Below are 72089 nucleotides of genomic sequence, written 5' to 3'. Positions count from 1 at the left end.
CTTGGGTTTTCTACATTAGAGGTCAGACAGACAATGAGGGGCTGCTATGAAGGGAGCTTTCCAATTATTATTATTTTTTAAACCCAGTCCGACCACCCAGCCTCCGTTGTTTACCTCCCACGTGTTGCTCTGTGAAATCGCCTGTGGTCGGGGAGTTGAACACTTCCTCTCCCTTCATGTTTTATTTATGTATCCTCCTGCCTCCAGTTAGCCCTCCTCCATTTTTTCCCCCCTCCACTCCCTTATCTCTCCGGTCTTTCAAGACAAAAGGGAAGTCAGAGTAGCTGTAGAGCTGCAGACTGGTTGTCATGGAGACTGTCAAAGATTGTGTGTGTCTCTGCAGTGTGCGTGCGTGTGCGTGTGCGTGTGCGTGTGCGTGTGCGTGTGCGTGTGTGTGTGTGTCTCACATGCAATAATAGAAGCACTGTTCGAGCCCGGGAGGCTCACAGTATCAGGTCTCCATGAGTGCTAGAGGCAGATTGACCAGTGTGTCGTTTCAGAGCAGCAGTTTGTGTGAAGTCCTGAACGTGCTGCTTACTTTAAATGATTCAAGTGTGTGTTTTGTTATTGTTGCATTTGTTTGCTATCACTGTTTGTGTGCAACTACATAAAGGTCCAGTGCTGATATCACTTTTGGGACAACATTATTCTGTGTGTCCGCTGTCTTATTCAGAGCATGACTTCATGTGTTTATCCAGAGATGGCAGCTGCTAATTAGCACTCAAATATAGGAGACTTATGAAGGAACTTGACGGACAAACACACACACACACACACACACACACACACACACACGCATGAAGCACTCCTCACACCCACACAACAGCTTTCCTCTCCAGCTTTGACACTTGTCTGTTACTCAGCAACGCGGCCGATGCTTCGAGACAAACACAACAAGCTCTTAAGAGTGTGTCTGCTTGTGGAGTGAGCTAAGTGCTGATGGAAACACATTGAAGGAGCGTTTCTGTGACCAATCTCAGAGAGAGAGGATCATTTTTGATGCAGCGAAGGTTGCAGAGTCTGACGGTTTAATGTCGATTTTTATTTTTATTTTGTGCCTTTCAATCAGGAGCTGAATAAGTACAATGGAAATACTCTGAAAAAATAAATCAATATTCTAAAATGTCTGTTAGCCATGAAACTGGAATCTTTAGGTCCAGTTTGTCTGTTGAATGTCATGAAAAATACTTACAGGAGATGTTATCAGAGGCTTGAATGTCAATGTGCAGATGCAAACAAACAGCCTTCAGAGAGTATAACCCACGACAGTCACAGAATAACTGTGGTGATGGATATATTCATCTACCTCTATTCCATTTTTTTTAAGCCCAGCACAGATCGGCAGATGGCTGTTCATCACGAGTCCGGTTTTGTCCAAGGTCTCTGCCTCTTATAGGACACTTTGTATTTCCACTTTAACTTTGCTGATTGTTGCTCATTGATTGATTAATGTTGGCTCTGTGTTTTTAGTCCATATCGCCAAACCCTAATTTAAACTCACAGTTCATTAAGAGCGACATGTTTTCCCTGATCCTTGGCGGTAAAGTAGTCAGTGCAGTTTGAGGGAAATCAGCTAAACAGAAAGAAACCGAGATAAAACTCTCCATGTGTCACAGTATCTAAAGGAGTGGATCTTTCTTTCATATTTCTGTGTTATTCTTTCTTTGTATCTGCTGCCCACTCATTCCTCTCTTCTCCTCTCTCCGTCAGTGCTGGAGCGATGTTACCCAAAGGAGGTGCAGGAGCTCTATGACGTCATGAGACGATTTGCCAGGGTTGTTGGACCGATTGAACATGACAAATTCATCGAAAGCCACGCACGTTAGTATCTGGCTGAGTACACATGATTAGGCTCTGAGAAAATGTGGCACAATAACAGACACACAGAATACATTTACTCCCTTTTCAGCCAGTCTGCCTCAACATTTCCAGATAGTGTTGGTTAAAGGATTTTATTATTGATTTTTCCAGCTGGGTAATGTGAGAATATCTTATTCTTTTCTATTTTTGGAGATTTCTCTTTTACGAAGCACTTTGGCTGTCATGTACATCTCTTTGTTTACTTGTGTAGATTCCAGATTTGTATTTGTCACATGCTCATACAGATGTGCAGTGAAATGTAAAGACTGTTCCACGAGGCCATGCAATAAACACTCAAAAATGACTAATACACATATATACAGTAATGTAGAATATAATGTAAAACTTCAAAAGAAATATTTAGATATACAAAATGTAAACAGTGTAAAGTGTCAATGTGCAGATTGCATCCAGAGTGTATCCATAAGAACAAGTTAGCCTTGTTCTGGAGCAATATTTGTTCCCTTTGATCAATCTAAATGTCCATTTCACTTTGCTTTAGCTCTGCTTCTGGTCTCAACCAACCCCTGAGGGAAATATATAGTGGCTTAATGTTACCTTATTTACGGTCAATGGACAGTATTGCTGTTTTTTTTCAAAGCTTTAAACTCTTAAGCTTTACATCTAAAAGTTGACACCAAGATATCATTGTTGGTGAAGCTAAAGAGAAAAATTAAAGTGGGGTAATTAACCAATGACTTGAAACTCTATTTCATTCTATTAAAGGGAAGCTTTAGCTTCAGTTTCATCACGACAGCAGAGCCTGGCTAGCTCTTTCCCCCATGAGCTAATGGTCGCTAACTGTTTCTTCATATTCAGTGAACAGAAATTAGAATGTTTTAATGCAGATCAAATTTATAAAGTTTCCCTTAAATGTGTCGACAACATGCACATTGTTTATGTCTTGAACTCCTTGTGAACTTAAGTGGTACCAAAAACTATTGAGAGATAGAGCAGGTACACCTCTTTGTAGCCGAATGTAAAGATTTGCCTTTATCTCTTTTTCTCTTCCAGTGGAGTTTGAGCTGCGGAGAGAGATCCGCAGGCTGCAGGAGTACAGAAAAGCAGGGATCAAGTCTTTCTGCAGTGAGTCATGTCTGACCTTTTCACTTCTTTGTTCAAAGAAACTTTGTTCTAAAGTCGCATGAGCAAGCAGAGGAAATGTATTCATATCCAGATGTGAGCTGCAGTCTTTATTATGAGTTTGGCTCTAAATTGTTTTAATTATTATGTGCAGAAGCAGCAGCTCAGTGGATCAGGTCTTTGGATCAGAATTATAATGTTTGGCCAGTTTGTTGATGCAGGGCACACAATAGTAAAGCTCCGCTGAATGTTCTATTGAGTTGCTTTATCAGCTAGTCTTTAAAAGATATCAGAGAATTGTTTGCAGAATTAATATAAGACCTGCAAACACCATTTACATAATGAATTATTTGGGTAAATTAAAACAAGCTAATTCATTAAAAACCACTTAAAAACTCTGAATTATCACTTTGAGAGAGTTAATTTATATTTGGTACTAAATCCTTTCCGGCTGAACACTCTGTGTCCCCGCGTTCAGGTGCCAAGGTGTATGAGCGGGCGAAGCGAATGCGGGAGGACGAGCGTCGGAAGCGGACCATGTTGTGCGACGTGCTGCAGTACATCCAGGACGGCAGAGCGTGCCAGCAGTGGCTTAGCAAACAAGCTGCAATGTAAGACGTCCTGCCTGTTAACCCAGTGTGTAAATGAAAGGCTGGTGAAGTTGTGCTCTGAGGACACGCTGACCTCTGTCACCTCAATCTCAGATGAACACTGCAGACCTTGATGTTACCGTGCATCCTACTTTTACCTCAGTCTCGTCTTTCTTTTTAGTCTTCTTTTGTGCTGCTGCTTTTGTTTTTTTGTTTTCATCCAAGGCCCTTTCAGTGGGTGGCATCCAAGCTCCTCTAATTATTTCACCTAAAAAAACCAAACTTGAATGCGATGATTCATCTTTTTTGGATAATGATCCTGGAGTAGAAATAGTGAACATAACCCAGAAATGCTGTGAGTAAGTAGGACTTTTGTGTGTGTGTGTGTGTGTGTGTGTGTGTGTGTGTGTGTATAAATAAGCATGCAGAGATGCTAACACTCTCTTCTGTGATCACAGAGATGCCGGCATCACTCCAGCTGTCACAACAATCACAGTGTCAGGTACGAAGCTTCTCCCCTCCTCTCCCCCTGTGCGTCTTTCCCTCTCTTGTCGTGTTGGCATTGCCCCAGGCACAGTCATATTAATGCACATGCTCATCCATAAATACACTCCAAATATAACCCCACCCCCCCCCCCCCCCCCTTGCATATTTATCTCTCGCTGTTTCTCCGTACAAATTGGACACACGCTTTCACAAGGCTATATTTACAAAATGTGCACATGGCAAATACTTTTTTCTCCCGCCTCTTCCAAGCAAAGTAATGAGCTGCATGTTGTCAGGGTTCTGATATGTTCTCTGAGATGTTGATTGTTGTTGAATTTGTGCTCCACAGCAACAGGTAGGCGGAGCGCTCCTCCTCTCAACCTGACAGGCCTGCCGGGGACGGAGAAACTCAACGAGCGGGAGAAAGAGGTACATCGTATTTCATATCTGAGGAGCTTTTCTGTTTGACCTTTTGTGCCCAAAATGTCAAACAGAAAGACCTCTGTATGCTTAAAATGAACAGTTTTCTGATGTAACTAAACATAACAAAAGGCAGCATTGTTTCTCAAAGGCCACAATTGAGCACAATACAAAATCTTGCTATCACAGCCTCCTCATGGCTGCATCAAACAGCCTCCCTAATCGCTTTCCACATACTGTGGCCAGGATTTACTGATTCAGACACATCCAGCAACCAAACAGTGGTATTTATGTGTCTCTGCTTATCCTATATGCATTCAATAGGGGAGCAGTTAGCATAGGTTTGATGTGTTTTCTGCAGGTTTAAAATGAGTCACACAGAATGTACCTCAGGTTAGAATGAAAAACTCTCTCCTTGCAAAAGCAGGTTTAATGATGGGACATGTGGGATATAAACAGACCCTGAGGAAGGCTGTGTTTGGAAGATCATTTTTGCGTTATTCTACAGCAGACACAATGCATGCACCACAAACATGTATTTAGAGCTGCACTGCATTGTGTTTATTGTTTAGCAAGACAAAAGTGTATACACAACATTTGCCCTGATTTGACTTTAATGTTTGTTGACGCTTTATTTTGCAGGTCTCATAGGGTTAAGTTATTTAAATAAACTGACATTTAACTTTGAATGATGTGAAATAAAAAAACCTTTTCATTTTGGACATGTAAGGAAAACTGAGATGTTTAATTTTCAAATCAAAGAATTCAACTCAAATGTTTATATACAAGAAACTTTTCTGATTATAGAAGAACCTTTATATAGTTCAAATGGTAAATGGACTTGAGCCTGTATAGCTCTTTTCTAGTCTTCTGACTACTCAAAGTGCTTTTACACTGCAGGTCACATCTATCCATTCACACACTGATGAGAGAGGCTGCTTTGTGAAGTGACCATCAGTATTTACTAATCAACATTCACATTCACACACTGCAGATTAAGCAGCTGGAACAATTTTGGGTCTAGTGTCTTGCCAAAGGACACATTAGACATGTGGCTACAGGACCTGGGGATTGAACCCTGGACCTTCCATTTTAGAAAAGTCCGACACTCCAACTGAGCCACAGCCTCCCATACAGCCCTCCTAAAATAAGCTATCCTACCTATAAAGTCAACTACTCTTTAACCGATGTGTGTTTTTTGCTTGTAGTTATGCCAGGTGGTGCGTCTGGTGCCAGGGGCCTACCTGGAGTACAAACAGGCTTTGCTGAATGAGTGCAGACGGCAGGGCGGACTGCGGCTCGCACAGGCCAGAGCGCTGATCAAGATCGACGTCAACAAGACGCGCAAAATCTACGATTTCCTAATCAAGGAAGGTTACATCACCAAGGCGTAGGGGGGTTTGATTTGACCGCAGCAGAGGTTGGATGGTGGTTAGTCATCTCTTTATTTTAGGACTCTCGTTACATCGCAAGACTGTGTTTCCTAAAAGTCTGATCATTTCTGCTCCTTTAATTTTTGTAACATTGTAATTGTTTTCCTGTTTTCTGAGTCTAAAATGTATTAAACAACAAATATCTTTGTACAAGTCTCTGTCAGAGGATCAGGGGCTCATTATGAAATAACACTATTTATTTCTCCTGTCATAAAATGTTGATGGAAAAAAAACATTTGGCGTTTGTGTTGATGTTTAACCAGAGTTAGACTTGACTGGACTTTGATGCTTTCTAAGACCTTAATTCGCATGGCCCCTTTATTAATTTATTCATTAAATCATTCATGGTTTCCATTAATTTACTTTAAATATATGACATTAGAATCTAAATTCATCAGAAAGTTGTGGAGATGATTCTAAACGTTTTGAATAGTTTAAAGATAATTGAGACAGTAACTGGCTGGTATTTGTTTTTTTATTAATTAATTAGATTAAAATGCTTTTGAACCAAAAAAACATTTTTAAACAGGCTAAAAGGGGAAATCTATCTTCATAAAAACAGTACATTTCCGTATACACAGGAGAAAGTTTCCATGAATAAATGAAAAATAAAGTTTAGAATGAGCATTTCTCTCAAAAAACATGACCTAGATATGAAAAGTAGCTTATAACACAGCACAAACTAAAACATCTTTGTCTATGTTCCCTGTAAAAAAAAAAAAAAAAATCTCCCAATTAATGATTCTCTTGAAAAACTTTCATGGCTATCATTGGTAAATCCAGATATGTAAATTAAGTGTTATTAAATGTTAAATCTTAAGACAACAAATGAAGTCAGTGTAGCTGACAGAACAGTCGATAAAAAGGAATCAATCTCAACACCAGACAAAATACTTCATTGACCTCATTATATTGATCCCATGTAGCTGTAATAACAGCTTCTCATCTCATTAACAAGTAGTTTAAATAAAGTGACATGGATGTACATATGGCTTCTGCGTTCTTTCAAATGTTGGACAATATAAGAGGCATCAGTTTAATAAAAACTCTGAGCTCACAGTCCGGCTCCACAGTGACACAGACCGTCAGAAGCAGCACTGACTCCATCCTTTCCGTCTCCATCTGTGGATGTGTGGGCACAGTGTGACGTGGGAGAGCTGTGACAAATCGAACACAGGCAGGAGGCCACCGGTCTGCGACAGGCTTATCTGAGCAGAAGGCAGCAGCCGCCGCATCAACCTGAGCTAACGGCCGTGATTATAACGGCAGATTTAACCTTTGATGATGAGGACAAGACGACCGTGGAGAAAGGCCTGAGCCCAGATACATAAATGCAGCAACTACCACAGGACGTCAAGAGAATGGCAAAAAGGAACCTCCGTTTTTTTTTAAGTCATGACGTCCCACAGCAAACGAGAAGCAGCAGTTTAAATAGCTCCTTTCACTTCGGATCAATTTTCTGGATGTAGTTCTCCTCGTGTCACAAGTGTAACCAGCCTCAAACAGCCAGGCTTTGATCATCCTCTTTATTTTCTTTTTAACATTTTTAAACCGACCAAGGCGTGTGCCAAAGTGCTTTGAGACTCAAATATGTGAGAGACAATATAGAAATGAATAATATAAAACATGAATACAAGCAGAACTTCATTGATGCACACATACACACACATGCATGCAAGCATTCAGTCAGTAAAGAGGATCTTGTGACTTCATTTAAAGGAGTCCAGAGATTCAGGCTGCACGTTTCAGGCACACACTAACAGGACAAGGTGCATGGAAAAGAGAAAGCTGTGTTAAAGGGTCCAACTTTTGCAGAACTTTTAATGTAGCGTAGTCACTTCTGGGTGAGACAGAAGCATTTCTGGTTGTGAAATTCATAACATTTTCAAAAAGAACAAAAGTTCTACCTTAGTCATTTGTACACATTCACTTTGTCTAATAGTGATGTCACACTGTACCCACTACATCATATAACCACGCCACTCTGATTAGCCAGTTTTTAGTATAACCATAGTTATTACATTTTTCAGTTAGGAGCATTTAACTAAGTCAGGATGTTTTAAAACACGTTACATTAAGGGGGCTCGTACAGCTTAGTTGTATTGCAGGTGCCTGATGTATGAAGGCTGTAGTGCTCGTCTCACTGATCTCTTGATCCTGCTGCTGTTTGGTGCATTTCATCCCTCACTCTCTATACTCATATTCTATGTCTTGTTAAATAAAGACCAAAATATCAAAAAAATGTCTACAACTCTGACTGTCCCACCAATACAAAATTAAATGTATCTTTAAATACATACAGGTTTAAGTTCCCACATTGTATAAATTAGCTAGACAGCATTTATTTATGTATTTTAGTTGTTCATATTCATAAGAGAAGTCTCAAGTATCCACAACTTTAAGTGTCAGATATCTGCAAATACATTTTTGAGAGCCATACTAAGATCCTTACTAAAAAAAAAAACCCTGATGATTAATATATTATGATATCCCAGAGGACATTTGGACACCCAACAACACATTGAGACTGCTTCTGATAATATATACAATTACAATTAAGACTAAAAATAGTGTAATAATTCATCAGTGATATCACTGTTGCTTGAACACACTGCTGTCACAGTAATATAAATAACATCAGACTCATGCAACTCTGATGTCACTATCTAATATGGACATCTAAGTTTGTCACAGTGTGGTCCATTACCTGTTGGATAGATGGAGATGTGCTTAAAGGTAACTATAGATGACACCATGATTGGTCCATTAACTAGATACATGAATAGATGTTAATTCCACAATTATGTCATCGAGGACAGCTTTTACAAAAGGAATGACGTGGTATACTTTGATAAACTTCTGAAAGTACCATAAAAATCAAATAATCAGAAAGACCCATTAACAACCATTTTTGAAATAATAACCCAACATGTCACACTCTCTGCAAATGGGAATTGCTGCCACTTTGGCTGGGCTTAATTAAAGGTGATTTATTTGTGGACTGATGCCTGGCTTAATCAGCGGTGACGGAGCCCAGCAATGCAATTGAACAGTCAAATACTCTACAAGTGTTTGAGTAAGTTAAACTCTTGCAGCTAATTAGTAAAGCATAAAGCCTCCTTCATTCCATCTTATTTTATCTGCAGTTCTTTATTCTTTCTCTTGACATGAAAACATTCCTTTAAAACTATTTCTATCTGTGGATGTATTCATTCATTCTCTCAGTGTACATTCTTTTCAGTGTAAAATAAACACTGAGTTCACTTTGGATGATCTAATTCAAAGATACATTTCTACGGCTCAGTTTATTTTTTGCAGCAGCTCTTGTTCTCCATTTTCTTCAGTTACTTGGACTCAAGAGGCCGGCTTTAGAGCAACTTGAGTGTTATATTGTCCCTCCAAGGACGCATGTCTCAGTCTGTGATTCTCTCTTTGTATCTACTCGGACTGAAGAAGAGGAGGTTTGAGTGAAGACAAAGGGGGAGAGGACAGGAGATATTTTCAAAAAGCAGGTGCGACAAGTCTGAGATTCATAAAGTGCAGTGAAATAGAAAAAAAACACAGATTGAGTATCTCACAAGTTAATATGCTTTTATTCTGTGCTGCACTGACGACATATTTATCCACCTCGCAGAATAAGTCTGATTTCAGCAGTCAAGCTGAGCAGACTTCTCACCTGTTTCAGCCAGCTCATGTTGTGGTTCGGCCCTCTCTCTCTCTGTGTCACTGTTCAGTCGTTCAGTGTTGTCGTGTCAGGAGCAGCAGATGGAGCAGATGTTGATGTCAACGCTCTGCATGTGTGCAGAGATGTAACATTTCTCACTCCACCCACACCTCGTCTCCTCAGACACTGTGTGCCTCCAACTGTCTGCTGGTCCAAGACTCCATGCAAAGGTAACCTGTTGCTAACATCCTGAACTTAAACAGAGACACAAACAGGCAGCCTCAGTGTTTTACCTTAAGAACACATAGACAAACCAGGATCATGTAAGTAAATGATCATCAGCTTCAGGGTTAATTATTCTACATGTTTGGTTATCTGATAACAGGGACTCCATTATTCAATAACTAAGATAAAAGTTTCTCATAATGGGATATTTTTTACTATACATTGATTCATTGTTCCATAAAATGATTATCAGAGAGTTGTGCAAAATTCTCAGCATAATGTCCCAGAGCTCAAAGAGATTTTGTAAAAAAAAAAAAAATACTTTTCAAAACCAAAGAACCAGAGCAGACTCAGAGGGCAGAACAAACTGTGGGAGTGTCGCCCACCTGGGGGTGGAGTTACTGCCCTTTGTGATGTCACAAAGGGAAGATCTCCAATCGGCCTGATTGAGCACACATTCTCTAAGAAGTGGAGCACGTAAAAGACGGAGAGGATGGACTTTTCTTATAATTGGGGGGTTTGTAGACACACTAGGGAAACATATCAGTGTTTGAAAACCATGCTAAAGTGTATTTATTTAGCATATTATTTGACCCATTCAAAAATTACTATCTATCCGAAGAAAGACGGATTATCACAAAAAGTAGGGATTATCTGCAGCAGGATTCATTTTCCATCACTCGATTATTTTGGATCTTACACAACAAGAGGAAGGATAGCAAACAAGATCAGGGGGAAATGATGTGACTGTCACAAAGATACGTTTATCAGCTCCCAATTTGTTCTCTTATTGAATGACTTGCACATGTGTAGTATGAAGACATAATCGCTCATAATCCTGGAGCTATTTTTGTTTTGTAGAGCCGTGAAAGTAGGCTACCGTGTTTTGGCAACCCACAAGGAAACACAGCTAACAGAGGAAAATCAATCCATTGGTTTAAGAGCTTCTGCTCTGCTGGTGTCTTATTGATTTTTAACTTTGCAGCTATTCAGGGAAAAGGAAGAAGTCAAACAGATGCTGAATCCCTCTTTGAAAAGGACACACACACACACACACACACGCACACACACACACACACACACACACACACACACACAAAGTAATTCAGACAAAAAAAGACAGCTGTCTGCTTAACTGTTATTTCTCGGCAGTGATTAACACAGAGGTGAAGCCATCAACACAAGAGGTTACCTTGGCAACCAGGTCTTTGGCACACTGAAGTCTAGGAGGAGAGGAGGGGCAGCTCTATGGACACACACACACACACACACACACACACACACTCCACCCTGTTGCTCATGCTCATTTGCTGGGCAGAGGAGTCGTGACTATCGTCTGCAGCAGCCCCTCCACCACCTCCCATCTGTGTGTGTGCTGTTTTTCTCACTTGACTCACTATCACTGAAGAAAGGGAGCAAGTCAATGCATTCATTCAGCTCTAAATACGATATCAGCCCATTGTGAGGCACAATACCTCCACTGTGTTGTTATTTTTCCTGTCCATGCAGAAATACGTTTGTTTGATGTCAGAGCAACAGGGAGGCTCTGAGCTGTGTTCAGGAACCGTGCCGCTATCACATGTTGCCACAGCAAATCCCGTGTCTATTTACCACCGTCACAGCTGGATGGGGGGGGGAGGGCAGGGGGGGGGGGGGGGGGGGCACCTGTGAGATCAGCAGTGACTTTATTTAGACCCCCTCATCCTCTAGCATCTCCATCACAAAACACTTTCCATTCTCCTCATCTTACCTCCGCTCCAACCGCCCCGTCAGTCTGTCGTCAACACGCGTACACACATACACGCACAGACTGAAATAAACAGCTCTAGTGTTACAAGCCAGCTGGGATCATGAAGAAGATTTACAGTGCATCTTTACACACTTTGGTTTACTTTCTCAGGGATCTTCATTCATCAACTTATTAGCAGACGACACAGATACTCTGATAATCTGATTTATCTGATCACACACATACACAAACTCCTCAGGCTCGACTTGGCTCGTTCTAATATTTTCTAGATGGCACCAATGGCGCCGGGAGCCGGGTCTTAACCACCACCCACCGCCTCCAACCAGCAGTTTTGTGATTAAATATTAAATATTTATGTTATTACATTGTGATTTGTACATATATAGAAAAACAATCAGGCTTGTATTTACATCAATAAGAACCGTTATTTAGTCATTTGATGCTTATGGTGCGATTTGAATGGCCGATTGATATTTCTGCAAGTCTGATTGAATGTCCGGGATCACTAAAACATACATTATTCTAACAGTCTAGTGTGAAGAAGTTAGTACAAGTGTCAAACAAATAAGGTGGATTACAATAACAAAGTGCATGTCAGCTGATTATGGAATACTTTGTCCATTGTTAAACGAGCGAGAGACCGCTATGTAGGAGACAACCTTCACAGACTCCTAATTCCAACAATGAGGACGCTAATATGGTGGATACATGTTTTGTGTTGTACCAGATGGAGGACTATGAGGAATGTGGGAACAAGAGCGTAAATAAGTGACCATATCTGGACAACACAGATGTGTTTGAAAGATGTGCAAAGGATTTTATAGTTAAATCACTGTGGCAACCCTGTGCACTGTCAAGCCCATCAGTTATCTTCTGTTACAGGCGGTCAGGGTTAATCAATGTCACTGCCCGCTCATTCGGAGAGCAGACAGCTCCTTCAGAACGTGGCTGCAGGTGCTTGTTATTACCACGATGGTGTCATTGTAAATTTCCAGCCTCCATGGCAGACTGTGGAGCCATATTAAACAGGAGCGTCCTCCCAGAATGCCTCTGACTCATCTGACATTTTCAGTCTGAACCCCAGTCCCCGTCTCTCCAGCCCCGCAGCTCTATCTCCCTCCCTCCATCTCTCTATCCATCTTTCTCTGGCTCGCCGCTGTTCTAATTCAAGGTTAACACTTTATAAACATCCATCACCGCTTTTCCTTTTTTTTCTCTTTACTTCTTGCTCACTCTGTTCACAGACATTTTGTGTCACCATTTCCTCATCTCTTTAAACATTCAACAGGTGAATTTCAATCAACGCGTGTTCTCATCGCTCGTCTGCCCTAAAGCAGGACGCATTCCAAGCACAGGGTCAAAAAAATCTGGTGTCAATGAATGTCATTTCCTCTCTCTTTTTTTTCACACAGTGCAGAAAAAGTCACCCCTGCACCAGTTTCTTCAGTGGTGCTGCTATTTGTTTCCACTTGATTGAATTTGGAATGTAATTAGGAGTGACTCTGAGGCAGGGGCCATGGGTTTATGGATAGCGTAATATCTCCCCCAGGAGCTCTTTGAAATAGGATTGACTTTGGAAAGCATGTCTAATTATGGTTTCGTACACGGCTCCACAGATACAGCTGCGGTATAGAGAGCCTCAGAGTTGTAACTATGTTGATGGTCAGAAGAAACACACACAATGTCGAGCTCTGCAAAGATATCAAGCGGGTTCCTCCAGGGCAGGGCATAATGAGATCTGAAATAACAGACCTTTAGTTCAGACAGATTATTTGTTTTCTAAATAGGCCTGCAGCCCACAGCACAGGGGGAACATTTAAATGAGTAACGTGTGCATTTGTGTGCGTGTTGAACAAGTGCATACTGTCAGCAGCATGCTGAGATGGAAAACATATTGCCTGTGTTTAGTGCATCCTCAACTCTGAGTTTGCTCTCTGGGTTTTTATAAGTTCAAGACCTGTAACATGATCACACAGGTCAAACATTTACCGCTGAATGTTGAAGCTACTGTATCAGGTGGTCTCCTCCGCTCACTTAAACAGTGCAGCTGTCTGTGTACTAGAAGGTGTTAGGATTTAAAAAAAAATAACCTGTACAACATATAACACTTCAGTGTCAGTGAGGTTCAGACTCTTAATGCCAAAACGCTGAAGTGCATGCTGTAGTTTGAGTAATCAGTTAAGGTTTTCCATGCAGTGTATGTCAAAAATACACTGTAAAATTAATTCATTGATTTTTATCTCTTTAGTTCTGTCATCGCCTCTGTCCCCATTTTGATCAAGAGTGCATTTATTTTGGGGAAAATGTTACAAATGTATTTACAAGGAACGATCAAACTTATAAGCAGCTTATCATGTCCTCTCTTTTTATTTGTTGGATATATGAACTGCAATAAAACTGAACAATTAAAAGACTATAATACATGTGACACTTCTTAAAATACCCTGAATTTTGTACTCATGTTGGTTGGTAGTAAAAGATGAAAAAGGTGGGTGTTTTTCAGCCTGGGGAATTTACAATCATGACCTTATATGCTATCTACAGTCTGGCTTTGTCTTCAAGTGTATGCTCCGCTTTAACCTCTGCTGCAAAACATTTTGAGGGAAACAAATAGTCTCTTGTTTAAAAAGAGTCAGAACTCCATTTCAGTCAGGCTTTGATAATTTTACTTGCAGAAAAGAGGTGTGTTAGTTGTTTTCTCGCATCTCACCAATAGTTTTCAGTATAGCTCTGAGGAGGCATCCTCCCACCGCTTTAGTATGAGGAGTAACTGATGCCCGGGAGAAAGTGGAGTAAGAAGTATTTTGTCTATTCAGATTCTACAGAAAAGCTCAATTGGAATCAGTGAATCATGTTGAATCAAGATACAATTAATGTCCCAAATTTCTACACATCAAGCCCCCATGTGTCTTATCATGACAGCAGTTAAACAACTTGTGCTTTTCTGATTTTAGATATATACAGTGCATGTGTGCAAGTGTGCCACAAGTGTTTTTTTTTTTGCTGATTCGACCTATTGAATCAGCGTCAGCGGTCTGTGAGATGGATCTCTCTTGATTGGCTGTTCAGAGATGTCATTTATCTCCAGCCCTCGACACAGGTTCAGGAAAGCCTCTTGAGCCTATAGCTGTAATATCCTTGCTTTCATCCATTAGTGCAGTTTCGATTTATTTGTCGCCTCCGCCTCTTCTCTTCTTTTTCCACTAAAAGACCAAGGGCTTATGACACTAGTGCCATTTTCTACTTTATATCAGACATTCTTGAGGCTACCTGTAATAAGAGGTACCACAGCGGTGTGAAATTGGTCTTCTCATATAACAACGAGCCACCGCCGGCCCTCACGCATGCGCAGATCATACGTGGTAGTTGGCCGTCGGCTGTAGACTTTGCGCTGCGTTCTAGTGTAACTTTTTGGCCAAGACGTGAGGCGACACTAGTTCTTTGCCGTCTGCTTGGTGTGTCAGGACCTTTAGAGGCTTCATAATTCATGAGTTGAGTGTACTGTATTATTTAAGCCTATTATAGAACAAAACAGGAGAATCTCTAAAGCTTGTTTTTGGCATCTAACCAAATTACCTTTAAAAAAACATTGACTTGAACAAAGAGAATGTGGTAGTGTAAAAATGCTAACTCATTTCTTGGAAGAAGTCATTCCTACAGCTCTTTTTAGTACACTTCAGCTGCCTCTCTTAGTTTTATAAAAGAACCAAGATTGTCTCAGGTTGACAGGTTTTAAACCATTGACCGTGTTATATAAAGATGAACAATGCTTTTCACCTCTTCCTGTTGTGAAAAGTGAAGACAAAATACACCCAGCGATTATTGCTAACGCTGCAAAGACCCCTCAGGTCAGTACCGTCCCCAGCAGAACACTGCTTGTGTCGACTTGAAGCAAACACTCATGAATATGCAAAGTTCAATTACTCTTGTGAGTGTTGGTTACTTTTCTCTGGTTGATTCTCATCTCTGCTTATCCGGTACAGAAGACAACATGGAAGTAAATTTATGTCGTTATAGGCTACCCCTTTTTTTTGTAACATGAAATATCTGATAAAAAACTAGAATCATGAACACTGCCATAAATCAGGCGGTATGTCTCAAGCTGTGTCCCAATTCAAGGCATGAATCCGGATTAATGTTGGGTATAATATAACAATGAGTAAGATCTTTAACCTCAAGTGTCTTGAGTTATTATCTGTTATGAATTGGCGCTATACAAATAAAGATTGATTGATTGATCCTTCGGTGGGCAGAAGACCAATTTATCATAGCATCGTTGTTCTAAGGCTTCTTCAAATGCGTCCGTCAATTAAGTCCTCCTATAGCCTGGCAACGGAGGATCCATCAGGTCCCTGCTTAGTGCAGAGAACAGCAGAAACAGAGAGAGGAAATGTAACAAACAACCAATTGAACTTCCACAACCTTATACGTTTCTGCTTCAAACCAATGCAGGAGTCAGTTCTGCTGTGTGGACTGTCAATATACCACCCTGGGGTATCTTTGGCCACCTCCTGTGTGTGGCACTATCCAGCCCTCATACAGAGGCTGTACTGTTCTGTACACGCCGCTCCTCCTGCCAGCGTAGAAGCCGGCGGATGCACTGATGGCTCGTATTTCTGTTGACTTTCACATGATGTTGTTGGCTGTCGCGGTTTGTCTCTCACCTGCTGGCCTCTCGCCATCCCTCTGGCCGTCTGTGTGATCGGACCGACTGAAGGTTAATGTCCGTACTGTGAGAGCAGCCCACCGGATCGAAGCAGGCGGTGAAGACGCTTTGAAAACCTCCATCTCTGTCCGACTGAGAACCACCTGGTAAGTTGAGTTGTACATCTGATGAGGGCAGTTTATCAAAGGTATTTAAACTTAATTAAAAAATACTGAATTATGTGTTTTGCTGGCTTTTATCTTGCTACACGTTTTTATTGTGATCTGTTTTATGATGCAAGACAGGTGAAATTGATAAAACGTGCACGTCCTCCATTTATTAAAAAAAAAGACAAGCTGATGCCAGGTGTACACTGGACACAAACATAGCTATGTTTTCATATTTTTCTGTTTATTAAGAGATTTTTCAGGCACGAGAACTTGTGAACACTCACACATCTCGCGTCACGCGCACGAGGACGTGTAGAGCGTGCGCACAGGAGAATTCATTATTTTAAACTTGAGGAGTCATTCACCCAAAGCCCCACATCTTTACACACTGTGGCACATGAGAGACTCGACATCATCCATGAATACTGAAGTCTATTAACGTTGATTAAATAACACCATTTAGAAAGACATTTTGTTTAAGACAAATTGAAATATCAGTTTAGATGTGTTGCTTATGTTTTCTAATAGACACGCCAATGATTAGTGTATGATTTTTGTGTTGTATATTCATTCATTCCCCAATTTTACACAAAAAATATAGACAAATATGTTAATAATTAGTTTTAAGTGTAATTTTCAAAGTTCTTCCTTTATTTGCTTAACAGGTAAAAAAAAAAGAAAAAGGTTATGACATTCTCAAGAAAGATCAAAAGTCTACCATTTTGCGTTCAACAAATAAAGTTTGGCAAATTTAACTTGATGAATGATTGAATCTGTTCATCACTTTAAAATGTACTGACTCATTTTCCTGCTCTTTTTGGTAATCGCTGCTTATAGCAACAATGAGGTAATGAGCCTTATCAGAGTTTAAGCAGCGTGTCTTTTCTTTCATTGTTTAAAAGTTAAGGAGAGTCACTCCATTTACTCGTCTATTTGTAGTATAGTGGATTCAAACGTAGTCCTACAAACATATGAATTATGAAATGAGTTTACCGCACACAATAGGCCTCTTTATGTCTGAAAAACAGACATACGTCCATTTTTATACTATCTGACACGAGGCCTTGTCTCGGGCTGCTCATGTGAGTTTTCGAGTGTCTTTGTGTAAAGCTGTGGACTCTGTGAGCAATGTGACAAAGCTGAACCCTTTCTTCATTTGGAATTAGACTCTCCCTCGTTTAACTCCTTTTGCAGAAGACTTTGACGGCTATTCCTGTCTTTGTGTGTTTAAAGCTGCACCCAGGTGTGTTTGGCTGAATTTTTAAAGCTCTGTTCTTCCTCCACAAAGAACCATCCTTGTCATTTCTCCCCATTTTCTCCTGATTATTATCTGGACTGTCAGCAGCAGCAGCAGAATCACTTCCATGGATCACTCAGACTGAATAAATTGATTGCCTTTGATTGAGAGACGACGCTGAGAGCTGTGTGTCTGCTCACACCTTTCCCAGACATTTCATTTATCTTATTCTGGGTTGTGAGGGCGATTTCATTTGGGAGTTTCAAGTTCCCCATCCCAAGTCCCAGCTCAGATCTCGGTGTCGTAGAGTTTTCACCATTCAGTGTTGTGAGAGTGAGGTTGCTGATGGATTTCCAGCAGGTGGGTCACGTTTCCAATTTGTGTTGGAGGACGTGGAACCAGACACCCGAGGAATCTTTTTGCAGATGGAGAGAGTATCAGAGGAGATTTGTGAGGTGAGACCACCTGTTGACAGACCCACACTGATGATTTAGTAAGGGCTTTATTGAATAAATCATATCATGGTTGATCTGCCTCAACAACATTTGCAGTATTTTCACAGATTTGATTGACGGGAAGCTGCAGCATCCGATTTATCTTAAACACTACAGTTGAATTTTCTATTGGTGACATACTCTGCATAATTCCTCCTCTGCAATCTGCAGCCGCTCTTCTGCCCTGCCCTGCCCTGCCCTCCCCTGCCCGGGGTAAAAATAACCATGTGGACTGAGCAAATCTCAACACAGCCCGGAGCTGTATCACTATGGAGAGGACCAGAGGTTCTGTTATCTTCTTAATCTCTGCATTAATGTGGCTACTGTTGTCTTATAGAGTGGTCAGGAGGTTGCCGCAGCAACAGAGAATTTCCTCTATATATATATATATATATATATATATATATATATATATTTTTTTTTTTCACGAGGTCATGTGTGGACTGTGCATTACTCTGAAACAGAATGAATTGCTGTGAAATGATAATGATGATGACATGATACTGGCATATGGGGGCTGGTTTAGGTCTGTTGCTTGAGCAGGTGTCCTGTGTTCAGAGGCTACCATCCTCATTAAACTGGTCGCAGGTTCGACTCCTGGCCTGGTGGTGCATGTGATCCCCCACTTTCTCCGCCCCACATTTTCTGTCTCTCTTCAGCTGTCCTAACTAATAAAGACAAAAAGACAAAAGAATGTCTTGATGATAGCGTGAGTGGGATAAAAGCCACCGTTGCAATGTGATTTTGCACACAATTCTAATAAGGGAATCTTATGTGTGTATTTCACAACTCTCCATCACTGTGCTTTTGTGAGTAGGGTTTGAACCTGGCAAGAGTTGGTTGTTATTTTTTTCAATTTTTTTAGTAGCAAGAAATGCAGATGACTGCAACTTTATGCACAGATTCTGCATCCATGACTTAGTGATGAGAGCAGGGTGATGAATCCCAGAATAAACAGGAACAAGCTAATACAAACATGATGTGACGCTGAATAATGAAGTGAAAAGAAACTCAGAAAAACTTTCGTCTAATTGTGAGAATTGTTGTGGTTCATTCCCTGCTTGGTTTTAAAGCCATGTGTGCCATTTTACATTTGGGGAAATGTTTCTTAAAGCATAAACTGATGTCTTCAAACACAACAACCTTAAAGATGGTTAATCTACCATCACATTAGACAAGGAAAAGCAAAATCATGGCAAAAACATCATCACCAATAATGCAAACACAGAAAATCACATTTCACTTTGGTTGTTACTTTTTTCAGTTCAGGTTAGATAGAGCACCTACACAGAAGACAACAGCTCCTGTTGTGGTCTGAGTGTAAAACTTATCTTCCAGAGTCTGGCTCATGTTTCTGTTGTTGAATCACCACCGGCGACCAGTGTTGAGGAAAGTGGAAAGCTTTGTTAGTTCCTTTCTCCTTTTTGAAAAGCGAAGCAGGCCATGCTGAGGCATCAAGAACACTGTGATCAACATGAGGAGAGGGGTGAACGGGAGAGAGGCTGGTTTCTTTATTTTAAATAGCTGGAAGCTTAGTCATGAAGTTTTGACTTTCAGAAGATGATTACATCTAAAATCAGTATTTCTATTTGGATTGGATACGTACTCTTCTATTCATGCAGACTGTAGGCCATTAAACCATTCAAATCAGAGGTTACAACCTTATTAATCTGAGGATATCTTGTAGGAAAAAGTAAAAGATGGCAGCTGACATTTTTATCTGGACTATCTGTGATGTAACATTTAGAGCAGTGGTTCATAACCTTTTTGTTTTGTGACCCGATGAACATAGCAATATCTACTGAACCAGTTGAGGCCATGTAAACCAAAGGTGAACTTTTTCTCTATTTTAAACTGGAGTAGGAAAGGTTTTTCTTTGGTGGTCAAAAATAAAATCTTTCATTTATTGTTGATATTGTAAATTCAAGGTTTACTCGACTCAAGGTTTACTTAGTATAGTTAAAGACTGTTTCGTGTCTGGCCGGTTCAGACGTTTGTGTTCTCACTTGCAGTTTCTCAAGGGAATCGATGGACAAGTTCAGGTTGCAGAGAGAGGGTGGACTTATTGTCCGCGTTTTACAAATGCCAGTGTGTGTGCCCAGTGAAAGTCAAAGGCTGATTCAGTGGTGGAAAATCCTGCTGATAAAGTTTCTATTCAAGCACTGGTAACAACTGCACACAAAGCCGAACCACACACAAAAGAACAATTGATTGATCAACAAGAGAGTCTCTTGTTGGATTTTGAAGTGAGAACATTTTACAGATTCCTGTCAGAGAACCTGTAAAAAAAAAAAAAAACTTGGTTTCTATGGTTTTGAAGAAGACTTTTGCAGGTCCAGGAAACCACTGTTTAAAAGAACGAGGTTGTTCATGTTTTGATCTCAAGGTTGCCACCATTGTCTCACTGTAATGTCATTCATACAGGGGGATTCAAATTCATGTCTTGTATTTGACGAGTGTTATATTAATAAGAGCAGTCCATATCTGTCTGTGCATCCTCACAGGCTGCAGCAGGTGTTTTTATTTCTGCAGGTTGAGTTCCAGTTGAAAGCAGTTGACCTGTGTGTCTTGTTAACCAGACTGTAGCAGAAAATGAAAGAAAAAGAGCTGCCGGCCAGACCGGTGCACAAGGTGTGGATGATGCACGACAAGTGCAACAGTAGGTGCAGCGGCGCCCGGAGCTGTGGGCTCTCCGCTGATAACTGAAGTCTTAACGCAGGAGGTGAAATCCATCACACAGCACAGTCAGAAAGGACACATTATGAGTCCAATTATTTATTTTTGTTTTTGTGATCTGCAATGTGCATCTTCAAGTTCATGTTACAGCTCATTAATGCTTTTAGGAGAGATTCTTTTCAGAACTCTTCTTTTGGAAAATGGAATAAGATGAACGCATTTCAGAACATTTTGTGACTAAAAGGAGTAAATTATCAGCTCAGGTTGGTATAATTGTACAGAATGTAACTACTTTCCACCCTGCAGTTTGGTGCCGTCTAAAGCGACATAGCAGCAGCAGTAGCCAGAGAGACGAGAGATATAATCTGTATGTGAGGGCTGTGGATGGATGAACATGAGATGAGGTGAGTGTTCACCTCCAGGGGGGTCCGGGCTCACTTGGCAGATGGAGGCACGTCTCGGTGTGCAGCAGTGGAGACCGTTCACCCTGAATGTAGAGAGAGGCTGATCTCTCTGGCTGATTTATAAACAAGTTTCACGTGAACCCGTCCGATGTTATTATAAAGTGAGGCGTGTGGACGTGCTGATCACTGTTTTTGGATTAACCAGCTATTGCGGCTGAGCTTTAATTGTTACATCAGATTTTTTGTAATGTTTTAAGACTGAGACAACCAAAGAACATTCCTGGCATAATGTCTGAATATTTTAACACTTTTGTCTCGCACAATGGCATCCAAAGAAAAATGGTGTTTCAGCTCTTTTTTGTTGTTGCAAATAGTATTGTTCTTACCCGTCCTTGTGAAGTGTTTGTATTGTTGTCAGCCAACACTGAGCTATAAAAATGCTAAATGTAAATTGAGTGTTAAATGTTTGTGTTTCAGGAGCTGTCTATCTGGCCTCGCCGCTCTACTATGATCCTGGCCTCCAGAAGATAAAATAAAGTATAGTCCCTTTTGAAGCCGTCTTGATTTCCCGATGGGTTCCCGCAGCCAAGGCTTCTTCCACCACCACCACCACCACCATCGTAGCTCCATGCTGCCTGCCACGGTGCCAAGGCTGCTGCCTGAGAGCAGCAGCCTGCTGGGGGGCATCGCTCAAATCACGCCCAACCTTTTCCTCAGCAGAGGGAATGTGGCGTCCAACCGTAGCCTGCTGCTGTCCAAAGGCATCACCTGTGTGGTCAACGCCACCATCGAGCTTCCCAACTTCAACTGGCCTCACATGGAGTACGTGAAGGTCCCACTAGCGGACATGCCCCACTCCCCGATCTCCTTGTACTTCGACAGCGTGGCGGATAAAATCCACAGCGTGGGGCGGAAGCGAGGAGCGGTGCTAGTGCACTGCGCGGCGGGGGTAAGCCGCTCTGCCTCTCTGTGTCTGGCATACCTCATGAAGTATCACCGCGTGTCTCTGGCCGAGGCCCATGCCTGGGTGAAAGCGCGCCGCCCGGTCATCAGGCCCAATGGGGGTTTCTGGCGCCAGCTCATTGAGTATGAGAGGAAGCTGTTTGGAAGGAACTCTGTAAAGATGGTGCAGACGCCCTATGGGGTCATACCTGATGTTTACGACAGGGACCGCAGGTGTCTGGCTCCTTACTGGGGCCTGTGAGAGGCGAAACGTCCCTCGACCATGGACTGTAACTTTAAGAGGAGCCTTCTTGCCCTTCTGGACTGCAGGTTTATGTATGTTCAGAACAGGCCAAGTGTGATTGTACATGTGTGTGAAGCTTATTTAATGGTGCATTTGGACAGAAGGAGTCACTAGGTAACCCTGGTTGTTGATGTGGGAGCTGTCTGTCCAACCAGTTGCCTCCATTAAGTGTTTAAGTAGGAGCAAGGCGACTTCAAGCCCAGAATCCTTAGGACCAAAGGATCTATCGATACCACAATGATGTCAGACACCAAACAGGAGGAGGTTGGTGCAGTCTATTTCCTGGTCTGTCTTTCCAGTTCCAGTGGAGGACCGGCACTCTGTGAAGGTGTCAGCTGAGAGACTCTGCAGCTCTGACAGAGATGTGCCTGAAGTCCTTTTCCTGACGTGGTGTCATGTGGTGGTTTTGTGCAAGTTTTGCGGTAGTCTTTAGTGTGAAGGGCAGCAGCATGCTCTCAGTTCATGGTAGCATTTAAGTTAATGTACAGAAAAAATATTAAAAATAAAGTATTTTATTTGAATGTATTGATAGTGAGGAAAAACATGTTTCATGGGACAGAAAATCTTTAAAGATGTTAGCATATAAACCTTTTTAAAGGTGAAAATATATAGGATGTAAACAAAAGTCAAGGTTTAGGGAAAGTTCCTGTGTAGCACAGGGTTCACTGTTTCATCCTGTGACCACACTATGTTATTGTAGTCATATTTGATGCTGTATTAAAAGAAAATATCTGCTGCCTCGCGGGGGCTGGTAGCTCTATTATAAAAGCTTTGCAGAGTTTTTTCTTACCTACTGTTTTTGCCTTGGGTCAACATGTGGGATAGCTGTTAAAATTCAGTGCAGCGTGGAAAACACGTTTTATATCTGTATGTAAACTGGCCTGGTGAGTGATGTCACACAGGACGAAATCCCTCTCTTTTATCTGCTGGTTCAAATTTTGACTTTGCTGTACTCACACCAAAAAGCATTATGCAGCGCTAAATAGTTAGAGGGGTGAGACAAGAAACGTTGGTACTCCATAAGACTCTTAAAGTCATGTTCTCAACAGGTAATTCCTTTACTGTTAGAGCTTGGCCATATGTTTACACCTTTTACAGGTCAACCAACTAATAGGAGAATGTTAGGGTATAGCTTCAGGATAGAGCGCCTCAGCCAGAGTTGTTGCAACAGGCTGAGATAGTTGCAATGCAAAGTGTGTTTTTGCTACTTACAGCTTCAGATCACTGTTGCAATTACTCGACATCTGTTAAGAAATTTACATTTTTGTGTAAACAGAAGGTTGGGCTCTGAATCCTCAAAAGGACTGTTGATGCAGAAGGATGGCAGTGAAACATGACATCTATTTCTAAACAAATATTTTTCACGAGGTTTTCGGTCATCAAGAAAAACTTTCCAAGCCTGTCAGTGGCAAAAACAAGCACTTCTAATCGATGTATTAACATCAGGATCATATTGCAGCCTTTTACAGCCTGTTGCCTGTTTCTTGGCAGAGTTTCAGAAATGTTAGAAGTTCTAGCAGATATAAGATTTCTGTTGTGTTTTACCTTCACCCTTCCATTTAATGCAGTAAAATATGTCAGTGTGTCAGACGTCTAACCATCCACACTCAGCAGTGATGTTCTATAAGGTGATGAGAAGAGCAGAGAACAGTGCGGTTATGCTTTTTCAACAAAGGTTAAAGCAACATTATTTAGCCAATCGGTTTGGTGTGCTTTGGCGCCGACCAATGGTTGCTGAGTGCAACTGTCATAATACACCGCGCTGTCACGGCTCCCCATCACAGACGACATGCATTTGTTGACAAGCAGAGGGGTGGAGTTAGGAAACAAATAAGACCCTATTGTCAACTGACAATGCACGCTAATATTACTGGACTCCACAGCGACTCCACAGAGACGACTTTTTGTGTAAGATGGTTCTATTTATTTACTGGTATTTTTTTATTTATCTTTTTTTGATGTCTCTGAGATGTTTTCACTTGAACAGGCAGGCTGGAGCATTTTGTCCTCCAAAATGTTCATTCTGCGTGGACAATTTCCCCCCAGAGATGTCTTTGAGACACCAAAGAGGCATTCCGTCATTTTTTTTTTATTTGCTGTGACTACACAGAGCAGCAGGCAGATATTGATGAGCGCTCCTCATATTGTGCTCACACCTCCGGGGACCTCGGAGTGGTCTCACACTGAATTCCATTACAGAAAGACACAAGGCCCGTCTGATGACAGAGATGCAAAAGTGATGGGCACATATTACATACTGCAAACACAATTTTCTTAAAGCAAAGAGAGGGAAATTCACATTTTTGATTCTCCTGCTACCTCCTGTCTGTTTGCTGTGTTAATGCACAACCTTTCTAAGGAATAGTCGAGCACTAAAAGTAAACGCATCCCTCACCAGGAGGAGCAGAATATTATCATCTATCATTACAGCTGTTAGCGGAAAGATTTGCATCATCCTGAGCATCAGAGGCCGTGCAGACTACAGCTCAGCAGGCCAAGCAGAACGAACAACGCTAATGAAGTATGAGGAGATGAAAACCAGACAGAAGCAACTCAACAGGAAGTGTCGGACACAGGTGAGCTGCAACAAACTGCTGCGTCGTGTTGATTTGTTAGTTCACTTAAGTGTATAATATATCAGAAATGATTGAGAAAAACACATGAGGAACTGTGCCAAGCAGCAGGTTTTAGGAACAGGAAAGAAATATGTATAAAAAAAATGTTCATGTTCAGTTTTCAGTAATATAAAACAGAATATAAGACAAAAAACAGCATTCAAAATTAAACCTACTCATATTTAGAGTTAGCAGTTTAGCAAAATGCTTGAAGGATGGCAATGTCAGTTTGTTGTTCCAGCAGTTCATTAACATTTAAATGACTCAAAATGTACATTAAACTTTGTACTGACAGTCATGGTAGTTAGACCAAGACAAGACCAAGACATTTAGGGATCAAGACACAGACAAGACCAAGGCAGGACGAGACCGAGACCGAGCCAGAGACAAGACCAAGACCAAGACCAAGACCAAGACCATAAATATCAATGACAAATCTTCATATTGTGTGCAGGGGGCGTGTCACATATTTAGACCTGAACATCGGGAAGGTTGCGTAATCGAGGGAAAAAATCAAACTATAATTGAATCGCCACATATTCAGAACTTTGCTTTGACTTTTGTGTAAGGCGACATTCTGGATTAGTCCAATTATTTAAGACTAGATATCTTTCCATTTGGTTGTTTTCAACCCTGATATGATAATAATATTCTAATGTATTTAGGGGATTTTTGATTTCTACCTTGCAACTTAGTGTTGACAAAATCTTCTGTATGTGATGGGGTGGTAGGTGGCAAATATGAACATCTGCTATAGCTGCGACGATTTTCTGAATCATGGCCACTCTGGGCTTTGAATTATATAGCCTTTAATAATTCACTATAATCAGCATGAGCTATGCTCCGTATCAATAGATGTAAATCTTGAATTTCCATTTTAACAAGGCCATACGCACACGGCCCTGTCATTAATAAAAACATGCTGCTTTCACTGCTGTTTCAATTTCACCACCTCACCACCCTCGTTGTAGTTCTAATACGACAGCGTGATTTAGCAGCACAGCAACGCATGCTTTAACTTCTGACAGTGATTCAAAGTATGCATCCAACACAAAAACAAACAGGCCCTGAAGTTGAATGCTTTTGGTGTTTCCTGTTAGGCTGATCAAACGCAGAAATTGAAGTATTAAAAATAACCTTTCCTAAATGTGTGAGTTAAAAGTCTTAGGCTGATCTTAAGCTCAACAGGAGACCTCGGCTGTAGTGAAACAAGTCTTTCTTCCTCAGTGAGCAGCTGTGTGAGTGTGTCGTCTCTGGGGTGTAACAGTGACTCATCCGTCCATCGCCTTTAAAGCCTCAACTGTCTGAACAGATTGATGGAGCGGACTATGAAGCAAAGACTGTGAGACACAGAGCTGCAATAAATTTGAGCAGAACGTCTGAACAGTAGGAATGACTCACGTTTGTGTCCGGGTCATTAATGGTGAAACTCTGGCATCATATATCTACACAAGTGTTTAATGTCTGTGGTTACTTTGAGATTAAACAGAGGACTAATGTTAAACAATAACTCTGTTGATCTTCTGTAATTTTCTCATTGGTAGCAAATCCAGTGAGAAGACAAAAACCAACAAGGAGTTAATCCTGAAGGTTCCTTTGACTATATAAAACATGGACGTACTCTCAGTGACCCAGCGGTTTCTGAGTGGTGTTATGAGGCCCTACAACGGCGGTCGCCACATAGAAAATGCTGACTCCATCTAACTTCCAGCTAATTGAGAAGCAGGAAAAGATTCCTACCGTTACAACGCACCCACCTGTCGATTAACTCAGCCACAGCCAAATGTATAAAAAACTTTAATCCTTAATATAAACAAAATGGATGAGTAACTCCACCCTACGACCGTTTTTACAAATAAAGAAATTAGCTTTTGCGACCAAAGCTATGTTTGTAAAATGTTTATTTCTGATATTCAAATGGCCTACAGTACTGCAGATTCCTTTGCTTTTGCAGTCGGCGTCAAGTGGGTACTCAAGGAACTGCAGTGTTTTTGCACTTCAGCATTGGCTTCATATTTCCAAACTGGAGGTTGCTGTTACATCTTATTCCCATGGTTGCTTCATTTGCATACAGCTGCTGTTATTCAGCTAAAATAGTTACCCTCACTACTCCTGTTTAAGGAACGTTAATCTCCATTTACAGATTCTACAAAGAAATGTAGAATAGAAGACTCTGGCTTTTCAGCATGGGAAGCGCTCTGGATTGTTTTCAGTTTTAGTCAGAGCATCCAAACTAGATATTTTGTGAATAAATGAAATCTTATCAGGACAAAAATAAAAGTGGAAGCAACTCTCATCCTCATGGGTAAAGGCAATCTTTTGAATTTAAGAGAAGCAGCTGTCTTTTCGATCAATAATAAAGCTTATGTGGACGTGAAATACCAAAGGGCAGCAGTCAATACAGAATCACTTCAATCTCGCTCCCCTCCCAGAGTGCTCATTTCAGCACAGCACCGAAGACAATCGGCGTGGAGATGACAGGCTCAGGAAAGAGGGAGACGCTCGGCATTTCAAATTACACAGCCTTAAGTCAGTAATTGATTTCCATGCTTGTAATTTTCTGTAATCCCGATGTTCACTGTGAGAGGAGAGGAATTCATTTTCTGCAGGAAATAAATTAGAGAACAGTGGGAGATAAAATGGATGTTGGAGAACACACCTGAACAAAAGTGGGACTGATAATGAGACTGGTTTCACAGAGCCCCCGGACATCTCATGTGATTGGCTGAGGCGAGATCACCAGCAATGGCCCGCAGGCTTGTCGATGGAGAATTTATTCCATTTTGTCACAAAGTGATGGAGATGAGGCCTCTGGGCGCAGAGAAAGTACAATATTGAGTGAAATGATGGAGGAAAAATGAGCTGCAACATTCATGCATTTAGAAGAGGAAGCTTCATGGAGGAGCAGGACGAATAACATCAAAGTCAATGTCAGTTAAACGATCATCTCATTTCAAAACTGTAATACCCTCAGACTTAAAAAACAAACAAACACCAACACTAATACTTCTACGACACAAAAGGAACACTGCTGATTTACAAAAGCATGGCAAAAGAAATATATGGATCTTTTTTCAGAACATAGTAATTTTCTCTCCAAGGAAGTGTTAAAAGCTGAACACCAAACCTGCTATTGCCTAAGGACGAAAATCAGGCCGCACCTCTAATTTTTTTATTTCAACACATTGTAGCTTTGGTTAAATCTTTTTAAAAAAAGGTTAAATATGACCAGATGTGGTTTAATAAATTGTAAACTGCACACTTCTCATGGATTTTTCAGCTCAATTTAGTCTAGACTAATGCAAGCACTGTTTATAATATACATCAGGTAAAAAAAAAAAACATCTCCAGCTGACTTTATCTAGGTTGCAGTTGAATAGTTTTCAAAGTACAGACCTTAAAGGATCATGCATGACAGCCCCCATAGTGATCTGTGTCCAACACTTTGATATGAAGTAGCCTTATGAAGCTAGTTAGCCCTAGCATTAACTTATTGTTGGTTTAAATCTTTGTGTTGAGATACAGATAACCTCTGGATGGTCTGAGCTCTTTAGTTTAAATTTAATAATATATTATATTATAGTAAGCTAAATGTATTAAAGGAAGCTTAAGAAGTCAGTTGATGGGTTAGGGTTCGGTTTTGGAGACCAATAGAACAACCTGTGACACTTTAAATAAGATGTATGTATATTTATTTACATCACATTCACATTACAGTAAGTCTTTATGACAATTCTACACGGGACACTGTCACATACAAAAAGTGCTGCTGCAGTCTTCGTTCAGAATCACAGACCTCTTCTGGAAATTTCAGCTCAAGTTGCACAAAACGCCAAGACAGATAAAAACTAAACCGTTTACATGGTTCCCTTCAAGTCCCCCAAAAGTCACAACTTTTTTGTTCCCAGTTAAATACACAATTTAAAAACCCAAAGAGGTGAGGGAATCTCCTCGACAGTGCAAATAAACATTCAAAGCAGATAACTGAACACAATTCATTAAAATGTAGACACCTGCCATAAGTGAGAATGATTTGAGAAGTTCAAGATTTTAAAAATTTAATAAAAGAGAGTTTCATATAACAGACCAGACCGACAAATATAATTAAAATACAGTAAGAGGCTTATGATCAACAGAGCTCATTCACTAGAAACAAAAAGAATAATGAATCCAAGTCCTCTCAAACAGAAGATATACTAAAGAGGGGGATAGACTTCTGCCAGTATAGTCAAAGATATTGCACACCTAATGTAATAAATATTGGCCACTTATAAGATATTATTTAGATATATTTACATTTTCTTCAGTGAAATTAATGTTAAAAGGATAACTATTGATTGATTTGAACGTAAGCTATACCTAAATACAGGTGAAGTATGTAAATCATGTGGAAGAACAGATGTGGAGATGGTACTCATTTGGAGAAAATCTTTAACAAACATCCAGATGTGAACATAAACTCGGCGTGGGTAGCAGCTGAGCTAATTAAAACCGTGACAAAAAGGAGGGAATGCAGATAAAAGCCAATAAATACAGAGGGATCCAGTGTTTTTAACATCCTTCTCTCGCTCACAGTCCAAGGTGAGAGCTTGTGCAGTGCGAGGGAGTCGTCAGTCCACCTGTCTGACAATTTTCTGTGACCCGTTGCCACGGCAGCGGTGGCCAAAGCTCATAGCAGGTCAGGTAGAATGAGGCCGGGGGGTTTGGGCTCTACGCAGTTTATCCAGAAATTGGCACAGCTGGCGTGGTACTGGTGGCCTCCATACAGCAGCTTGAAGTTGTCCGTCTCCGAGTTGAACGCCTGTTAGAGTGAAACGTTGAAATATTACAAACCTGAAACATTGAGACATGAAACGTGTCTGTGCACACAGGAGAAGGAGCGACAGATATGCAGGAACAAAAGGACAAATCACAACCAGGACTGATCATTTGAAGCATTAAAGAATGTTCTAAGTGTACCCCGTCCGAAGATTTAAAGAGTGGATCCTAAAACTGGCCTAAGTCATCATTCAGAGTGTGATCCACATCCGTTATAATAACAGCTCTGTGCTGAACAGCTCAGCTGTTGTGTACATGACCCTGCTGTATGCTGCAGCCAAGTCGTAGGAGAGAAAATGCCTCCAGCAAGAAAAACAGATTTTATAATACACACGTTTGCATGCATAAAATACCTGCGTGTCTCATTTGTTTTAAATAGCCTGCATAAAAATATATTTTGAATTCTTATGCAGACGGTCGGAAAAATAAACTTCCACTGCATATAAATAATGTACAACCTGGAATAGGTACAACTGCAATGTGCAAATCAGTATTTACGTAGTGACGCATGAACATCTTATGACTCACTTCTGAATAAAAATGTTAAGAGTTTCCAAAGAGTCCAAATAAATATGAGAAAGGTTTTCTGAAGAATGCTGTTGTGGTTGATTTCAAAGCACAACAAACTGCAGCACGTTTAAACTCTCTCTCTCTGAGATTTGTGAAGGACGAACAGTCTCTTAGGTATTTCTGAGACTGTGCTGGAAGAAATAAACATTCACCTAATAACGCACCTGTGTAATGTGTGCCCTGTGATTGTGCTGGGCGAACCTGAGGGAGCTACAAGTGAAACGCGTTGTTCGCGCACAATAAAAATGTAGTCAAGTTATTTTCAGCGTGCCACGGACTTCTCATTGTTTATTCACCGAATGACATTGAGGGAGACACAGAGACCTCAAATGGAACAATCATCTCTTTATACATTCTACATGCACTTGAGATCCAGTTATAGTGTGTGTGTTACATGCCTCTCTGAGGAACTTTGTGTGGATGTTGGTGCGGCTTATATCATCAGTATTGATACCGGTTTGCTTCATGACCAGCTAAAAACTCCTCACAGGAGCTTTAAGACATGCTCCTTTATCAAGTCTTCCTCAGTTAAAGCCAATTTGTTTACAAGCACGTTCATAAGGACTCTCTCATGTAGGCATTGACTAAAGCCCCTGATCATAAGGGGCTACATCTGCAGTTTTATGGCAAATGAGGGAGCGAATGGGAGAATATTATCTGTAAAATAAAAAGATAACATCTCACAAAAAGTTACCAAATTAGCCAGATAGAGAGGGGAAAAAACTTTGAAACAGTGTTGTTTCACATCAGTCATATGTGTCACAAAACAACCCTGACTTTACGTACAAATGTAGTCTCTAAGTTGAGTGAAGAATGTGCGAGTGATCACCTTTGAGACAATGTTTTATTCACCCTTAGGTCAGAGTTAAGAGACTCAAATGTTGCCCTCATGCTCTGTAGCAGCAGAAAACAAGACCTGTTTCTTTAAAACCTCAAATGTTGTTCAACTTTAGGGACTCTTCCACATGTTGCATGATCTGACCCAGGCTGCAGTGCTGCTGATGCACATTTTCCACTGGGTCCAACTGTAGCACTGTGTGTGTGCGCCCAACTTGGAGCTGCTCATGTGTACGACGTGCCGTTGAAGAGTTTGCATCCCTGCGGTGAAATACTGGGAGCTGAAGCTGTAGAGAGGAATGAGTCATGTGCAGTGAATCACAGCCTCCCACGCAGACAAGAGAGGCATGCAGAAAGCAACAACTGCATTAAAAAAATAAATAAAACACACACGTAGCAACTTTGCACACACACAACACTGAAGTCAGATACGTCTCCACCTGCTCGGATGCAGTCTACAGCACAGATGCTAAACGGGGTGACGGGCTTTCTCACGCAAACCGAATGACACATATCCACTCTCTGCGTTTACTCACGCGCTTGCATTTCACAGGCAGAGCGATTTCCTTTCCGAGCTCTTTTGTGCCCTGGCCTACATGTTTCCACAAACCTGCACTTACAGCTGCCAAAGCTGGGAAAACGTTGGGAGGGAGAGGATGCTATATGAAAGGGCGATCACATAAAAGCAGCACTGTAATACAGCCTTCTTTCACTGCAGTGCCTTTCCGTCTCAAACCTGAACTTTTTCCTTTAACTTCACCTGTGTATGGCAGTGCATAGACGGCCATTTATTCTTTTTTGACTGGACAGAAACTGTTTGTCTTTAAGGCAGGTTGAAACAAGAATATGAGAAGTCATGCTTTGAAGCTGTGGCTGTTCAGATTAAACAGTGACTCTAATCATTCACCTGACCTTTTTAAGTTTCATGTAAAGGTTAGAGATTCAGAACTGGGCTCCATCTGGTGGAATATCATTTAAACCCTTCCAGAGTAAATACAAACCTATATTGCACTATTTCTTATGTCTTGGATATGAATAATGCGTGATTACCCCTTACCCTTCTGTCATTGTCTTTAGTCAGAGCCTGTAAGCACAAGAGGAGTCAGCATGTTCATGCAATGCCCAGAGCGGAGAAAATCAAATGTTAGAGCAGCAAGCAAACATTCAGATCAGCTGTGTGTCACCAGGACAGAGCTCCCCATTCCCCTTGAGCTTGTGGGTTAAAACAGGAAAGAAGTCGAGTTATTACTCTCTGGGCTCCTACACATTTCAATTCACAGTTTTCAAGAGATTCAGTTTCAGATAATCCAAAAGGTATGATTCAAGATTTCAGTCACTTGAACAGCTTTTTTTTTTTTTTTCCAGGTGCATCTGCCAAGAAACTGTCCAGTAGATCGTGCATAAGATATCTGTTAAATTGTGGTCATCAAATCTAAAGAAATAAAGTGATTTAAAGGGGTTTCTTTCACCTTTAAACAGCTGGCTTGATGTTTGCCATCAGCTGCTCCAACAGCAGACATTTTGGTTAAAATACAAACTCTTCTTTGATGATTTGCAAAAATTAAATCCTCTTGAACTTCGGTTCTTTGGCAAGTTTTCTGAGACTTGATGTCAATAAATGGCCAGTGAACTGATTTTTAGAAGGGATAAGACACAAGCCTACTTTTAAGGATTTTCCTGCTTTCATCAATTTCCATTTGATTCTTGAGTTTCAATGAAGCTCACTGTGAATGAATCACCAGTAGAGGTACAAAGCAGTTTCAAAGTATATGGTGTTACCACTTTTCCACTGACTGTAGTGGTGTTCAAAGCTGATTGAAATGATGAGCCAGAGAGTATCCCTGATAGTTTTAGTTAGCTGATATCATCACACAAAGCACTGTCACAACGAATTTCAGATTTGTGCTTTGACACTGAATAACTCTCACATTCACACTGAATACCTTCATCTGTGATTAACCAAAACATCTGTGCTCTCACTGTCAGTGGACTTTTGTTCTGATTGACAGCAGAGCTTGAAAACATAAAAGTCATCTGAAGCTGAAAATATTCTAAAGATGGAAAATAACCAGAACAGATGTTGAACAATTTCAGTTCTTGGTTTAGTTTGAACTGTTTCAGACAGGATTGTTGCTAATTCTCCTCCAACTTATATCAGTGTTATATACAGTAAGTAGTCTCTGACTTAATCAACCTGTACAAAAACACTGCTAACCCGGGCTGAATAAAGTGGCAGTGACAGAGATTGGCAACCACAACACATTTTTGCAAGTTAAAATGTTGAGACGATGAAACGTTTGAGAGAAACTTCTTGAAGCACTGCTGCAATGCTTTCTTTAGTAAAAGCTGCACACTTTAATCAATCTAAATCCTCCGGCACTCCAGAAACCAGCATTTAGATGAATGGCCATAAATGCTAAATTGTGCGACTTAAAATCAGTTTTAGTGCTTTTAGTGATTGCTCAAACCATCATTCAGGGGAGAAGTGCTTGGGAATCATTAACTGAAAAGTGGCCGTTTTGATCAAACTGCTTCAGCTTTTGACTGACAAACTGAAAATGCTGCTGTTGGTTGCCCGTCTCCACCTCCTGACCTGAAGGGCGGGAAAAAAGAGATGACACAATTGTGGTTTCTCACAATGAATCATCCAAAAAGCAGCAGGATGAGACAGAGAACCTCTGTGGATGATTTCAGCTATGCCTGGATTTAAGACAAATTATTTCTGGCTCAATTTGTGTTGACAAATTTGATACAAATTCTGAAGAATTTTTACAAACATTAAAATTCAGAGCATGCTTTAAGCAGGAGCCATTGAGTTCATATGCTGTCAAGCATGTCTCACATTTATTTGATGCCACATTAACACGGCCACCCTTCTGTACCTTCGCTTGATAACAAATCATTACCTCTTCACGAAAGGACAATACAACAATCAGTGGCGTCTGTGGTGGCCAGAGCTGCGCTTTCACTTCATTATGCTCTGAAGGGATAGCTTTTGTGCATTCTTGCCAGTGTGCCTCTGCCAAAAATGTAATTAAAAGATGGGTTACTAATCTCACGCTGGTGGCACAGCGACAAAATAAAACTGCATTAATTTTCAGCCTGCCTCTGCAAACACGAGAGTGTGAGGTGAGGGAGGGAGTCTGCGGGACTTTTATCAGCTGTACTGCCTGCTTTTGACAAATGTGCAAGCCACATCTGCTCACATTCTGGATGCCTCTCAGTCAGCTATATCTCGCCCAGTTCATCCATCTGGCTCTGACTGAGCAGTAGAGAGACTAGGAGGAACAATCAACGTCCTGCCCTCCAAACAGCGGGGCTCAAGAACACCATTAATGGCCCACGTTGATGAAAACCACGGCCCCTGTAGGCGAGGAGCTGGACATACAGAACGTCTGCTTATAGGGCCCCAGTCAGAGTTAATAACTGAACGGTTATCAGAAGAAAAAAAACAACGAAGTGCTGTTAGCTGAAAGTGATGAGGTGAGCAGTTAGCTCCACAGAGAGGCGACAGAACAGAAAATGAAACCCTTCCAAGACAAAGGAACGACCTTTGTGACCTTAAAGACCCAATCCCAGAGTGCAAAAACCCGCCCGAGGGGCCACAGTGACAGCTCTCCTCTCTCACTTATTTCAAGAGTTCACAGTACTACCTTTGTCAGCCTCAGTATTTACTTTGGGAGACTACTGCCTGTTCATGAAACCACTCCCCCACTTAACAGTGATTGACTATTAAGCACTTAGCAACTGTAACACGGCATGCTAAGCAGGGTTTCTCATCGTGATAAAGACGTGCACATTGGGGCTCTTTACAGTTACACCTGGTATTTACATATTATGGAGGATGTTGCATTTTATTGTGATTTAACCATTTGTTTGCTGCCCTTAAGGTATAAGCATGTCAGGCTAACTAGCATGGCAGGCAACCCCCCATGATTGTATAATGGGACAAGGACAGTACTACAATTCAATGACTTAATTGAGCTAGAAACATCGTTTGACGTAACTGTGCACGTAAATGTCCTGACTTTATAAAAAACTCAAGCTTTTTGTTATTCTCTCAAAATTCACTTGACAGATAGGAGCTAAGATGAGCAGGGCGAAGCGGACAGTAAATTGATCCACCTGTTGAAGTTTGGAAGAGTGATTTTGTTCAGATTCTTTTTGTTAGTTTGTCTGTTTGGACCACTGATGATTGTATGTGAGAGAGAAGCAGTGGAACCTGTCACTTTGCCCCCCCCGCTGGGCTCGTCTGAAAAAGAAGAATCGGCCCCCTCAAAGCCCCCAGTGGGAAGAGTGGAATGAGATTTGGGCGACAGTTAACTGTCTCATACTCGTTTAAACAGACGTCCAATAGTGCTTCCTTGTTTGTTCTGCAAAACGTTTCAAAGTCAAAGAAATGTCAATTGTTATCCACTGTAGACGAGCACAACAATATTTATGTAAAAATGCTTACACAAACACTGCGTATGCACGCGAGTGTGTGTGTGTGTGTGTACACAAACCTTGCTGCGAGCGTCGACGTTAAGCAGACACACCCCGCAAGCCAACTCCTTGGCGTTCTTGATGCCGTGTCTCAGAATACAGGAGGAGAAATCCAGGGAGCTTTCATCAGGCTGCACACACAAACACACACACACACAGAAAATAATTGTATTTCTTGCTGCAGGGAAAATGTAGCATTTCTATTCTAATAATAAAAACAAGTCTGCTTATAGTAAACATCTCCAAGCATCATCAACTTTATATAAATGCTCTTCTTGACTTTTACTACGTGGAATCAAAACAAACAATAGTAGCATGTTCTTCTTTCTGTCTTTAAAATAGCTTACTCTCTTAAATTAAAACATTTTATTTTTTACTTCTCGAGACACAATGCAAGTTCTTCCACAGTATAGAAAGCAGTATTGCTGTAGACAACGTCCTTTCTCCTCTGTCTCTACTTTACAGGCTCCAGCAACCAGCTGGATAAATAAATCTATAGAGTCCTTGACATCCCTGTTGACCTGAACACATGGCCTACCAGAGAGGCTCCAGCTAGTGAATCGATAGATCATTGATTTTAAGATAATGGACCAACAATACTGGATTCACTAACATTTCATTCTTCTATTGGCAGCTTTCATCATTGCGTATAGAACCATATGCTCTATTCTCATGCATATTGGTATACCTGGAACTCAAAAGTTGAAACATGTCTGGATGAAATGAAAATGCAGCCCAAGCAGCTGCATACATTTATAAGACAGTGTATAAGAAGTAAATGTGGTAACGGTAAAGACACCCACTGGTTTTTAGTCTGTCATTTTCACAGACACACACTGAGTTTGGCATTTCAACCGAGGCCTTCTTGTTATTTTCTTTATGCCAGCTTGATACTATCCTGATAGGCTGGTCATTTTAGTAGTAACCTGTCAAAAGATCATGTGGCCTTGCCCTAACGAGTATCCTGCTTTATCATCTACTTTCCCTAAATGAGAGCATAATTAACAGAGTCAACATCACGATGGGTTAAAAAAAGACTTGAAGCTTGCATGTTAGACCATTGGAAAAATTTAACCAGAAAAGTGGGTCAGAAGAAGTCCCAGAAGAGAGTTTGTCAAAAAAATCTCTTGAATGATATTTAAACCAGAAAGTCCCTGCAAAGATACTAAAACTAGAAAGTGTGTATAAGGAAAAGTCCACACATTAACATCAAAACAAGAAGTAGTGTGACGTAAAGTCCCCACAATGATAGAAAAACCAGAAAGTGTGTGACCGTGTGTCAGATTTAGAGCAAACAGTGATAGAAATAAATAAATCAAGTAAAAAGGAGGGGAATTCCCTGTTGGCCATGACTATGCAAATAATGCAGGTTTAAGGCACCACCATATTGGCTTCATTTTTCATACCTGGGCGCTACTTCCAATATGTTTGATACTTTCCATTACTTTAACTGTAATTCCATCATGTGCTCCGTGACTTACAGCGAGCTTAGCGAGCGACATAAAGCCTATGAGGTTGTTCCAGACACGGCTGATGTCCTTCAGCAGCTGTTGAAGCTTCTCAGAGCACACGGCCGTCGCCTTTATGCCCAGTTCCACGCGCCTGGTGACGCGATACACTTCTACCACACCTGGAAGAGAAATAAAGAAGAGCAATCACAAAAACATGTTTCGTTGCTTCTCTTTGTTTTATATTGAAGAGGCAGAATGTGCCCAGGCCCTTACTGAGACATGTTTGCCACTCACAGCTCGTTAAAGGCAGAGGAACACAATAAGGGAGCAGGGACCTTGTCAGACGAGGCAGAGATAAGCCATCACCCACCAGAGCTCGTTCTAATCTTATCCCGCCTGTCCTTCAGTAGGGTGTAACGGTACATACAGGGTTCTTCAACTATCCATGCTTGTGTAGTGTCGTGTGTAAGTGTGCATGAGTGTGTGTTTGTGATCCCTCACCCAGCAGGTACTCCATGCCCTGAGCAGACTGGATGACCTCAGTGCAGACAGAGGAGCTGCTGATGCCGTTCAGGATGTTGTTTGCTTTGGTGATGACCTGAATGTGGGATTACAGACCGGTTATGACATGCTTCTGATTTTTGCTCAACATCACCATTATAATGCAACAGTTGACAAGTATATTCATCACCATTACAACTCCTGCTTTTTTGTAACTATCCTTGTTTGTTTGTCCAAAATGTTTGCCATGTTTTCTCCTCTTTAGGCGTGTTAGCCTTTAACCCCTGAATGTTCAAAATAAGGAAAATGTCCTTAAAGTGCTACAACTGGCTTCGAGCACCTGCTGTTGATCAAAATGAATCTACATTTGTATTGTCACACTCATAATATACTCTCGCCTACTGATGAAGTCAGGCATAGGACAAAAACAAAAACAAACCTCCAGAGCGCTTTCCAGACACCTTTGCCACTCGTATGCGTAGCGCTCGCTCTCCTTCAACAACAAGCACAACATTATTTACAACAGGCACAGCAAAGACAGCAAAGAACAGATGATCATTTCTCAGCTCTGTAGCCTCCAATAGTCATGATTCATGTGTTCAGGACAGATCGTGTGGAGGTTAACAGAGCTGACATGTGGTGCGGATAAAGTAGAATCCTCCTCACCTCCACTTCCCCAGTCAAGTCCTTGTACTTGTCCCTGATGACGGGCAGGACAGGCTTCTCGCTCAGGGTGTTGGACCGGTCTCTAAATGGCTGCTCTGGGGCAGGGGAGGGAGGGGAACGCCCAATCTCTTTGTCGCCCAAACTGTGACTGCGCTTGTGGGAGCCTGAGGTTGAGAGAACAGAGGAAAGGGGATGAATAATGTTAGCAAGAAGCAAAAAGACAAAAATTATTTTATAACAATGATGAGGTCATTGTTTATCAGGCCCTGTTAACGACTTATTTCAAGAGATGCACCTGTTTGTTTAAAATCATTACATTCTGTTGCAGATTACTCCTCCTGGACGAGAACGGCATGAGTAAATACTTATTTTGTGACAAACAATAATTACGTACAAAATAGATGCACAAATATGCAGGTATGAATAATTCAAAGGGACTCGCAGACGGACAGATCCTGGCAGGGTATCACAACAAACACATGCTAAGCCTCAGACTATTCCAATGGGGCTTCCGTTTAGTGCGTGTGTGTGTGTGTGAGGGTTGTACTGACGCAGGTAATCAAACCCCCTCCCCACCACCACCCCCCTCACCCCCCCACAGAGACATGCGTCATCCTCCCAACAACACCAGAATCCCCACCATGATTGGATTACTGTTCCACTAGGAGAAGATGAGCCAAGTTAGCCATCTTCTTTACACAAATTAAATCCAGTGTAAGGAGATGAGTCTGGGAGTCAAATGGGCTTATATCACAGTGCAGTGAAACAATCATCAATGATATGTGGGACACAAGAACAGCAAAAAGCGATTTGAAAACCAGCTGCCGTTCAGTGGATACGGTTCATTTCTGCTCATGGATTTGTTGGTCTCCTCTAATCCATCTCTCAGGAGTCACTGCCATTAGAGCACGGCTGTCATCTCAACACTGCCATCTAATGTCTGACAGCTTTATTACAGATCCAATGGACGTCACATGTGAGGGCAGGATAAGGGAAGATGATTGAAGACAGTGTTCGAGGGCCATTTTAGTGCCAAGGGCAAGAGTTCCACAGGCTGAATTAAAAACTTTTAATTTTTGCTTCTTTTTTTGAAAACTGACATTTAATTTCAATCAGTTTATCAAGAGTTTGTTATTAACACAAAAGTCATTTTTCAAGCAGACAAACACACAAGTGAAAAAGCTGCTGAAAGGTTATCTGCTGCCTTTTGCTGTAAATTTCATAAAATATTCATCCTGGGTTCGAAAAAAATCAAAAGCATTCTTCTAAATGTATATTCAATAAAACTGATTGGAGGCTGCAAGTTATGATTATTCTTATTACTAGTTGGTCTGCAAGTTCAATTCTTGTGTGACTGATTTGTATAAATTCTGAATAAAAAAACGTTGTATTTCTATGACATGTTAACAGAAGAAACATGATATTGTAACTCACCTTGGACAGACAAGTCAAATGTTGCCAGTTCGTTCTTGATCATCTCCTCACTGGACTTGACTTTGGGCTGAGCGCTTGCTTTCAGGAAGTCAGACTTGCCAAACTTGGGCTTATCCCCTTGGAATGCTCCAAACTCGTCAGAGGCCTCCCCTTGATTTCCCTCGGAGCCTGTCTCCGTGCTGGCAGGGGGCGAGTCTGACTTTTCCGAGATTGTACTGGCAAAGTCCCCAAAGTCGTCCCCATCATCGACACCTCCATGGTCACTGGAGCCAAAATCAGCAAAGGCTTCGAACTTGTCGTCTGTCGAGGAGCTGTCCTCGGCAGGGAAGGAGGTCGCGATCTTTGCTGCGGAGCTGCCTGTGATGTTTTCAGAGCTGCCAAAGGTCAACTCTGTCCTCTGTGCAGGAGCTAAAGATGGAAGAGAAACTCCTTCCATGTCCTGTGACTTTCTGACCTCCCCGGGCAGACATTCCTCCCGGTCTGACCAGTCATAGCTGGACAGGGTGCTGAGGGCCGACGTCCCAAAGGGGTCAAATTTCATGTCGTCTCCCTCTGTAATGACAACACAGACATACCAGTGGTTCCTAGAAACATTAGAAATGCTCCCATGAAGGCAGAACAACAACGAGCCAGGATGATGAACTGATGGATTAACATGTTTTTACTTATCTACAGATCAGATGCTTCTAACAGTATAAGGTCTTGACCCAGGGATTGTATGTATATTAAAGGGTCACTTTAGCTAAATTACTGAAACTATTGTCTTATTTACATCTTGTGGTGTCTAGCCATTCAGCTGGCTTTGATGGGCTTTAAAGTTCTGCCTCCACACCGATTCAAGGTATTCAAGTATTACATTGTGTTTGCAAACAGGATTATAAATTAGAAATAAATACAGTAGAGCCACCAGTTTGCCTCTTTCTCCTCGCACTGCATGTCCCTCTTCACTCTGCTGCACCTCTCTCGCTCTCTGAACAAAACTAAAAAAAAAAATGCCTGCCTAAGAAAATACACAGCTGTATGTGTTTTCTTATGCAGGATAGGAACTTTATTGATTTGTTTTATTTTATTAAAGGAGCATTTTTATTTAATATTATTTAGTTATTTCACAAATGGGTAGTTTGTTTTAGTAATTTTTCATGTATATGTACATGTTGACATTTAGCAACTGGCTGTTAATAAAAGTGCCTGTGTAATACTGGCATTTGGTCCATGTGGATTTGACTTAGAAATGACATATATATATCTCTATCTATCTATCTATCTCCAGTCTATAAAGAACATTCTATTTAATTCCATTGGGCCAAATGGAGGATAAAATATTAGAGATATCTCAAAAGACAAATAGATAAAACCTCAACTATTGAAAAGATCAAATTATTAAAAATCAGGATGTTTTGTCATTTTGGAGAAGTGACTTAACTTTACTGACATTACCCGAGCTTTGTAGTCAATAGTGTCAAGATGTGAATCATATGTATTGTATATTGAACCCCACCAACAGATTCTGTACACACCATCAACCACATACATGATAATCCACATTCAGGATTACTGTTAACGGCTGATTCCTGTTGTTGTAAGAGCAGTAACATCCACTATGTTAGAGTTTAAAATCATTTCTATGTCTGAGCTGAATCATGTAGAAGAGAAAATAAATATTCATTACCATAATCTAACTAAAACTCAGTGAACTGAACAGGAACACTGTCTTTTTGGTAGGTAATTCTTTTACTCTGTCTCTTTAATAACACTCTCTGTTTTCATTGATGACAAACAGCTTCTCTGACACTAATTGGACTTGATCTCTGTGTACTAAAAGCAACCTGAAAGGCTTTGCTGTGACAATATAAATAAGAATGTTTCCTCTCACTACAGTTTTGGTCTGTGTCAGTCACTATGTTTTGTTGACAGAACACAGTTTGTTATCAGTTTCTTTATGACTAATAGGAGCTGACAGCGCTGCGCAGCTTGCACAAATTTGCCAGCACTCATGAATTCCGGTCTCCCTCTCTCACACACCCAAACACGCACAAACCGACCTTGTTGAACACTTCCTATTTTACCAGACAAAACCCTCACATACAAAAAGCAATTTGTGAAATTGACAAGGACCCAGTTCTATAAGCTTCGTGTCATTAGATCAATTTAGAGCTTCTCAGGAGAAAGGAAGGAGAAAATAAGACGGTACGCATTTCAGCAATACCAACAGTAATATTTATTACGACAACATGAGTAGAGAGAAAGAGAAAAGGTCACAAAGTACTGTGAAAGAGGTCTATCATTACAAGAGGTTTGTCAAACTAACACTTGTAAAATTAGATTCAGTCATTTAGAGTACAAGGGCATGCAGAGTCAGGAGAAAAGAAGAAAAACAGCGAGAAGGTAAAACAAAGATTATCCTACGAAATAGAAGCAGAAACCAGAATGAGAAGGCACATTCACAGACTAGAATCAGTAACTCTGGGGAGATGACAAACTTTGTTTTACTATCAGGTTGTAAAGCAACAGGTATATTGGAAAAGAATACATAACACTTTGAAAAGCCAGGTTGAAAAGATAATTCAAAGAAAAAGCCCAAGGCCGGAAGCATTAACCCTTTGAGGACCTGAACGAGGGGGGGGATTTGGGCACAGCATCCCAACACTTCACGCTGGTTTGGAAAGGCTGCGTACAAACTGCACTTAAGGATCAGTGAGGACTTCAGAGCCACAATTTAAGAGGCTGCCTTTTTTATACATTAACAATCATTCTCACAATAATCAGCGTGTAAACAGAACGTGAACACGATTCAAGCTCTCAAAGGGTTACAGAAAACAATAAGGGCCAACCCTAATACCTGACATCCCAGACAGGGCCTTCATTTACATCCAATCACAGATGCAGAAACAGATTTAAAGAGACAGTATCCTTTTTTTTGTTGTTGTTGTTGTTGCTACAGTGATTGTTTGTCAAAGCAGGCTAATGTGCACAAACTTGAAATATCCCCTTAGAAATAAGAGATACATCATTACTACTCAAGGAAACAATGTGTAGTCTGGAATGTTAACCTAAAATACAATTAACATTGTAATCTTACTTTATACTGAAGGCTACACTCAATTTACATCGTCGGAGAATCACATCAAGATCAAGTAGTTTTTAAGTAGCTAATATTCCTGTAATAAAAATACACTATTAAATCTGCATGTATACATTTGTTCCTTCATTAAAAACAACTTGCAATACTGGTATGCATAAAACTGTATTTTGTATAACGTTCTTGTCAATTTCACAAATTGAAAAGGCAGGCACACTGCAGCAAAAAGCAAGGCAGGAAGGGTAATACTAACGTCATTATGTTCTCAGAGAGCCAGTCTGTTGAGCCACACACATGATAGTTCATGCTGCGATATCACAGATAACGGTAAAATAAATAGAAAGAGAACAAACAAAATCAGATTCCTTTTGTGCTCAAACACTCAAAAGGAACTTCAGGAAAGAAATACTGTCTCTTTAAGTTTACAGAAACACAGTGCAAAGCCTGATGGGATTGCTCGGCCTGCTACACGTTAACAACAGGTGAGTCCCAGAGCTCTCCAAGAACATGAGATAGATACAATTTGAGGAGAAATGTGAAGCGGCTGTTACAGCAGCAGAAAACCTTTGAAGGAATGTATTCTGTGTGAAACTGGGCTCTGTCAGCGGCATAACTGTTACACTCCATGGGCTGAGGGTTTGAACACATCTCACTCGGTCAGTACAGAGGAGCCGCTTTTATGTCACCACTGAACACAAACTGAAATAAGGCAATGGATGTTTACATTGATGCTTTTGAATCAACTCTTCCTTGGATTAAATGATGCTGTGTTCATGTTGTTGGGTGATAATTGACTGATTGAAATGTTTAAAGATTAGAAAAAACTTCTATCCATGCAGAGTTGGATGCATGAGTGACAGCATGTCAGTGTAGTCAGATGAAGACTTTTAATGTTTCTCTTCACAGGACAGATCGGCTCTACTCAACTCCACTTGCTTTACACTGGTACTTTCACTACTTTGTTTCTAGTGCACATAGTACGAGGCCGTGTGTCTTCAATGCTGCTCAAACACAGGCAGGTACTTAAAGATGCATATTTTACTCATGGAAAAAGTAGGTTTAATGATTTTCAGAAACGTGTGTGTGCTCGTTTCCATTTCATTTTAATTTTATTTTGTTGATTACTTAAAAACCTTCCATGAACAGATGTAAGAAGGATGAAGGATCATATCGTGAATGTGATTGTTTGCTGATTCTGAAAGGGAAACATAATTTAAAAATATGTACATGCTATCAACCTTGTTCTTCGGGTCTTTCTCAGGGTTTTCCCTCTGACCAATCAGGGTTCTGCAGTGTTTCCACCTTTAATCTTATCGGCTAGTTCACTTGGAAACTGGGCTGATTAAAATGAGTGGAGTTGAGCAGAGCTGTACCATGCAGTGAAAAAAAAAAAATCAACCAGCTGGATAATTATCTGAACTTCTAATATTTCAGTTGTAAAGCTTTCACCTGGCAACATGTATGTGTCTTTCTCAGGTTACATTTAAAATAAGTCTTGAATGTTTCATGTGTAACATGAGCCATGACATGAAGGTGAGATGCTCGATGAATAAAAGATGAGCTCACGAGAGAGGAGGAGAGGGAGAGCTGAAGGGGGCGTTACCTTATGAATACAGAAACTGGGTCGATTTACATTAAATAAATGATGAGTGCGACAATAATTATTGATTCATCTGTCAAATATAGTCTTTGGAAAATTGTTGTAAATTTAGGGATCAAACGACTGAACAGTGTGGAATCAATAATGTACATCCATGTATCTGTCTGTCTAAATATAATAATATGATCATCTCCCAGAGCCAAAGGTGACGTCTCTAAACGTCACCGGTTTTTGTGTTTGAGATGAAAAAACCTCATACGAGAGAGTAGAACAATTAAGTGTTTGTCTTTTTCCTTTGATTATGGAATAAACAGTTCAGTTAACTAACTGTTTTATCATACAAATTGATGCAGCAAGAAAAAAATCAAGTTGCAGGTCAATAGTAAGGAAGCGAGGTAGGGGAGGCAAAGCAAGATGCTTTTATAGAAAAATCTCAAAATCAGATGGATGTTTTCCAAAACAATACTGCATGGCGAGTCTGAGATAGTGCAGGTTAATAATACACACACATCACATTCACACACTCTGGCCTGAAGATACATCCATCTTTGACGTGTTCAAACTTCTCAACTGCTTTGTGATTTAATATTTAAAATAGCTGTTTCCAGTTGTGCATGCAAAATGTCCTACATGTGGGTACATTTCCTTTTCAACTGAACAAAATGATATAATCCAATACTGACAAACCAAAAGTCCAGAGTTTAAAAGTTAAAACTTGGCTTAAAGATTGTGCCTTTGTTTAACTTGCTATTGTGCAATGACCTTTGATTTGGATAAACATGACGACCAAACTGGAACACTCTTCCTGAGGCCTGTGCATCAATCAGGGTTAACTCTGGATTTTTAGTTCTGCAAAGTCGTTCACCTCATACAGGGGACCTACAATAACTTTGTCTTTACTGTATGATATAATATATATAATATGATTGAAAAAGATATGATTAATACTTTACAGTTGTGCTGATAACACCGCCCCTTTAAATGTGAAAGCGCTCAAACAAACTCTGGGTTAACTTATCAGGTTGATAATAAGCTTTGTGTGATCTCCTCTGTTAGGGTTAGAGGAGCCACAAAACTGAAAGATAAGCCTGGTATGCTGAACTCACTTCATAGTACAGGCTTCTGCACTCATCTTTCAGTTCAATCGTTTTTGGTTTGTGTTGAACGACATGTCATTTCAACAACAAGCACACAAGCACAAACAGATTCATGCCTGTGGAGACAAACGCTACACTGAAGGGAGTCAACCGAATAAACATGGAGCTGATTCAAGTCCCTGTAAACACGACGGTCAACACATCCCAACCAGACATCCATCATCATTTGTAGATTAACAGAGATAAGAGCAAGACCTCTCTGTCATTAGAATAATTATGTATTACGGAAGGGAATAGGATAAATATGGTCATGAAAAAAGAGGGAAAGGATGGAATAAATTATTTGAATAAATACATAAATAAATAAATAAATAAATAAGATGATATGAATAATGAAATGTAGAATGAAAGTTGAGATGGGTCCAATCTGATATGTTATTCATACAGTGTCTGTCTGCAGTGTTTGAGATTATTCAATTCAATAAGGACCCTTGCCCTTTGACCCCTTGTTTGGTGGTCAGTATTGGGCACTGAGGATGAGGCCACTGCTGGCCTTTAAATTAATACTGTGTTTGAATGGACAAGGGGTGGGGGGGCCCCTCACCAGAGCAATCGCACTAGTTCCTCACCTGTAGCGGGGGGCTGGTGGGCCGAGAGACCCGGCAAATCCAGAGAGCTGTCTGACATCACGTGCTTCAGGTCTCCGCCCATGTCCGAGAGCTTCATGTCCAGCTGCACCGAGAGAGCGTCCTCGGAGTCGTCCTTTCCTACACTGCTCCCCCCGATAGATGGGAGGTCCAGGGACTTTACGGAGGCAGAGTCCTCTTTGCCCTGTTTGAAAGCAGACACCTTGTCTACGAGAGTCTTTTCTGAAGCCCCCAGCGCCGTGCAGAACTTCGAGGACTGAAAGTCGGCAAAGTCATCTGTATCGCTCTTAAGAGAAGAAAAGGATCCTCCTCCACTCTCTTTAGTATCGTCGTAGGCCAGACCCCCCTCCAGAGACAGCTGTTTGAATACATCGTACTTGTCTGAGCTCTGCTGAGGCCGCGGCTGAGTTGAGGGCTCCCCTTGGACCCCCGCACTGCTTTCACCTTTAGGCTCCCCACCAGAACTGCCAAACGCCATGAAGTCTGCAAAGTCGTCCTGAGGGGCCGCCACAGCTCCTCCTGCTGCTGAAGCCTGAGCAGCGTCAGAGGAGGAGCCGAAGAGGGTAAAGTCACCGAAATCGTCTGCTCCTCCCCCTGGAGGTTTTGCTCCACCTGGTAGGAGAACTAGAGAGGGGGGCACAGACACTGAGGGGAATGTGGTGGGCTTTGTCTCAGAGGAGGCGGGAACAGAGGGAGCTATGGAAGAGAAAAGGTCCAGGTCGGCCATATTTAGAGGATTTTTGGGCTGAGATAGAGAAACTGCTGGCTGCTGCTGTGGTAGCTGTTGTAGAGACTGAGAGGTTGGGAAAGCAGGAGGAAAGGCAGGTTGAAAGATCTTGGCCTGTTCTGAGGGGTCTAGTGGAGAGACGCTGTCGGCGGTTTTAAAGTCTGTGAAGCCATCATCAGCGCTGACAGACTTGAAATCTGCAAATCCTTCCCCTGCAAACCAAAGAAAACAATTTGAAAACATTAACAAATAATGTCAGAGACATGATGAGACAATAAAGCCTCGGCTGCTCCCTCCATAATCCTGTCTATTTCAGTCCTAAAAGGAAAGAGGCAGATAGATTAGGTTCACAATCACACTACCAACTTTTGGTCGAGCACACATCACTGCACAAAAAAGCTTCATCATCACAACCATGCACAGGCCTGTAGAGTCCATCAAGATCAAACTAGTTATTTTGTCTCGACTTTCAGAGTGAAAGAGTCTCCCAGTGAAGTCGTAGCCAACATGTTTTCCCCATGCTACATCGATTCAACTTTTATAAAGATTTCTGAACTACATTTTTAAATTAAGCTAAATAAGGTGTTTTGGAAAAGACAGATTGCTTTTGCCTGTGGTCTTAAAAAAACAGCACTAACACTGGTCTGGCAGGGACACACAACAGTAGAGGATATTCTAAAGAATCTTTAGACTCAAAAATGTTGGAATACTCCACCAGAAAGAAAAGTAAAAGGCCTTCTTTAGTTTCAGTTGGTTGTACATCCACTGTGGTAAAATATAATATATGTAGGGACTGAAACACCGAATCTGTTCACACTGTCGGTGTATGCGGAGGAAAAGAGACAACTAATGGGCTCATTAAGGAGATGGAGCCTGACAATGCCAAGGAAAGGTCACCGCAAAAGCACGACTTACTGGAGTTGTAAGAGCAGTCCCCATCGGAAACTGTTCTAATGAAACAGGGACGGGAAACACACGGATATCAACAATGTGGGGGCTTACCAAACAAGATACAGTGCAAAAATGGAAATATGGCATTGCAATGACCTGAGAGCTTCAAATACAAGACTATGTTTAATTAGAGGGAATCTAGCACCAACACACTCGTCCTGACAAAAGATGTGTTCTCTAAGGAGGACGAGAGGTTTTTCTTTAAGGTCCTTTAGCAATCTGCTTGCAGGGACCAACTTAGAGCCAATGCTGTCATCTTTGTTGTTTGACAAAGAAACCTAAGGTACTGGCTTAGGAATCTGCTGCTTTACATATGCAAGTGTGTGTGCATGTCTTAAATGTGTAAAAAAAAAAAAAAGAAAGGCTTGCAGAGTTTCTTACCGACTGGTTTCTTGTCAGCAGGTTGCTCAAGTTGTCTGAACACACTGTATTTGTCCCCGGAATCTGGATCAAAAAAGTAAAAGAATGACTTCAGTATGAGCAGGAAATGCAGGCAAAAATGTGTTCCCTTAACGCAGTTTGTTTTGAAACTCTGCAGCTTTGTTCAGCCTGCAGGCAAATCAGATTTGTTTCTGAAATCAGATCTTAAAGACAGACACTCAGCACTCATTCTTATTTGCAGGTTATGTTATTAGATTTGTGTTTCCAGACATCACCAACCTATCTGTATGGGTTGATGTGGGAAAACATAGGCGTCAGCGACTATGAAAGAAGGTTATAATAGGTTAGAAACATTTTCATAAAACTGAAGATGTCCTCATTGAAGCGGCCTGCATTACCATTTGAGTTGACTTAAGGATGACTCCAGGATTCAACATAAGGATTAAAACTAAGTAAGATCTGCATTACGTTGATCAAAAAAGGATAATACTTGGTTGCACAATTCCTTGGCTGTGTCATGGCTGAGATGTGTGGAAACTCATATGTGTGATGACACATTGCGGTAAAGGCTGCAAAAAGCTGGAGGTCTGAAGATTAAATTTTTTTCCTCAATAACCTACTCTTAAGTCTTTCACTATCTTTCTTTCTAGGGTTTTACTTGTCTGGAGCATTTTATGGAGAGTAGAAAATGTTCCTGAGAAATTGTGCACAACGTGTGAGGTGTAGAGGGTACCTGATGCAGGAGGTGTGGGCTCTGCAGGCTGATCCACAGACAGCTGCTTAAACACAGCGTACTTATCAGACGACGTGACAGAGACTGATGAAGAACCAGAGACCGGAGTCAGCATGGCAGGAGCGCTACAGGGACACACAGAAACATGTTTATATATTTTTTTGTGTTACAAAAAGGCCTTCAGTTTAGATCCAGGTCGAATCTTAAGGTTGGAGGAACACATTTATGTTTATGTATAGAGCTATACTGGATGGCAATCTAATGTCTGTCTTAAAATATAAAGATACCAATAAATAATTTAGCTTAGTGTAGCAAAAGACTGGAGAGAGGGTAAACAACACTATTAAACAATCCACATTCCATCTTTTATATATATATATATATATATATATATATATATCTTTTTTCTGAACAAAGAGACCCATATAACATTGGGATACGTTGCCACTTGCCAGGTAATCACCAAACACTCTTGAAAGTAACCAGGCCAAGCCAATAAAAAAGGTTAGCACATCAATCAAATTAAACCACCAACAATTGTTTTAACACATCAATTAGAATAAGTCATTTAACTTTCAAAGCTGTGGTTTTTCTTAGCTTTAGCAATAGCTGGGGGAAGTAGGTACAGTATGTCAAACTATACCTACAGTACTGTAAATATGTAACGCATCATAAGAAATCAAATGATGTGCTCAAATCCCTCCACTTAGATACAACATGTATAAAGTCTTTATATTTCTGAAGTATCTGATCTGATGACATACTACAGTCATACACTACAGGTAATCATCAAGCTGACTTTCCACTGAAGTTTCCTCAAAGCTCTTTTCTTTCTATGTCATCTGATTTAGTTTTGCCTGCCAATTCAAACTGGAAACCCAACATGAGCTTTACAGCCCCTTATTCAATTAGACAAAGATCTCAGACTGTGGGGAAGTTTTGTTGCTTAGCTGAAAGAGTCAGGACTGGAGTGGATGTTTTCATGGGAGGAATTGGTGGAAATTATTTTTAAAGGCCTTCGCCTCTTAGATGTGAGATACGTTGGTTCGACTTTCTCTTTGTCTTCCAACGGGATAATTGCCTTTCAGCTTCCTCTCTGTGAAAATGTTCTCTCCATACAGGATTGGAAAGTAATATAAAGAAAAACACTTATCTACTGTCCACTGAAAGGAATTCATTAAGAGGTGACCCACACTCATTGTTATTCTGGGGAGGTTATTATGAGATATTAAGACAATGTGTCTGACTCTATGGTGTCCAAGACAGACAATGACAGACACGAGTACTATGCAGAGTAACTCGGCTATAAATAACCAACACAGGCTGAATATAAGACCCTCATCACTGCCAGAAAGGTGGAGCTAGTTAGAGGGCAAAAGCAGACAAAAAATAATGACGCATAAAGACAATTCAAAGCTTCCTGCTTTTTAAGAACACACTAATTATCCAAAATAGAATATCAAATTCTGCTCTGTTCAAGATGAAAAATAAGAACATGTTTCTGCCTACTATTACTACTATTTCCACTGCTCTGTACCTGTTCTGATGCTGAGGTGCGATGCTTGGGGGAAAATTTCCACCGGAATCCCCTTTGAACTCAGTGAAGACCGGGTCTCCCGCTCCTGCTTTTGGGGCCTCCTGAAAGTCCTGGAAGTCGTCATCCTCTGTTTTGTTGACCTAAGCCAATGATATGTTAGTGAGTGAGATCTAAATTAATGTCCCCTACAGGAAGACAAAGAACTCAAGGTGTGGGATTGTTACCTGTGCTGGGGGGAAACTGGCAATGAAGTTGGTGTTTGTGGGGGCTTGAACCGGGACTGCGGGTGTCATCGCCATGACTGGTGGTGGAGGTGCTGGTGTGGGAATTGCCATGGAGACCGGAGGCTGGGTCATCATGGGCTGCTGGTGCTGGTGCTGGGGCATGTGAGAGGCCATGGCCATAGCCAGGGCCGGCAGGTTGGGCACGGGTGCAGAAGGGAACTGACCGAGGATTTCCACATTCATTGCAGGGAGGCCACTCTGAAACAATGGGAAACAGTGTACAGTGATTTTATTCACTGTAACTTGGGATATTTTCTCAAAACCATGAACAGATCCCACTAGCATAACAGCTAGTTATAAGTATAACAACTGCATCCAAAGTCTCATAGTATTCTCTAGACTACATCTCTGTGCCAGAACTCAACAGGTATTCAGAAACAAATTAATGAGCCACAAAAGATTAGATTATTAGATTATTTCAACATTAATCTTCCTGCTGCTGGAATACTTACTGTTTATGTAGAGAAAACGGCTATAGCTTCTAAAAACTCAATCATTTGTGACCCAGTGGAGCTAGAAGCAACATACAAGAGGATGTAAAAGCAAATAGAGAAAACACATGGTTGGTTCTTCTCTTTGAGGTTATAGCTATACTCTGAACTTTTTCATTTGATGCCATCATGAATTCAATGTACTAAGAAAAGAAAGACTGATGTTGACTTATAAATAATTCAACACAGTCAAGTTCTCTTTGAGCGGACCTCATAGGCAGACTGAGATCTTTTTCTCTCTCACATGAGAATGTAACTTGTTGTTTTTGCTTTTTAAGACTCCTGAAGATTTACATCCCCAACGGTATCTTACTATTCTTTGTTGGGAAGCAGTGGAATGCTGTATTTCGTGAGCTGCATGCAGATTTGCATCCTCCCAGACATGGTGGAGGTGCTGACAGGCTGGGGCTAAGGATGATAAGCAGCCTCCCGCCTAACTGGGCTGATGGTGACTCAGACATATACGCGACTTACAATGAGCCCCTGGCTGATTCACAGCACTGCCTCTTTCTCTCTATTTCTAGCTCAGCCTGTCTGATTTCAGCCAAGAGTTTGTAGCCAGACTCCAGCCAGGAGGGATGATTAGTGAAGTCGCTCTAAGTGGATAATTTATCTTGACTCCGATGTTTACCTGTGCCACACCAATTAGTGCCAGCACAGTGTAGAGCTCCTCCTTGGTCAGCATGCCAGGTGTTGTGCGGTTGGCTGATGCCCAGATTTGCCCCAGAGCTTCCCTGGGTAGACCTGATGACATCAGGATGGGGTAGAGCTTGGCTGTGTCTATCCCTGCCGGTGTCATGGTGAATTCAAGAACTTTCTTGAACATTTCTATGGAAAAGGAAACAGCAGGAGACATATTCATGTGTGCTAGAAAACGAGATGTAAACAACTGACATCCCAATTACCCAGTATACCGGTAGTTAAATGTTTTTTTTCTTAAGGCAACAGAGGTAAATGATTAATAGGAATATCTGAAACATGGCACTGGATGTGTCAGTGTATAAATGTTTACCTGGGATGAGGCTGTCGTTGTAAAGCCAGGCAGGCAGCATGGGCTGGATGTGCTCTTGTTGTGGGTACACGCCAACACCTGCTGCCACAAGCAGACAAACGCACACATCAAACACACACACACACACACACACACACACACACACACACACACACACAGTTAGTGCTTCTAGCAAAAAGCCTTTGTTCGGGCTTACGATTTGCCAAGCCTCTTGGCAGCTGAACCCTGTTGGGATCCAACTGGACAAAAATAATACACCTGATGTCCAAGAGGCTCGCTGCAGATACAACGCTCTCCTGCAGTGAATCACAAGCGTGCTGCCATGTCAGACATCCATAAACCTTTTATAGGGGAGACAGTCGAGACTGCCTTGTAAGAAAATAAATAACTGAGAAGCTAATTAAGTTGCTGAAATTAAACAAAATAAAGTTTTACTACATAAAGGCTAACAAATGTTTCAGGAAGGAGAAGCTATAGATTATTTTAACTCACTAATACTCTGTCTGCAAGGCACCTGTTTGTCACCTCGCTGCTAATATTCCCTCCCATCTGTCTAGGGCAACTACATTAACCGTATTAAAAATCCTCACTCAGCCTCCATGACGAGCCTTATACTCCCCTTGATGACACTCATGACATGGACAAAGACAAACAAATGAACAAATAACAGCACAAAAAAGAAGCCCAGTGGCATGCACAATCAGCCTTGGATTATTCGGGCCCAGGTGGCAACTGTCCATCCATGCACATCCCTGTTAAAGCAAAGCAGTCAGCATGCGCCAGAGGTTGTTATCAGAGGGTGTTACACAGCGAGGGAACAGATGGAAGCTTACTGAGTCAGCAGGTATAACAGTCCATTTCTACCATGTGTGCACAGAAAGCCAACATGAGAGGGCCCCTCTAATGAGATTTGGTCTGAAGTGACAAAGATATGAAGCAGGCAGAAAGAAGAGCCTTGTCTCAGGAGAAGATGTAAAGAGACCAAGGAGGAAACCTTGGAGACAGCACGCTCTGGAATAATGTCAAAGGTGAAGAAAATGTCAGCAGGATTTGATCAAACAGCACAAGAGCTACAAATAATTTAATGCCTGGTCTGGAATCAGGTACAAACCAACTAAGACCCAAAGAAATAGACAGAGATTAAGCCGCTTGAAAAAGTAACTGATTCATTTGTCGGAGTAAGAGAGTGAAGAAATTTGGACGGAAAGAAGAGACTGCTTTGATTGCGAGGTAATCCTGCAGCAAAGCGACGGAGAGAAGAAAAGCTATGAAGTCGAGTAAACATTCACTTCTCTCACCACTGTCACTATTGCTGTGAGTAGATGAGTCAGCAGCCGGTGGGGGGGCACTGGGTGCTGACACCGGAGCCTCAGGTACTTTTTCTGAGACGAAGACAGAACTCAAGTCCTTGGGGGCCTCAGCCCAGTTCCTGGCTTTAGTGCTGGACTGAAACTGTGTTGAGACTTTGGCTCTAGGACCCATTTCAGCCATACTCTGCTTGGACTTAAAGCTAACCTGGGCCGTCTTACCAGCCGTAAGATCGCATGAGGAGAAAAGCTTCTCTTCCAGGGACGGGCCTAGAGGAATGAATAAAGGACAGGTTTCTGGGTGACAAACTCACTATACACAGAAGTTTAAGTCTGAAGCTTCAGCAGCAATGTCTGTTGTCATATTTAGGGGGATATTAATTTATCAATCACAGCCAAATTCCGTTTTTCTATGTTAACTACAGAAAGCACAACGATAAATTGAAGTTTAATGAATGTGTTACTGATGTTTTTGGCACTCATGAGGGCCTTACAAATTCTGAGACCCAAAACAACAAGGGGAGCGCTTATGTCTACTACCCGGGGTTTCTACGTTTACCTTGGACACATTGTATGACTCGTGCTCCAGAGTCAGCAGCCTCTCAGCTTTGGGGTAGTCTCCAAATAAGACTCAGGTGTTCTGTGGTCATAAAGACCCAACAGGCTGCACAGATTCTTAGGTAGCATGAGGTATTTTAAGTTTTAACTTCTGAACTACATGTAAGTCCATTCCGATTAAAAGTGCTTTTTTTTAATCTATGATTATTTAATCTATTTTTATGCTTATATCAAGCTTTATATTTTTGCTGAGTTGTGCAAAACTCAAATGATATTTCTATGTATGAATGATGTAAAAATACAAGGACGGCCTAATCAATCACAACACCATTGTAATAGTGATAAGAGTATTCACATTAACAAACTGAAGTCAAAGTCTGAATTTGATTGAAATACATGAGACATCAGCCTGTGTTCATTTTTTACTGTTGGATTGAGGCCTAGATTTAATGGTCATGCTTTCAGATGAAACAAAAGTGAGCTATCAGCTCTCCTCACTTTTAATGGTGCATATTTAGTGATTGATGGATTGATATTGGGTTCAGGGGGGAAATGATGCCAACAAGTGTTCTTTGAAGAACAGCTGATCGAGACAGACGCTGTGAGTTCTACACAATGCGCATGCTTTATTTCTGTTTATTGCACTTTATAATGTTATCGCGATGGTAAACAATGATATCTGCAACCCATATTTCTTTCATATCCTGCAGGTCTAGTAAATTCCCTACTCGATAAAACCACTGTAGCAAAAGTTGCGTGACATACTTGACAAATATCCTGCTTAGCGTGTTTATTTTTGGTTTCGTATCTCAGAGAATGTTTTCTCTCAGCTATAACTGACATCCTGTTATACTTCTGCCTGCACAAACTGTTTGTTTTGGTGTACCACTTTTGTAGTTCTTGTGCAATTATCATCGGTACAAAAAAAACCCTGTAAATCCCACAATAGGGAGAACATATACTCCTGAGGTCTTCTCTCGTATCAGAGGCAGTGATCGAAAAGCCTTCTAATCTGCTTATTCCAGATGCTTAACAACTAGGTCAAAAATGTCTCAGAGGATAGGGGGATGACACCCGATGGAGGGCCGGCTGTTGCGTTTCACCGGACAGAAGTTGATCTCTGTCCTGTCATTCATAGACCAGAGAACTGCCACAGAGCAGCAGCTCATCCCAGAGATTAGACACTACATGATATATGAAAGTGACAGTCCCCAATCAGTGTGCAAACCATTCAATATGGATTCAGCATTAATGGTGTATACAGCTACTGTACGGTAATAATCTACTGGTACACAGTTTTTGATTCATTCTTCATCCTTGTTTGTTTGTAATGTGTGATAGCTTTAAAGGTTTTAGGTAATGAGGATGGGCCATCTGCTGAGCTTGCTGCATGCTCTCATTCTGCATCACAGGCCAAAACCAACTCATACCAGTCCAAATGTTTAGCATCAGCAACCAAGGCAGCATTACAAGTTTAAAAAAAAAAAAACCCTCTATAATTTAGAGAGTAAATGGATGAGTACAAATTATGAGGATGGGAGGGGAGGTGTCAACAAAGCAAAAGAAGAGTTACCTTGAAATGTAGATTGGGAGCTGGTGTTGACAGCAGAGTGTTGAGTGACAGTGGGAATGGACACAGAGGCGGGAAGGGACTGAGGAAGGGAGGAAGAGGAGGAGGACAGACCTGCCCTCAGTGAAGGGGACGAAGGTAAGACTTGGGCCTGTGAGGAAGGGAGAGCGTTTACGGGACCCTGAACAAAGTCACTGAATTCATCATCGTCCTGAGAGAAACCTGTCTTAGGGGCAGAGGATGACGGCTGGACGTAGGCCTGAGAGGAGAGGCCAAAGGCAGAGGAAGTGGAGGAGGGCGGAGGGAAGGAGGCGGGGGTCTCTACAGGCCCCTGAAAGTCACTAAACTCGTTATTGTCCTCGGACACAGCGGGGGGGAGGGAGTGAGTGGTGACAGACGGGTGTGATGGCGATGAGTCTGAAAAAATGAAGAAATAATGATGATGGCACAAAACATGGCAGAAACACAGAACAATGGAGAATGATATAAAAGCTGCACATTGGAAGAATGAGATAGAGACTATTTAGTGCAAAACCAGAAAGTGTAGACCTGCAAATTCAACCAGTGTCATGATAATGACTTTAAAGCAGACACAGCCTGGAGTGTGGGACCCATCAATGGCACATATACAAATTACAACATGATTACTATAACAAAAAAGAAAAAAGCCTCTCTATTAATAGACTTATGTTCTTTTGTATAACCTTTATTAACCTATGCTTTGATCTTGTTCAATACTGAACTGTTTGACTTGTTGCTAATTGTTATCCAAATTGAAGGACCAGTGTATATGGACTCTACATCAAGTTTTAAGGTTGCATGTTCAAGTTTGGAGCACCTAGGGTGGCTTTTTCACACGGACAAAAAAAACATGAAAAGATCCCAACATTTTTCAGGGTGAGCTGCATGTTTGAACACAAGAGGCTGCCCCCCCCCCCCAACTTTCCCCTGATTTTTTTCTGCCAGCTCCTTTGTAAACTTTCTGTGAAAAGTCAGGGTTGGGTCATGTGTGAACGCAGAAAGGTCTATATATTGGGAAATTCACCATGAGAGCGTGTGAAGAAAGCTTAAGGTTCCCTTTAAGGCCAATGTTTAAAAGTAGCAACTAAATACTACTTCTGCTTCTCTAATAGGTTGGTAACTTTGTCTGTCGAGCTTTACTTCAGGCAGTGGTTTTGAAATGCATGACTGCAGTTTCTTGAAATGCACAGAAATAGGTTAATTGGGGAAAATAATAAAAGGATCCAAACATGAACACTGAGGTTCATACATGGATGCTGTATGGTACACAAATATTTAAAAAAAACACTACACTACTGAAAACAATAAAAAACACTGACAGGTTTGCAGATGAAGTGTGAGAGGGGAAACAATATAAAAAAAAAGGAAACAAAAAATGATGTTAAATCCGTATTTTGGCTGGTCTGGCTGCCAACTGGTCCTTCATCATGCTGACCTGCCTGTAATCCAGCTATTATTGTCAGGTAGCTGTGTCAGAGCTGCAGAGAGAAGATCAGCTGACCGAGAGACACAACAGGGAGTACATGTGAAAGCTTTGAGGTGGAGGTACCTGGCTTCTTGGTCTGTGATGATTGAGTTGGATGCATCTTAGCGTCTCTGCTGAAGCCGTCCAGGTTGCCTTTGATTGCCTCCAAAGCGTCATCACGGCTCTTCTCCCCTGTCTGAGTACAGAACAAAAAGAGGGTCAGGAGTTCAGAGGGGTTCCAAAGATGAGCTCTGGACCGGCCAGAATAAGAGTGGGAAAATAATGAGGAGGTGGAGAGAGGCTCACCTTGGGTTTGACACTGCTGAGCAGCCTTAGCTTCTGTTTCTGCTCCTCAAATTGTCTCCTTTTCCTGTCCTCCTCCAGCATCTTCTGCTGCTGCTCCAGACGTTTTCTGAAGGGTAAGAATAGAGCAGATACCTTAATATTCTTGAATATGTTGGAGATGTGATGCCCTGTTGACACTTTAAAGAGATTTTTTAATAAGAGCAGACTTGGAAGGCAAGGGGAAAATCAATGAATAAAGATGTAAAAGAAGGAGGACAGAATAGTGTATGCAGTTCCTCAGTATACAAGTGAAAGTAGTGGAATAAAGATGAGCATTGCTGTCATGTGAGAACAAAGTGTTATTGAAATATTTATTTTGCTCAGCATGAAAGAACTTTGTCTACCAAAGAAGAAACACTAGATACCAAGATTATTAAAAAATCGTAAGCTGGTCACTTTTTCTCTTCTAGCTTGGAACCACTCGGCTTGCTGTTTTGTACAATCAGAGCTTTGACATTAACAACCAAACAGACATATAGAAGAAATCTGGTATAAATGTAAAGGAGTCTTACTGGTGCTCCTCGGCCATTTGTTTCTGCATGTCAGCTGTGTACTGGGGTCCAGCTGGTCTCATACCCATAAACTGTGGCTGACCCAAAAACTGCATCCCAGGGGACTGCATACTCATCGCCATCCCACCCTAATAGGAAAAAAAAAAACCCACAAACAGCAGCTCAGACTGGGGCTGGGCAAAATGGACCAAAAAATCATCTCAATATGTTTTATAACTTAATGGCAATACACCATATATATCTCGATATTTTTTCAGTTCTAAGTCAAATCGATATGGCCAAATGACAGATAGCACACAGGCACTTTAATTAACAACATGTACATGAAATCAAAAATAACGTTAAATAAAAAATGCACCTTAAATAAAATAGTTCAGAGAGAGAGGCAGAGCACGGTGAAGACAGACAGTGAGAGGAAAAACAGGCAAACAGTTATTCTTAAACTCCCCTCTAACTTGTTATTAAATACTACAACCAAAGGAAAGTATTGTACTTCAGGAGGAGCTCTAAACTTCAGCCTCACATTGAATGACATCAGCTAAATCATCCAGTGTTTCAGTTTTATGTGTTTAAAGATCAGAGTCAATAACAATAAAATAAATATGTAAAATAAAATGCACACAGAGAAGACCTGGACAACACTAATCTAAATATTAATCTAACATAAAGCAGAACACAAACTCACCTGCATGGGCATGGCCCCGGGGGGCATCTGTCCCCCAAAATTCATTCCCATCATGCCTTGCATGTTGGCCTGCATGACAGGAACCATAGGGAAGCCCTGCTGTTGTTGCTGCTGCTGCTGTTGCTGCATGGGAACCATGCCTGAAAAAAACAAACATCAAACACTGTTAGGATGAAAAATAGACATGAAGAAGAATAGTGTATTCTATCACCATTTGAAGCATGAAAGTCAGCACAATTTACAATACACTGAAGAAAACTAAATACAATTCTGCAGTTTGAAAAAAAGGCCTTAAGAATCTGGACTTGATTCAGTATTGAAAATCAATTTCCTGGACAGCTGGGGGAGGCTTGGGCTCTGCAAGAACCAAATCTGTTTTTCTTGTGACGACTGTGACAGCTTGGAACAAAACAAGAGGAGTGAGGAAAAGGAGTGAAAGTCTCTGTTTGTTTTCACAGATGCTATGTGAGCTGAGCAGCCAGAGCTGAGCCGCCAGATGATTCACCGTGTTAGCAATCAGCTGCTCTGAATGAGTGGCTTGTTTAGGAAGCAGCACACAATCTACTTTGTCTGAAATGGTGCAGCCAATGGGAGTCAACAGCCCAAATATGGCATGCAAGCACAGGTAAATGATACATCAGAGGCCAGTGATGCATTACTCTGTGCAACCTTTTGACAAAAGGTTGGAGTTCCACTGGGGCAAAATCTTCAAGCTACTTATTTCTAGGGATGTATACCATCACCCACCCTAGTCCGCACCAGTGTCACTATTCCATTAAACTAATTATTTATATTTTCATATGTTGCTGCTTGATGCCGGTCAAGTGGTATGACCACAGTGTGTTATCCAGCCACCTGCCATGAGCTGAGGCCCTAGACTGACAGTAGCTCTGGGTAATAGGCCTGCTCTCCCAGCTCTACAACTCCAAAGAGACAAGCACAGCGAATGATGGCATCTTGTAAAAGCAGTGTGTAATGACAGTATTTTATTCTAGACATTTTTTAAAAATCCAATGCTCTGTATTTGAATTAATAGGTTTGGTTGCTTGGGAATAATATTTTTTTTATATTTTTGATTGATTGCAAAAAAGATTACAGTAACATCAAAAAATATGAGTGAAATTATCTTCAAGGTTCATACAGATTGATTCCCTAATTCAAATATGCTGACATGATCCAAGAGTTGATGCAGAGATCCCCTTTGAAATTAAAAATCCTGTGTCAGCGTTTGAACTCAGGGGGAGGGGAAAAGCATTGTTTACTAGATATTAAAAATATTGAAACAGAATGACTCACCTTGTGGCGGTCCCAGACCACCGCCAACAGGATACATAAAACTAAAGGAAGAAAACAAAATGCATGTCAAGAGATTGAAACTTTAGCTAGAGTGAATGCACACTTTATGGACACCTGTGAGATTTTTAAGTGAGATACAGGAACCAAATAATGCTCCCTGCGACGCTGAAAACCTTGATGAACCGATCCTATTTAAACCTTCTGCATCATTAATAAACTATCACTTTAGGAAGCCACAAGGGAAATACTTTTTGTTAAATAAATTATTGAGGCTTTACAAATACCAAGGAGCTGCTTTCATTACATATAAAAGATAACGTGGAAAATATCCTTCATGATGAACAAAAAGCAGCAGTGACAGATTAGTCACCTTTTCAATAAGATAGAACTTCAGCACATTCAGTCAACCAGAATCAAGTTAAACATATTTTCTCATTTAAACATCAATGCCAAAACAAAGCTTAAATGATGCAGTTTAGTTTCCAAGGGCATCTTGGCTTCTTGTTGAGAAACAAGCCTTTAAGAAATAATCTGAGGAAGCTTCTACAAGCCGCCAAGTCTCTCCTCAGCCGAGCCAACACACACAGGCCGTCAGCTATTTGTCTATAAGTCATTACAGCGCGTTTCTTCAGGCTGCCGTTGATGACGCAGAGACAGAAAAAAGAGCCAGCTGAATCTCTGCCCCCCCCGTCTGACTCTGAGCATCTAACTAAACCAACTGGTGAGCAACATTATCATACTGATAACTTTAGTATCAACACAACTGTGCGAACAAAAGGGAGCCAGTGAGCTCATTGTCACACAGTTCAGGCATTTGCCAATGCAATTACCAACTCCCCATGGCAAATAAGGAATTATTTTGACTTGGATTTGACTCCTGCATGCTAAATTAACTTCTGGAAGCTTTTTCAAAAGCATCATAACAAGTAATATCTGTATTTGTGTTCAGTCCAAGGGTTAAAAACTGTATGCTTGGGCTGCAAATAATCATTTTTGAATCAATGAATCCCTTTAAACTGCTTTTGATCGACTGTTTAGTCCATAAATAACTATTTTTAATTGCTGCCTGCAACCCTTCTGTATTACACGTTCCAAGACGATGCTCTGCTAATTAATAATTGATGGAAAGACATTTAGCAACGTGAAATGTGCCTCTCATAGTTACGACAACACAGAGAGTTGCAGTTCCTCTTCAGTTTTATGGTTTCTTTCTTTGTGTTCTTTAGCCTGTGACTTCCTGCTGTGAATCACGTCTGACAGACATTGTAACATTTAGCAGCTAAAGAACATGATATTGTATTCCCCAGGAGGTGGAGACCAAAAACAGAGCTAAAGGAGGAGTGAATATTGCAATTACAATCTTCAGGTGAACACAAACACTGATCAGGGCGAATGTGTTGAACTATGACTGCCAGATGGGTTAACAGGTAACTGTTAGTTGTATTAAGTCAACTTTATAAAGTCATAATGTGGCCATGATGTGTTTAGAGCTTGTTTTTTGTTGCTCCCAGTTGGCCAACACACAAAAAAAAAACATTAAATGGAGATTTGTATTGATGTTTTTCTGCCTTTAAATCAACATGCCCTGGTCGACTTTTAAACAGCAGACTTTTGATGACAATTTATGTTACCTGTTGGTGGTAAATTACAGCTAATGAGATGTCAGGTCAATATATTACAGGTAGTATAATGATTATTTATACAGAGGATATATGGGTTTGTTTATTTATTGATCATTCAGAATCATTTAACCTTTCAGCAGAGAGAAGAGGAGGCTGCAGATGAAAGGCGGCTCAGTATTATGTTCAGATAGATAACTTCAGAGAGTTATGGCCTGACTTCATGATGCTTCAGACTCTCACATCTGCTCCCTGGAAGATCTGCAGCTTAAAAGGTTAGGATAGGAGCGCTGCAGCCCTGATGCCCACCATCCTGCAGTGAATAACAGGTCATCATGGCTGGGCAGATTAACACAGGAGGAGATAAGCAGTAAGAGCAGCTGTGGCCCAGCAGGCTGCTGCCTTGTAAAAGGACTGTAATCATCCGACAGCTATCATCAAACTGTTGTTCAAGCTGGGAGACTGACGGCAGGGTGAGGAGTGTAAGTCAAAGTCATCATCAGTGAGGAGGCACAATCTGAAATTATTTGATCTTATACTTCTTCTTTCACTTCTAGTAAAATGAAAAATGCATTAGATGTAAAACTCTAATTTAAAAGAGGAATTACAGTCTTGGAGGAAAGGAAGAGGATACGATTGCTTAATATTACTCAATCCATCATCTGTATGTAGTATAAAAACATGATTAGGCCTAAAACCTTGACTGATTTGAACCACTGACTTCCAGCTTGTTAATCTAGGGGTCATTTTTGGGTAAAAAAAAACAAGCGCTACAAAAACACTACAAGGTTACTGAGGAAATTGTGATCAGTACTATCAACAGCAAATATTTTGCAAATTGATAAATTGATGTGCATTTTTTTTTTCATTTCTTTGGGTTTTGAGCTTTTTATAACTGATCCGGCAATTTTAAGATCGTGTTTGGGGGGAAAAGAGCGCATAGTTATCCTTGTTTATGTTTTTTTTTTTAATTGAATATGTGCAGTAAACAAGATTAGCAACATTTACTCCAACAATTTTTTGCTGTTGTTTTTTTTTTTTTTTTTTACCACAAGTATAAAACCTGTGATGAACAGCTTTAGGATCTCCTGTTGTAATTCAAACTTTTCAACAGTAAGAAAATCCAGTCCACCGTCTTAATTGATACCATAACACATTGATAATTGGGTTATTACATTGAGACGCCATCTGACATCACAGGGTCTGTTGAAGACATCCACATGGAACATTTACCAACTTAAAGAATTACTGCCATGCAGTAGCTGTCTCCATATAGGAGACACAAACCTTAGCATCATTATACAGTATTTATACATTTACCTCAAGCGCCTGCAAATGCTGCTTCATCTGTCAAATAAGTTTTGTACGCTGCACTACTGCTCCACCTCCTGCCTCAACACTCTTACATTTATTAGCATTATGCTACTAATGACAGACGCAACAGGTAAAGATTGATGAGATACTGTCAAATTGTGTTAAGAGAATTGGAATGACATACCTCCTGCAGATAGATAGCTCAATTAAACAAATCAGACTTCAGCCCAGACCCACTATAACACTCTTCAATAACTATCAGATCACATATGAGTGAGGAGGGCTATGATTACCTCCAGGTTCTGACATTAGATCTACCTTTTCCATGAGCCTCCACTCATTCATACAGACTAAAGGAGGAAGGGGGGGGGGGGGGTTGGTTTCACATGTATGTCTGATCAGTATCACCTGGTCAGTAGAGATTCTTGTTACCAGAGGATATTCATTATTCAAGCTGCTGGAGCTCAGTGAATGAAAGAATCATGAGTCTGTTTTCATCTAACTGCCCTAATACCACATGCACGTCTACTTCACATATACTGCTGTCTACTGTCTTTACATGGTTGATAACAGACGTGAGACTAGATTTACTGTATTTCAGAGGAACAAATGAAGTAGGGCTGTCACAATCCCCATCAGAATACAAATATAAAGTCTCTTTATCTGGTGCTGGAAGACAACAAAGTACTAATCTGGCAGCTCCTTTGAAGATCTTCCCTTCCCATCTACTTCCACCTCTCAACCTTTTTAAAAATGTACCAACACTATATTTAAAAAAAAGACCTTCTTGTAAATGATAAAATAAGTCTGAATATAAAGTAATAAACAGGCAGGTTTGTCTTCAGTAAGGCGTCAACAGGCCTGTCAGCTCAGGTACAGAGCGGTGATGTTACGATGCTACAGGAGGGAAATGTAGTCTCAACACTGGATAACACGAGCTGTACGCATAGTTAACATGACCCAAGACATCACATAGATTTATTTTTAATCTAAAAACCTTTTGGTGTCACTTCAGGTCAACTCTGAGCACTGACACACACACACACACACACACAGCTAGCTAGCGAGCTACCGTTAGCTGTGACACCTGACAACCAGCCATCTCATCACCCAGCATCGACAACAAAACCGGCCTTCGCGACTGTCTTTAAGGCCCTACGATGTAATAAATGTGTTTTCAAGCGGAACCAAGAGGCGGAAATGTTACAACATGTTGTCTTTTTTTTACCGACAGGGTCGATATTAAAAGGCTAAAATACCTGCTGCCTCCCCCAGATCCTGGCCGCAGCGCCATCTTGATAACAGCAGTCACTAGTCTGATGATGACGTCATTGCTGACGGAAGAGAACCGGCGGACTGTTGTGCCCTCAGCTCAGTCTCTCAGGCACAGATGGCTACGACAGACGTGACTTTATAAAGCCTTCCTTTTATTTACCAAGTGTTGCTTTTTTTTTTTTTTTTTTTTTTTAACTTTTTCTCGATATCTCATGAGTCATTTTTTTTCAGGAAAGTTGAGGCAAACTGTGCAAGATCCCTGGTTGGGCTTGAGAAGACTTCAAATTAATTAGTAGTACTTCTATTATATAGACTGATTCATACTTCGACATTAAAGATAGCCTTGTCAAAAATCGTACTTTTTACACAATAATGCCATACGTTTAGGTATTGTTTTATTGCACGAGTCAGTTATTTTACTCTGTGGTACTGTTCATTTTACTAAGAAAAATATCTGTAAGCGAATCGTTTAGCGAGACTAATCCTGGAAAGCATAACACAGGGCAAACTTTCTTATATTAAACCCAACAAAGAGCTGCGATTAATATTACATTCCAGCAGATGTCAGTGTTGAGCTTATTTGCACCCTGAGTACAAAACAGACGAGTGTGGCTCCACTTTATGTAAAACAACCCTATTGTTTACAGCCTATGGTCACAACCCGTCTTACATCACGACATTGGCCTCGTAGAGAATGTTTTTTTATTTCTTCTATAGCCTGAGAGACTCTAGACACCTCTCATTTTAGACAAAGAGCAGAATGGAGATATAAAACTCAACAGGCTACCAAATGTTTATGACGAATAGTTAACACAGAAACCAAAAGAGCTTGAAGAGTTATGCTGATTTATTATGATGCATATATTTAAAAAAATGATTCAAACCAGATAAGTAGGCTATGCTATTTTTTTATGTTATTTTTCTACGCTCTTATACACATTTGTCTTCATTTGACTCTAATATAGTTTAAAGTAATATTGAAATCACAATGGGCATTTGAATTTAAATATAATATATAATATATTTTTTCCAGAGCAATTTATCAACCACTTTCCATAAAGGCATGAAACAACCAGTAGTAGTGTTTCTGTAGGTACCATTACACGTTTCACTGCATGTTTCTACTTTGTTTGATTTATACGTTGCTGTATATTTGAAGGACTATATACTTAAATTAAAAATGATCATTCTTAAGGTGTATTCTATGATGTCTAGGCCAGCAATGTTACAGTCTGCTTGAAGTCTTGAGACCGTTGTGCATCCCGACAGAGTGATAGATTAGGATTACAACAGCAGCATCATAAAATACTCAAAGTCTCTGTAAGTCTTATTGTTTAGCCAAGTGTGCAGTATACAGAGCTTTACAATAAGCTGGAAACAGAGATGTCTTCACTAGGCTGTCATATATTCATATTTTGTGCATGTGTTTTAGACAGTACACAAAGAAATTTAAAGTGAAATCCAGTGGCAAGAGGGGGCACACGTTCTCAGTCCAGCATTACATGCTGACATGAAGTGTAAACAACAGTGTGTACATTTCATGTCATTTGGATGATGTTTGTCTTGCATGATTTACTGCCTCTTACCAACAGGTGGTGCTATGAGTTTGACCAAACGGCATGTAGCTCTGTTTGGGCTGGGACTCTGATCATCTGAAATTTGAGGTATAAGTAACATTGTTCATGAGAGTTTAAAAAAACTGTAACTCAACAACTTTGTCCTGTGTTAAGAGAAATTATGGAAGATATCTCTTTAAATAAAACTCACACTCTGTCCAGTCTGACTACATTTAATATGGATATATAACCCTGGCCTGCAGTAGCTCAAAGTGTAAACTGTGAAGTTTCCTGTTGCCACTGCAGAGTGATGTCTGTAACTGAATATAACCACATATATGTGTTTGTAGGAGCCATTTTAGTGTGTGTATTTATGTATTGTATTTCAATGGTTTTGGTTTATATGTTTATTTATTTGGACTCTAGCAGGTGATAATTGATAGTGTGGGTTAATTGGTCAGCTGCTATGTTTGAGTGTTTATAGGTCGCTGGTGAACAGGATGTTGTGGGAACATTCGGATCTTACGAAACGTAAACAACAACAAACAAGTATAATCTCGACAACAATCATTCATCATATCATCATCACGGTTGGTCTGCTTCCGATTTTACAATAAATGGGAGTTTCATACACAGTAATTTCATTTTGGACATTTGTTTAATTTTTTTGTTGCGTCAAGACCTTTTCATGGAAATATACGAGGGACGAAAAGTATGATAAAAAAATGTGGACATTGGATAATCACTACAGTCTTCAAGGTTGTATTCCTATAGTGTATTTGAAGTTCGGGTCATTAGTTTATGGAGGCTTTGAAGACTTTTAATCAACAAGGTGTCTTCAGTACGCTAAATACATTTTCAAGGATACTAGATGATGCTAACTTTTGGCAATTATATGGGCGGGAGGGCAAATTAGCCATTTTGTAATATTGATACAAACGATTCAGACTTTAATTTTTCCTGCAGAGGACTTGCCTAACAGGTTGACTTTCAAGCACCACAAAACACTCAACAACAACTTAGTGTTTAATGTCAAACAATATGTTGCCAATGACATCATTGTTTTATGAAAAACTCAAGACCTATGCATGTTAGCGTCTTCATTGTTTCAGGTAATAACTGATTTAATATTTAGGGAGATGTGGCCAACCCGCTTGGATTTGTATTTACATTTTTTAAAAGCTTATAACTTTCTGCTGACAGTAGGTAACATTGTAATCATGGTACACCATGGACATGACCGCCTACAATAACTCACAGGATTAACTAGAAGAGTTCATCAAGGTCTTCAATTCTGTCCGAACTAATTTGGTGTGGATTTGTTCAAAATCCCAGGTCCAATCCCAGATTTCCTGTCCAAGCAAGGCGGAACTTTGCAATAATTAAAGATTATAGACTTCTTCAGACTGGAAATCTCATCATACATGCAAAGTTTTGAGCAGGAAGGGTGCCATTGATCACTTTTGCAACATCCATATGTGTGACCCAAGTCAAATGGAAATGTTCACCACTTTTGTCCTGTGTGTAAATGTTCATTTTTCAAAATGCAACTGACTTCTGAAAACGTGTTTAACAACCGAATCCCTATGACCGTAGTGCTCAGGGTTAAGTAAAAGAATGTTTTGTAAAAATATAAACAATGTATTTGGCATTTGAATAGAGTATTGTATTGTTTGGAATAGACTGGCAAGTTAATGAATGCAGTAAAGAGAAAAAGTGAGCAGTGAAAATGATATTTTTAAGAACAAATGAAAACTCAGTTGGGTTTGAGAATTGAGAAGTTTGTCTGTGAATTGGGTGGGATGTATAAACACAATACTAATGGCTGTGAGTCTGTCTATTTGTGTTTTTTAGAATATTTCATATGTGGCCTCATATCATCATTCAGCTGTTCAAAGTTATTATTACAGAATTTCCATTTTACCCCAGGTATTGCCAGTATGCGAGCCAAGGCTTGTTATCCTCCAAGTGGACAGAATCAAGGCCGTCATTTTTTCGAAAATACTCAGCAATTTGCCTGTAAAATAACCGGCTTCCCTCAGCCTTCCAAATAAATCACTTTAAGCTCCTTTGACACCACACCGGCTAGACAGTTGCTAATAAATGATTGAAGTTAACACACACTCAGCGAGGGATCATAGGCTGCCACACACATATCAGACACATTTATACACAGAGACATGTACACACACAATCATTGTGCATGGCGTCTAGCTTGATCCCTTCAGTCTTAGCAAGTCTGCTCTGCCTCCCTCGCAACCCAAACAAACTCACGTTTGAGGAAGAAATTGGTCCAATAAATCAAAACTGTAACCGACACCACCTAACTGTGTTTCACTGTCCTGCTGACCTCAAGAGCTCTATTAACCAGCCGCAGGGGGAAATATGGCTGCCTCAAGTCCTTCCTCTCCTCCCAGCACAGCACACGGCACAGCACGTTTCCCACACACTGTCAGGGGTCACCTCTGACTCCTGACCCTACGGGGGGGGGGGGTTGGGGGTTGGGTTGGTTTTAGAAGGAGGAGGGGACCACCCAGTCAGGCTCTTAGGGGGCCCCCTGGGGATGGGACTGCTGAGGGGTGTGGGGCTAAGACTTCAGGGGACAGAAGAGGAGAGGAGGAAGATCAGAGACGTGTGTTTGTGAGGATGGGGGGGGGGGGGGGGGGACACAGTGAAAGAGGGGTGAAAGGGGCATTAACTTTGTGAATGAATGCCGGGGGTCACTAAGTGCTTCAGTCAATGAGCAGAGAGAGAAACACTAAACAATCACATCTGGGAAAGAGCTTGCCCTGAAGCTTGTATCTCACTTACCTGAGGCCACTTTAGATTTGTGTGATTTTTGTCGCTAGTATCTGAGAGAAGAAGATCTGCGCTGATTGAAGTCATGTTGGTGCTAGAGGATTAAGTGATTTTAACTTTAGGCCTGATGGAGAGAAGATAGACTTCTGTCCTTGTGTTGTAAATCTCTCTTTATCACCAACTTAATATTCCCAGAGCATTCACTCAGGCAGGAAGGCGCCCCAATAAAGCTGCAACATTGTCCTGACACTTCATCAGGCTGGAGAGCCTCTCTGGTGTTACTGGATGAAAACTGTCGCAGCAGCCAGTTCAATCTCATCCCTGTTTTCTGTTGTGACAAAAAAATCTTGGAATCTGAGATTTGAGAGACAGAAACTATTTCATGAGACGTCCTTTCTTTTCATGACATCTTTAACTTAAGCTGCTGACTTGAATTTTCAAAAATGTAAAATATTAAAAGGAACTTACTACTTAAAAGGAAAGACTCTACAGTATGATTTTACATTCCCCTTGTTTTCAACAAATGGCACAATATGAGATGTGTGGAGGATACATGTGTTAGTCCATCCCTCAACCTGCAGGGTGAGCTGCTCTAAGGCCATAAGAAGCTGTTTTAGACTACAGATGTCAGTCTTCTAATGAGTCACAAATATGAAGTTAAACAATAAGAAGTTCAACAGAGAGTGAGTTATTACAGCAGCAGGTGTGGGTGGGATAGAAAACAAACAAGACTGACAAAGCTTCCATACACAGTCTTGTAGTACCCTGACTACACAAAGTAATAATTAGGTTGTGTTGGAATTTCAACAGGACACCGCACAAGCTAAATGAATGTGGGTTTTTAATGTGTAAACAGCATTTAATAGATCTGGTAGAGATGGATTTGAAAGATTATTATAAGATGATGACAAGGTAAGTTTAGCTGCCAATTTAAAAAAAAAAGAAGTAACAATTGTGGCAGAAATGAGGTTTTAAGAAACCTTGAATAGAAATACTTAGAAGTTCCTCAGAACTTTCCTTTAGTGTGGTATTGAGTTTTGGTACTTTCCCTCTCTCATCTCTTTTGTGAGTCGGCGAAAACGAGCACAAGAAAAGTAATATTTGTTCTGGGGGATTTCTACTCAGACATTTACGTCACTACTGGTCCAAAGTCTGAAAATCTAAGTTGACTTTCCCTTACATTTGAAAAACCAAAAAATATCAGAAACTCAATAACTCTCTGCTGTCAGATTGTTCACCGAAACCCCCGTTTTTATTTTTAAAAAAATCCCCAATGTGTTGTTTCCCCAAAACAAACCAGCTCATCCTCTAAATGGTTCTGCTCATGGGGATTCACATCATGCCAGTTATTCATCTATGCACACGATCCTTTAAACGTGCTTTTCCAAATGTTTCTGTGTAAAAGAAAAAAACTTCACAAAACATACTTAAATAATCCTCTCTCTGTAGCAGTGCCAGAAAACGTGTAAATCCGCTCTGTGATTTGGTGCGAGCAGCTCATTTGAGATTTATTGCACGGTGGAAATCACAGTTTTTAAAACCTTCACACAGAAACCACACAGGCAATTCAAACAGTGGTGTTTATTTAAGACTGACAAAAGTCTGAAACATTTCCTCCCCGCCTTATCTCCCCATTAATTAATCAACAGCTCAGGCATGCACACATATGTACACACACACACCACACACATGTATAGCAGCTATTGATGTGTCTCCCTTTGAGGCCCGCTCCCAGCATGAGGGCTGCTGAGCAGGTAAGTGGTGCAGGGTAAACCGATCTACCCCAAGGCTGCTGCACCCCAACCACAAACACACACACACACACACACACACACACACACACACACACACACACACACACACACACACACACACACACACACACACGCACACACACACCTATTGTTCCCCCCTCCATGTTTTCCCATGTCTCCCTGCTTCCTGGGCCCCTTCTACCTGCCGGCACATTCCTGCTGCGGCCTGTCAAATCTCTTTGTGTCCACACTCTTTGTTGCTCTGTTTCCGCTGTCACTCTTTCTTTATTACCTTTTCTTTTTCCCCTGTGTGTGTGTGTGTGTGTGTGTGTGTGTGTGTGTGTGTGTGTGTGTTATCTATTATGGACCCTCTCCAGTGGTCATGCACCAACAAAAAAAACACAACAGTTACTTTTATGTGTGACACAAAAATGATGATTATATGAAATATTTTAGTATCATTTATATATTTTTTTGTAGAGACATGAGAGCAGCTCCGGACAATAAAGCAAAAAATATATATATATATATTTTTCAGTAAAGCAGCCTTTCTGTAAATGAAGAACTTGAAAGTTCTGATAGCATAAACTGTTTGGTCAATGGATTTTGAGTGCTCACTTCCACATGTAATTATTCTCTCAGTCTAATGTGTTTCCACAATTATATGGCACACCTTCGATAAAGTCCTTTTCCTGTTCAGCAAGACAAAACGTCCGTCCACAAAGCCTAGTCCATAATTAAAGAGTTTTTTTTATCCCACTTTGGTGAGGAAGAAGTTCACTGAACTACACACAAACCTGACCTAAAACTCAGCCAACACCTTTGGCACAAACTGTGAGCTGGGTCTTTAAGTCAAACAGAAGTGGTTGACCTCATTTGTGCTTTTGTCGCTGTGAAGGAGCAAATCCCTTTAACTGAGCAACACAGTCTAGAGGAAACTCTTTTTAAAAAGGGAAAAAACATAATATTAATAGGCATATTTATAATATGTAAGGATTGGATTTCAACAATCAAAGGTAAAATGTCAGGATTTTAATAAACTTGCATTAACATGATTGACAGTGATAATGAAATTACAGAACTGTGTTCCGAACTTAAAGAAACGTTGCTGCACATCAAATCAAGCGCTCCCTTAAACCATAACTGGCTGTTTTGGAAAACACCTAGTAGTCAAACTGATTTTGCCAAAATGCATCTATGTAGTATATGTCGAATGGAAAATGTAGTATGCCGTATGTAGTATGTATGCAGTATGTAGTATGTAGAATGTAGAAATGACGGACAGTGGACTTGTAACCATGGAAATAATCATGAAGATCAATGAATCTCTTGTCAGCTTTTCCCAGACAGTAAGTGGATGTTACCATGTAGCTGCGTTTTCCGTCAGCGGGGCTGATGTTTACTTCTGCATTCCAAGACCAGAAACCAGCTTAGTTGGGCCTGGCATACTGCAAAATGATCGCTGACTGGCAGTCAGACTACAAAACTACTGTATCAGAATCAGAATCAGCTTTATTGGCCGGGTATGCTTAAACACACAAGGAATTTTACTTTGGTAAACCGTGGTCTCTTTGTACAAAGGTATAACATTAAATATCAACAATAAATACAAAAATAAACAAAGTGTCAAATGTAGAAGTACATACTGCATGCTACGCTTGATAGTAGGAAAACAGCGTGTGAATATCAACAAATGTGAAAGTACAATAAAAAA

General features: G+C 40.8%; 3 protein-coding genes across 10 annotated transcripts in view; 2 read left to right on the top strand and 1 right to left on the bottom strand.

Annotated features, from left to right (window-relative positions):
- tada2a (transcriptional adaptor 2A) overlaps window positions 1–6107 on the top strand; it is an 11159-nt gene extending 5052 nt beyond the window's left edge. The window contains exons 10-15 of the mRNA XM_020651039.3: window positions 1711–1821; window positions 2875–2946; window positions 3422–3554; window positions 3992–4035; window positions 4369–4448; window positions 5648–6107. Of these exons, the coding sequence (XP_020506695.2) occupies window positions 1711–1821; window positions 2875–2946; window positions 3422–3554; window positions 3992–4035; window positions 4369–4448; window positions 5648–5833 (626 nt within the window). The 3' untranslated portion in view covers window positions 5834–6107. The remainder of the gene's footprint in view (window positions 1–1710; window positions 1822–2874; window positions 2947–3421; window positions 3555–3991; window positions 4036–4368; window positions 4449–5647) is intronic.
- A 9962-nt stretch (window positions 6108–16069) lies between these two features.
- On the top strand, window positions 16070–23155 carry dusp14 (dual specificity phosphatase 14). Its single transcript, XM_020651064.3, has 2 exons — window positions 16070–16323; window positions 21615–23155. The coding sequence occupies exon 2, from the start codon at window positions 21709–21711 to the stop codon at window positions 22339–22341; it is 633 nt and encodes a 210-aa protein (XP_020506720.1). The 5' UTR covers window positions 16070–16323; window positions 21615–21708; the 3' UTR covers window positions 22342–23155.
- Window positions 23156–28673: 5518 nt separating this feature from the next.
- Window positions 28674–64329, bottom strand: synrg (synergin, gamma). Of its 8 annotated transcripts, none has more exons than XM_029280621.2 (23): window positions 64251–64329; window positions 60059–60099; window positions 58763–58902; window positions 58078–58205; window positions 57527–57632; window positions 57305–57416; window positions 55738–56151; window positions 53598–53876; window positions 52300–52380; window positions 51919–52115; window positions 50737–50994; window positions 50513–50652; window positions 48976–49100; window positions 48243–48305; window positions 46166–47122; window positions 39761–40312; window positions 38327–38490; window positions 38100–38153; window positions 37661–37757; window positions 37190–37338; window positions 35729–35839; window positions 35558–35596; window positions 28674–29799 (listed from the first exon to the last, which is right to left on the bottom strand). In XM_029280621.2, exons 1-23 carry the CDS (start codon window positions 64283–64285, stop codon window positions 29668–29670), a joined length of 4374 nt encoding a protein of 1457 aa, XP_029136454.2. In that variant the 5' UTR covers window positions 64286–64329; the 3' UTR covers window positions 28674–29667. The 8 variants fall into 8 exon arrangements, with proteins under 8 accessions (XP_029136454.2, XP_065816094.1, XP_065816095.1 ...); XM_065960022.1 differs by having other exon boundaries at window positions 52300–52377; XM_065960023.1 differs by lacking the exon at window positions 35558–35596.
- Window positions 64330–72089: the final 7760 nt, after the last annotated feature.

The sequence above is a fragment of the Labrus bergylta genome, chromosome 11 (assembly GCF_963930695.1).
Source record: "Labrus bergylta chromosome 11, fLabBer1.1, whole genome shotgun sequence".
NCBI classification, from domain to species: Eukaryota; Metazoa; Chordata; class Actinopteri; order Labriformes; family Labridae; genus Labrus; species Labrus bergylta.
The sequence above is the reverse complement of the archived record's forward strand: the minus strand, read 5'-3'. Positions and strand labels throughout refer to the sequence as shown.

What these genes read in the sequence shown, in the direction of transcription:
- dusp14 (XM_020651064.3), top strand. Translation starts at nt 21,709, where the DNA reads ATGGGTTCCCGCAGCCAAGGCTTCTTCCACCACCACCACCACCACCAT.
- synrg (XM_029280621.2), bottom strand. Translation starts at nt 64,285, where the DNA reads ATGGCGCTGCGGCCAGGATCTGGGGGAGGCAGCAG. An exon ending in ATTTGACTTGTCTGTCCAAG is followed by an intron (nt 38,491 to 39,760) that starts GTGAGTTACAAT and finishes TCTCAACCTCAG; the next exon opens with GCTCCCACAAGCGCAGTCAC. An exon ending in ACTTGACTGGGGAAGTGGAG is followed by an intron (nt 38,154 to 38,326) that starts GTGAGGAGGATT and finishes TTGTTGTTGAAG; the next exon opens with GAGAGCGAGCGCTACGCATA.